Source organism: Neovison vison, chromosome 11 (genome assembly GCF_020171115.1).
Source record: "Neovison vison isolate M4711 chromosome 11, ASM_NN_V1, whole genome shotgun sequence".
NCBI classification, from domain to species: Eukaryota; Metazoa; Chordata; class Mammalia; order Carnivora; family Mustelidae; genus Neogale; species Neogale vison.
Window position 1 is genome coordinate 164780348 of NC_058101.1, and position 63975 is coordinate 164844322.

General features: G+C 51.2%; 3 protein-coding genes and 1 long non-coding RNA gene across 13 annotated transcripts; 1 reads left to right on the forward strand and 3 right to left on the reverse strand.

Annotated features, from left to right (window-relative positions):
- Positions 1 to 436: 436 nt before the first annotated feature.
- On the reverse strand, positions 437 to 22715 carry DMTN (dematin actin binding protein). Of its 9 annotated transcripts, none has more exons than XM_044225194.1 (16): positions 22588 to 22713; positions 10791 to 10996; positions 10438 to 10512; positions 9888 to 10043; positions 8923 to 8967; positions 8493 to 8592; positions 8056 to 8112; positions 7692 to 7844; positions 6902 to 7026; positions 6236 to 6341; positions 1764 to 1828; positions 1577 to 1625; positions 1387 to 1394; positions 1143 to 1208; positions 788 to 868; positions 437 to 666 (listed from the first exon to the last, which is right to left on the reverse strand). In XM_044225194.1, exons 2-16 carry the CDS (start codon positions 10806 to 10808, stop codon positions 553 to 555), a joined length of 1218 nt encoding a protein of 405 aa, XP_044081129.1. In that variant the 5' UTR covers positions 10809 to 10996; positions 22588 to 22713; the 3' UTR covers positions 437 to 552. The 9 variants fall into 9 exon arrangements, with proteins under 9 accessions (XP_044081129.1, XP_044081128.1, XP_044081130.1 ...); XM_044225193.1 differs by having other exon boundaries at positions 22451 to 22713; XM_044225195.1 differs by lacking the exon at positions 8923 to 8967 and having other exon boundaries at positions 22451 to 22715.
- Positions 22716 to 27050: 4335 nt separating this feature from the next.
- LOC122889793 lies at positions 27051 to 29205 on the forward strand. Its single transcript, XR_006380965.1, has 2 exons — positions 27051 to 27182; positions 28798 to 29205. It is a non-coding gene; the product is annotated as an uncharacterized LOC122889793 (long non-coding RNA).
- FGF17 (fibroblast growth factor 17) lies at positions 28024 to 32897 on the reverse strand. Of its 2 annotated transcripts, none has more exons than XM_044225204.1 (5): positions 32714 to 32897; positions 32467 to 32503; positions 29629 to 29773; positions 29315 to 29421; positions 28024 to 28380 (listed from the first exon to the last, which is right to left on the reverse strand). In XM_044225204.1, the coding sequence occupies exons 1-5, from the start codon at positions 32746 to 32748 to the stop codon at positions 28087 to 28089; spliced, it is 618 nt and encodes a 205-aa protein (XP_044081139.1). In that variant the 5' UTR covers positions 32749 to 32897; the 3' UTR covers positions 28024 to 28086. The 2 variants fall into 2 exon arrangements, with proteins under 2 accessions (XP_044081139.1, XP_044081138.1); XM_044225203.1 differs by having other exon boundaries at positions 29629 to 29806.
- A 5015-nt stretch (positions 32898 to 37912) lies between these two features.
- On the reverse strand, positions 37913 to 58683 carry NPM2 (nucleophosmin/nucleoplasmin 2). Its single transcript, XM_044268156.1, has 8 exons — positions 58626 to 58683; positions 58428 to 58513; positions 58129 to 58254; positions 40174 to 40294; positions 39250 to 39440; positions 39022 to 39056; positions 38198 to 38231; positions 37913 to 38116 (listed from the first exon to the last, which is right to left on the reverse strand). The coding sequence occupies exons 1-8, from the start codon at positions 58681 to 58683 to the stop codon at positions 38072 to 38074; spliced, it is 696 nt and encodes a 231-aa protein (XP_044124091.1). The 3' UTR covers positions 37913 to 38071.
- Between the last annotated feature and the right edge of the window lie 5292 nt (positions 58684 to 63975).

The window sequence follows — 63975 nt, forward strand, 5'->3', positions numbered from 1 at the left end:
AAGCCAGAGGCCCAGGTGCAGGGGAGGCTGTCCAAAGGGAGGTGAGGAGGCGTGCCTGGGTGCCCACGGAGTCCCACGGCTCTCCCTGCCTGCCCAGCTGCTTCTCACCATCACCCTCCTCCCAGCAGGCCCAAGGGTTCTACCCACCCACTGGTCAAGATGGCCAACACACCTGCCCACTAGGTGCTGCCTTCCCTTCTCCTTACTCTCTTGGGGGGGCTGTCCTGTGGAGGTGGGGTGGGAGAGGGTGCAAACATTATCTCTGTGTGTGCTGGGCTCCAGACGGGGTTTGCCCTGTGCCTCGAGGGCCAGGGGGGAGGGAAAGGGGCTCCTGGCTCCTTGTGAGGAAGCGAGTTCAAGTTCCACAACCCCGGCCCTGCAGAGGTCTTGGCTCCCCCTCAGCTGGGGGTGGAGCCAACCCTACCTCCGTCCCCCCCCCCCCCGCCCCCACAACCTGCTCCCGTAAGAGATGATGCCTTGGGGTCTAGCGGCCCCAGCTCCAGAGCCCCGAAGCAGCAGGGGAGAGCATCAGTCACGGAGTGGGAAGGGTGATCAAAAGAGAGAAGCCTTTTTCTTGAGTTCATTCCGCTTCCACAGGGCCAGCTTGCTAAACTCTTCAGGAGACATGGAGAATACCCTTGAGAAGTCCTCGGCTGACAGATGTCTCTGGAAAGGGGACACCCCGAGGCAGCTTAGGGACAGGGGCTCGGGGCAGGCGGGGCCAGGTGACTAAGGGAACACTCAGACAGAGAGGGCCCTGGGTCTCCCACCCATTTCCTCTGCATACCTCAAGCCTCATCCGGTCCACACCTGGAGGCAACTTGGTTCTCCCCTTATTGGTCACCACAAGCATTTCATAGGGATAGATCTGGGGGAGAGGGGAGGGGGCAGCCTTAGGCCCACAGAGCCTCCTGTCAGCGTAACCCCCCTCAATTCCCTGGGCCACCTATCAGCCTGTAAGGGCCACTGGGGCCCACGCCATTTTTGCCAACCATCTCCCCCAACTTCCCTGCTGCCCTCCCATCACTGACCCCTTAGTGCATTCGCTTCCCTGGCTTCTCCCCACCAGCTGGCTGGCCCGCCCCCACTGCAGATGGTTCTGTCCCCTGCCCACCACCCCTGGCTCTGCCCCTGCCCCTCACCTTCTGCTCCAGCACACAGGGCAGGGAGTTCCCCCGGTCCATCCTCCCCCTCTGGCCCTCTCCGTTCTGGGGAGACCAAAGCCGCAGTGAGCCAGAGTGGGGCAGGGAGACCTCCCCAGCCTTACCCGGGGGCTTCTCGTGTCTTTACCATGCAGCTCTGTGGCCCCGCACCTCCCCCCCAACACTCCCTTCACCCGTCTGTGGCTTCTGCTGCTCCGCGTGCTCCTCTCCAGAAGGAGCTCACCTGCAGGCCTGCAGGAGAGAAGAGTCACTGTCCAGAGGCAGCTCTGAGGTCAGCAGGCCTCCAAACCTGCCAGTGCCACCTCCCCAACCTCCAGCCACAGCCCTGCCCACATCACAGCCGCAGGCTGCCCTGGGGCCTGTTGGGGCCCCGTTCCCGGCTCGCCTGACATGGGGGGGTCCCTGCCTCTCACCTGGGCTTCCAGTCTCACTCCCAGAGGGGCTGAAGTCTGTGGACTGTAGCTAGAAAGGACATGAAGGGGTCAGAAGGAAGCTGGGGAACTCCGCACTGCCCCCCAGGATGCCCCAGCAGCTCAGTCCCTCTGAGGCACCCGAAGGCACACTTCCCTTGCAGTCTGTGGTCTTCCTCTGTGATCTTACCCGGCTCAGCGTGGTCCTGCCATAGGCGGGGAGAGAAGATGACTTCGATGTTCCTGCGTGCAAGGCTGGGAGAGAGCAAGAGAGCCTGTTCAGTGCCTTTGTTCTGACCATCATTCTTGAGAGGGCTGCCTCCCTGGCCTCCCCTGCCAGAAGCAAGGTGGTGAAGCATGGGCCTGGGGGGGCCCGGGGGGGCCCTGTTGGCTTCTGGCTAATGCCCATTACCTTCCACAAGTGCCCTGTGCTTGCGGCTCTGAACTGTCTCACTAAGTACACATCTGGGGACGCCTGAATGAATCTGTTGGTTGAGCATCTGACTTTGGCTCAGGTCATGATCCCAGGGTCCTGAGATTGAGACCTGCATAGGGCTTTCTGTTCCGCGGGGAATCTGCTTCTCCCTCTCCCTCTGTCCTCCCCCCTGCTTGTGCTCTCTCTCTAATAAATAAAATCTTTAAAAACGAATACACACACACATACACACACACACACACATCTGGGTGTAATGCCCGAGTGTTAGAATTGATAGGTCAATGATGGCCAGAGGATCACCATCCTAAAATGAAACTCAGGGCTGCAAAAATATATCTGAAATTTAGTCAAAATAATTAGAACCATTACAATCTTATCATTAGCAATACTAGTGGATCAAATTTCAGACGTTTGATACTACAATACAGAAATGATCACCCCCCCCCACCGCGCCCGCACCATAAGCTGCTAGACTGTACCAGCAGCTCCAGGGCACAGCTTCAACCCCACATCTGTGGGGTGCCTGATTGGCTCCGTCTGCACAGCACAGGACTCTTGATCTCAGGGCAGAGAGTTCAAACCCCATGGCAGGTGTAAAGCTGACTTAAATTTATATACGTAGACTTCCCATTTGCAAGACCAGATGTCACTTTCAACTCACACATTTCAATGGTAGCGCTTAGCTTTCTTGCACAGCAGACTGTAACTCAAGAAAACTGGTTTTTAGTTAATAGGTTTTCCTAAAAAAGAACTTTGTAACTAATATTCTTAGTTTGGCCAGATCTCAAGACTTTCATGTCCAAATGCTAGAAACCATTGGCATTCTATGGCAATCATTCTGAAAAAGGTTTTTAAGGTGTACTTAATTATTTAAGTAAGTAATTTCTATAGCCAATGAAAGGCTCGAACTCATGACCCCAAGATCACTAGTCACACACTCCTCCAACTAAGCCAGCCAGGCACCCCGACAAAAGTTTTTGTTTGAAGGTTTAGCCTTGATAGATTCAAAACTGTAAGAAATTGTCTTCTTAAAACATTCTTTTAAAAGCTGTTGTTTGGAAGTTTTGTGAGAACAAAATGTGTTTTGAGGAACTTGTTTTTCTTTTCTTAATACTTTTTTTTAATACTTTTTACTTTTGTACAGGAAATTATCTGTTTCTACAAAGATCAGTCATTATTGAAGTATTTCACTTTTTAAAAAAAGATTATTTATTTATTTGACAGAGAGAGAGATCACAAGTAGGCAGAGAGGCAGGCAGAGAGAGAGGGAAGCAGGCTCCCCGCTGAGCAGAGAGGCTGAGGCAGAACTCTATCCCAGAACCCTGAGGCCATGACCCTGAGCTGAAGGCAGATCTTAACCCACTGAGCCATCCAGGCGCCCCTGAAGTATTTCACTTTATAATAAAAGAGATTGTATTTATTAGAGAGAGAGATCGGGCTCTCTGCTCAGCAGGAAGCCTGCTTCCCTCTCTCTCTCTGCCTCTCTGTCTACTTGTGATCTCTGTCTGTCAAATAAACAAATAAAATCTTTAAAAAAAAAAAAAAAGAAAGAAAGAGAGAGAGCTTGCACAAGCAGGGGGAGGGGCAGAGAGAGAGAGAGGAAGTAGACTTCCCGCTGAGCGGAGAGCCTGAAGTGAATCTTGATCCCAGGATGCTGGGATCGTAACCTGAGTTGAAGGTAGATACTTAACGGTCTGAACCACCCAAGCACCCCAGCATTTCCCTTTCCTGAGAATAAGTAAACATTTACATTTCAAGTGACTGACAGAATTTCAACCTACAGAGCACGTAAGATTTTTACTTCAAATTACTTTTATTTATTTTCAAAGATTTTTTTTATTTATTTGACAGAGAGAGAGAGAGAGGGAACACAAGCAGGGGGAGTGGGAGAGGGAAAAGCAGGCTGCCCACTGAGCAGGGAGCCGGAAGCAGGGCTGGATCCCAGGATCATGATTTGAGCCGAAGGCAGAGGCTTAATGGCTGAGCCACACATGCCTCCTTCAAATTACTTTTAGAAAGCTTATTTATGTTTGAAAGTGACCATTTCAATGTTACTACGAAGTCAGAATGACATGCCTGTTCATAATTCTGAAATTGTTCAGGGCCCCTGAGGGGCTCAGTGTGTTAAGTGTCCGACATGATTTCTGCTCAGGTCATATCTGAGAGCCCTGAGATCGAGCCCCACGTTGGGCTCCGGGTTCAGTGCAGAGTCTACTTGGGATTTTCTCTCTCTCTGCCCCTCCCCCTGCTTACACACACATGCTCTATCTCTCTCTCTAATAAGTAAATTTAAAAATCTTAAGAAAACAGTCTGAAATTGTTTAGGTGGATTAGCTATGACCGTAACCTGAGCAATCACACGATCACCATCACATACAAGTTCAGGGATGCCAAAGATGATGAGGAAGTAGACCTTTGGCTCTTCCACTTTGTCAGGCCAAAACGGAAGTTGAAAGGCTAATTCTGACTGAATAGCAAAATCTGGTGGAACATGAAGATTGAATCCCACCTTCGGGGCATCTTGCCACCTGCCTCTTTCTTCACGCCTTCACTATTCTACATTCTCTAAGAAGGCCCTATTGTAACTCTTCCCACTCATACTGAAGCATCATCCTGGGGACTCAGTGTCCCTGTGGATGACCGTGCACATTTGGCCCTTATGGCTCCCTGAATCCCCCACCCCGGTGGCCTCCACCTGCACCCCCCATTGAGGGAGCCCCTTACATGGCCACCCGGGGGGTCTTGTCCACAACGCCAGCACCTTGACATCTGAAGCCCCGGAATCCCACTTTGCAGCCACTGCACCACACCCTTCCTTGTTTGCAACTTTCCCTTAGCCTCACTCCCAGCACATCCATTCATCAGGGTCGTGGGGACCTCCAGGGTCTTGATCTCTACCCATGTCCCGGAGTTTCGCTCCGTGGTCAGCAGGCCCCCGGCCCCTCCTCCCTCAGGGCCTGCCTCATGCAACCCTAACCCTGGATCAACCAGCTCCTCTGTCCCTGCAGGCCTCAGCACCCGCTCCTGGACCCAAGTCCCCAGCCCGAAGAGCAAGAGGCATTTCGAGGCCAGAAGATGGCCTCTCGCATCCTGAATCCTGCTTGGGGGCAGGTGGTGGGGTGAGCTCCAGGGCACAGCTTCAACATCCTCCCTTCCCTCTCTTCTCTGCACAATCCCATTTTCTCTCAAGGTCTTACACAAGCTGAAGACTCACCTCACCCTGCAAGCTTCGGCTCAGTTAAGAGCCGGCTCCCACCTACATGTGCTTCAAGCCCAGCATGTCCCAAACTGGTCCCTTCCTCCTTCCCCCAAGACCCACACTCCCTCATCACCTCAGTTCCAGGTTTGTCCCCACCCAGCACCCAAGCCAAGACCCCCCACTCGGCTCTCTCTCCACATCCAATCAGCCACTTAGTCTGGCTGACTCCATCTCCTGTATGTTTCTTAAGCCCACAGCCTTTCTCTGGGCCTCGGCATAGCTTTAGCCCTTACCCAGCCCCTTGGAAAATGTGGTAGAGTATCTCCGAAGATGGCCTGCCTGTTCTCTCCCAGCCTGTGTGCCTTGGAGCCACTGCCTTCATCAGGCAATGGAATGCCTCTCCCCTCGCCAGAGTGGAGGCTGCCCACTGAGCTGCTCTGACCAACAGGAGTGGAGCTTGGCTCCGAGGCTAGGCTTTCATAGGCCTCAGAGTTTCAGGTTGGGTTCTCACATCTCCCTCCCTCTGCTGCAGCCATGCGGCTCTGGGGAAGTTCGGGCTAGACTCCAGCGATGGAGGTATAGTACCCAAAGCCCAGGCTACCACGTCTCTGGCTGATCCGTCACCCCAAGGCACACTCTGCGTTCTGGAACTGCAGGCTCCTGCAGGCCTGTAAGCGGACCAGGACATTTCCTGTTCCTTGCCTCTGCTCCCACGCTGTCCTCAGTGTCTGAAGAGAATTTATCTTTTGACTCTTTATAATCCCATGTCCAGCATATGTTAGACACTCAATAAATGTTTTGTCAATGAAACAAAATTTGTTCATTCTGCTTTAGCTGATACTATCTTTTATCACCTAGTCTTATTCCACGACTGGTATCCTTGCCCTGAAGAGAGCGTGAGTGCCTTGACATGCCAGTGACAGAACCTTCTGTCTCCTGTACCCCCATATGATAGACGGACTCAGACCCTGTGGTTCTGGCCTCGAGGTCTGGCCATGTGATTTGGGGCCCCAGCTGTGGCACTCACAGGTATGAAAGGGTGTCCTGTCAGGCAGAGAGCGGGTTTTCCTCCGGATAGGCAAGGACTTTTCCATCTCTTCTTTCAAGATCATCTTTCCCAAGTTGGAAGTAACCTGGAGAAAGAGAGAGGAAGACTTCCGTACTCAGTTCTTACCTCCATCGGAGCCGGATACCTGCATTCCCAAGCCGCTGGTTTGTGCCCTGGAGCCTGTGGGGCCTGTCACTCTGGTCTGAAGCGCTGCCACACTGGGTCTGGCCACCCCCGAGAGCAAGGAGTCGGTGCTGCATCCAAGTGGCCTCTGCATCCCAGGTCACTCTCCCAGAGCACCAGCCCCAGCCACTCTTGTGGCCTTTCCATGACTCCCGAAACCTTCTCTTCTGCTGTTCTTGCTCCTCTTCCCACAAACTTAGCCTCCTGAAGCCTGGCACTGGGAGGGGGGCACCCTTTTCTTTCCCTTAACCCTAAGTTAACTAGTGTTCCCCCAAAGCAGCGTGAGGTCCTGGTGTCCCTTCAGCAGCAGCAATCCGATATCCGGGAAGAAGCGGAATTCCTCATTTTCCTACAAGGATTTTCTTCAGGTACAAAACCATTCAGAAGAGAACAGCTAGAGATCTGGGACTTTTGTCCCCAAGAAGATATGGGCAGGGTGGCTGGGGTGAAGCGAGATGCTACCTTACTGAGTTCCTCTCGCTGACGCTCCCTGAGAGCCTTCATCTCCTCCCCGGAGTCATCATCTTCCTCCTCTTCCTCTTCCTCTGCCCCCCTCCGAGATGCCTTCCGCTTCCTCCATTCTGTCTCTGGGGAACACGGGCACAAGCAGGCTCGTCAATCAGCCATTCACTCACCAAGCATTTATTAGGCGCTGGGCTGCCCCTTCAAGAGAATACTACAGACTACTTTGTAAAAAATAAAAGGAGGGGGCGCCTGGATGGCTCAGTCGGTTGGGCATCTGTCTTTGGCTAGGCTCATGATCTGGGGGTCCTAGGATCAAGCCACACATTGGGCTCCCTGCTCAGCGGGGAGCCTGCTTCTCCCTCTCCTCCCTGCTGTGCTCTCTCTCACTCTGTCTCTTTCCATAAAGCAATAAAAGCCTTAAAGAAAAATAAAAGTAATGTTCTCTAGCCTTCTGGTAAAGCTGAGTAGGCAACACATAGTCACATGACCTAATTCTTTCATTCCACTTTCTCTTTTCCAGAACAGAGCTCCAATCCTAGAGCCCGGGATGCAGACGTTTGGTCAATGTCTGCTGAGTGGTCCAGTAAGTGAATGGAAAGGGAGGGGAAGACCAACAAGCAGGACCATGTACACCAAGAGCTAGAGGAAGGCAGGGAATAGCGATGGGCCACGAGGGTCATGAAGGACAGAGGGTGGCAGTGGGGAGAAGGTGGGCTCGTGGAGCTTCAACGCAGACTATGAGGTGGTGTCCCGGGCCTCCCCTCCCCTCTCCAGCACGGTCTCCTACCCACGACCGCCAGCGACGGGGGGCATGGCCAATAGTCGGTTTCAATCTTGGCCGGCTGGTTGGGGTCGGGCGGCTGGGCTGCAGGGAACTTGGAGGACTCGATGATGAGGTCCTCAATGAGGTGCTTGCTCTGAGGGCTGCCTGCCGTGGACTCTGCGGATGGAGGCCAGGGTCAGTCCTCACCCCGAGTCAGGCCACTTCAGCCCACCCTAGCCCCCGACTCCTTCACCTGTCCCGGTCATACCGTGGCACCATGTGTGTGAAAACAGGGCACAACAAAAAGCACTGGGCAGAGGTTACGTGCTATTATGGATGGCTTTTCTCCCACGGCCTCCCAGTCCAGCTCAGGGAGGGGAGCCCTCACCTCTCTGCTTGTAGATGGGTGGCTTCTTGTAGATGTTGGAATCTGGGCGGGTGGTCTCTGTGGACAGGGAGCAAGAGCCGATGAGAAGGATATGCTGATGGTGGGCGAGACTGGCTCATTGAGGAAAAGGGCACAAATGGGATGGGAGAAGGCAAGGAAACTCAGGGGCTCCTGCCCAGAGCCAAGACAGAACCGGAGTTTCTGGAGCTGTCCCTCAAGGGGCTGTTTTCACACTTTTCTTGTTGGGTGGGAGCAAAGGCACAACAGGGCCCATCATTTTGGGGAGTTCTGCCTGTGGTCCTGGCAAGAGGGGGTCTGGCCAGTCTGGAGTGAGCCTATACCCCAGAAAGTGGGGGGACTGAGAATAAGAAGCTTGGGTGCCTGTAGGAAAAAGAGGTCCTTGGGGAAAGGTGCCCCACCCCACCATAAAAACCTACCCGGATGGTGGAAATGGGGTAGCGGAGTCCGGGGGGTCCCAGTGGTTCTTGGGGCTGAAGCCTGAGAGATGGTTCCAGGGGACCGGCTCTCCGCCCATACCTGCAGAGCAGAAGTGCGGTTGGCTGAAGCTCCCAGGTCCCCACCCTAACCCTCTCCAGCCCATGGAGACACTGCTTCACCTCACTCCACCATCTCTGTCCCCCCAACCCTAGCAGCCCACGAGCCCCCAACCCCAGGGCAGAGGAAGGGTGTCCAAGGACTCGACCTGCTGGTGGTGTCCGACCCAGGGAGAAAGGGCTAAATGAGGTCCTGGGTCAGACAGACAGATGGCCCCAGAGCTGGTCGGCGACAGGATGAGGTCATCCTTTGGGCCCTGCATATGTGTGGGGGTGGGGAGCTGGGCAAGTGTCAGGTGTGGGGCAGACTCACCTCTGGGGATGGTGGGGGGGATGTGGATTTGGGTGACAGTGAGCGCTGCGGATGGAGAGGAGGCTGGTCAGAGCCACAAGGGTAGGGGTAAATCCTCAGCCCTAGAACCCCGGAGGGACTGCCTCATACCCCACCCAACTCTGCACCCGTGTCTGGCAAATCTTGGAGCTGCATCTTCTCTCTCAGTCCTTGCCAGTTCCCAGCACGGGCCCTCCAGCCTTCTCCCTCTTAGTGCTCTCCTGGGCAGAGTCCTCTCTTTCTCTGCAGGCACAGAGAAGGCACGGATCTTGCGCAGTGTGCTTGTGGTCCACGGGCCAGCTGGAGGTGGCTCTGACCCCATACTCGGAGCCTAGCACTCAGGGTAAGGGCCAAGAACCTTGTGCATCCAGGATGGAGTCTGGGCTCCCTGCCAGGTGGTCAAGTCTCCCCCTCAAGCCTGCCTCTCGGCTCCCCTGCTCAGCGGTGCCACAACCCCTTTCTGGAATAGTTTCCAAAGCAGCTGCCGTGGGTTACCTCTGGCACTTCCATCCCTGGTGTGGAGGGTGGGCGGGGAAGTATCACCTCTATTTTACTGGAGGGGAAACTGAAACCACGCCTTCCCATCGTCACTCTGCTAGGACTTCCAGCTTCCCAGTAAAGGGTTCCAGGGGCTTCGGGCCAGTTTGGTCTTTCTGTGCACTCCCACGCTTCTCCTCCACGGCCCCTCACCCCCTGCTCTGTGAGGCTACCATTCAAACGTGGCCTCCCCTGTTCTCCACGTGGAGCTACCCCCCAGCCTCCAGCCGTCTCTGGCTCTCCACAGACACTGGGCAGATCATTGGTTGATTTCTGCCCACAGTTCCCTTTCTTGTTTTGGAGTCTGGCCGCCAGGAAAGGAAGCAGGAGAGGGATTCCGCCTCCTCCCCTGTGTAGCTGGGGGAGCCCTTGCCCCAAGTCCCGTCCAAGAGGAGCCTCCCAGCCCTCACCTCCCGGCTTCTGGGCAGCTCCACGTGCTCCAGGAGAGAATAGGTAAAGTGGGGCTCATAGATCATGAGGTCAGGCCGCTCGATGTCCAGGATGGCCTTGTCCTTGGGGATGGCAGCCAAGTCTTTGTAGCCCAGCACCTGATTGTCCATCTTGGCCTGAAGGGAAATGGCAGGAATGAAGCAGACGTGCTGAAAGCCTCACTAGCATTCTGACCTTACAAGCTAGACTTGCCATGTCTCAGGAAGAAAACGGGCAGCATTTGAGATACCAGCTCCTATTAGTTAATAATTCTATTGTTTGAATTTTTAAAGGTCTAGAGAGTCACCTTAAAAAATGATGGTCCTTCACCTAGCACTTTGGGTACAAGGAGGCAAGACCAGACCAGTAGAAGCCGGCTGTGGGGAACCTTCTCTGGATTTCTGGCTTCTCTCTGCCTACCAGTCCCGGCAGAACCGTCGTCTGGGAGGCTCTGGGTGAAGCGGCCCAGCACGTTCCCCACCCCACTCCCTCGTCCCTGCCTGAGGGTGCTGGTGGCCGAGAGATACTCACCACGATGCTGGAGGGAGAGCCAGGAACACTGGAGTCTCGGGAGGAGCTGACGCTCCCAGGGGAGGTCAGTGGTTGCTGGGGAGAGTGAAAGGCGGGCGGGTGGGAGTGAGCGTGCGTGCCAGGGCCGGAGCGGGCAGGGCTCTCCACCGGGCGGAGGTGGGGGGGAGGGGGCGGGGGCGGGTTTGGAGGCGGGGGAGGGCTTCCCTAGGTCTCTGGGGACGCAAGGTGCGGCGCCGCGGGCAGCCACCAGGTGGCACCGTCGACGCCCGACCTGCCCCTCCGCGGGGAAGCCGGCCCCCACCCGCTGCCCAAGCCGCCCACCGCCTGCGGCCGTGGGGGCGGCCCCCGCGCACCTTCTGCAGCCGTTCCATGCAGCAGGGAGCTGGCCGGTCGGGTCACTCGCAGAGCCCCGTGCGCGAGGGGAAACAACAGGGCGTCAGGCTCTGCCCGGCTCCTGGGCGCTGCGCGCTCCGGGCCACGAGAGCAGGGAGAGCGTTCCGCCGGGCTGTGGCGTCCTCATCCCTCAGCGACTCTCCAGGCGGCTGACCGAGCGCCGGGCCTGCGAGGGGAGGGAGAGTGTGCCTGTGAGCGCTGTGGCGCCCCGGACCTCTGGGAGCTCGGGAGAGCAGGGCGGAAGGGAGCTGGCGCCCTCCAGGATCGCGGCTTTCCATTCGCTCAGCCCCAGGAGGGCCAGCGCGTGTGGACAGCGAGGTGGGAAAGCGGAGGGGCTGCACTTGTTTTTGAGCCATTGTTCTCTTGGAAAGGAAATGACTGCAGGGGTCAGCCATTTCCGAGCAGCCTCCACATTCCTGCTTTGTCACACCTGCCGGGCCCTGCCCTGTCCTGGGGCCGCAGTCGGGTTTCAGGCCCAGTTTCTCACTCCCCTTGGCCTTTGCCAAGGCTTCTCCCTCTGGCTCTGGGCTGGCCCCCGGCCCTCTGCCCCACCCCCCAATCCATTGGCCAATGTGCTCTGCTCTGTCTCATAGCCCAGAGGGTTCTACTGAGCCTATGAGGTGGACAGACTATGAGGACTGGGGCTGCCCTCTGCACTGCTGCTTTAAGGCAAGGCAACACCCCTGCCTGCACTGCTCTCTCTTTCTCTCTCCTAGAGAGTTGGGTCTTGTCTGCTGCAGTAGATTATGAGTTCCCTGGAGCCACAGTCCATGTCTTGGTGTCTCCAGCCTTCATGGGCAATTCCTTTAGCAATCCTCCTTCCCCTCTCCCCCATGTTGATCCTGCAATAACCATTCAGTGAATGGCTGGCTGGGTTTCCAGCAATGGGGGTAGTGGGACTCTCTGTGACCCTGGGCAAGTTACTTATTCTCTCTGTGCCTCACACTTCTCATCTGTAAAATGGAAGTACTAGTATCTCTGTCCTGGGGCGACTCTGAGTATTAGTTAAGTTATAACAGGCAAAGTGCTTAAAACATTATCAAGTCTAGGGAGAGTATTAGCTATTATTATTTCTTTTTCTTCAAGGACTAATGAACTTTGATGTCTATTCCATAGCCAGTCTTTACCACAGTGGGTAATGGCCATTAGTGCTCCCAACCTTATCACCTGTTACTTTGTATCAGGCCATTCTTGGGCTCACCCTCTCTCCACCCCCAAAACCACCTGCAGGAGCAGCCCTCACTCCCACTTCCCTGCTTCTGCGCATGCTCTCCCACTACTCTCTGTCCGCCTCCTCATCTCCCGGATCCTGGATGCTCTTGCTCTGGGAGGCCTTCCCTGCTATGCTAGTCCTTCTCATAGCCCTTCACTGATATTCCAGTGCGACTGAAAAACAGACCAATATAACTTAGCCCTTCATTATATGTTGCCTAATGCAGGAACATATTTTTTCACTAACCAGAATGAGGGCTAACTTCTGGAGGGCAAAATAACAAAGCAATTGTCATACTGTTTAAAATGCTCATGCTAGGTACTTTGATAAGCACTTTTTTTTTTAAGATTTTATTTTTATTTTTTATTTTTTTTTAAAGATTTTATTTATTTATTTGACAGAGAGAGATTACAAGTAGGCAGAGAGGCAGGCAGAGAGAGAGAGAGGAGGAAGCAGGCTCCCTGCAGAGCAGAGAGCCCGATGCGGGACTCGATCCCAGGACCCTGAGATCATGACCTGAGCCGAAGGCAGCGGCTTAACCCACTGAGCCACCCAGGTGCCCAAGATTTTATTTTTAAATAATCTCTACACCCAACGTGGGGCTCAAACCTACAACCCCAAGATCAAGAGTCACATGCTCCACCAACTGAGCCAGCTGGGGGCCCTAATAAGCAGTTTAAAAGGATGATTCATCTCATCCCCTCCGATATCCCTACAATGCAGACCCATTTACAGATGAGAAAACTGAGGCTCAAAGAGGTTAAAAAGCTGTCCACAGTCATGGAGCTGAAAATGACTGTGTCTTCAGCACTGGCATGGTTCAAAGCGCCTAGCAAGTACTGTGTTGCTAGTACTGTGTCAGGTGCATTGTGGGGAATAGAAGAAAATCTGCCACATTTCTCAAGTTTTTTTTGGAATTCTAGAATCAAGTCTTCTCCAAGACAATTCCCTGGCTGTCAGCGTCACACTAACTATTTGGTGCCCATGGAAAGACTCCATTCCAGAGCTTTATCCTTCTCCGGCCTTCTTAGCTCTCCCTTTGTAATGCTTTTATAACTAGGTGTCTGAGGATCAGCATAAACACTAATATACATTCAAAGAGCTGTTAGCTCTCTTTCACTTCTCTCTGATCTTTACTATTTTTTTTTTTAAAGATTTTATTTTTTTGAGAGATAAAGAGAGAGAGAGAGAGACAGCGCCCACGCACACAAACTAGGGGAGCAGTAGCAGGAGAGGGAGAAGCAGACTCCCTGCTGAGCAGGGAGCCTGATGTGGGACTTGATCCCAGGACTGTGGAATCATGACCTGAGCTGAAGGCAGATGCTTAACCAGCTGAACCACCCAGATGCCCCTACTATTTTTTTTTTTTAAAGATTTTATTTGTTTGCCAGAAAGAGAGAGAGAGCGCACAAACGGGGAGTGGCAGGTAGAGGGAGAAGCAGGATTCCCCACTGAGCAAGGAGGCTGATATGGGACTTGATCCCAGGACACAGGGATCATGACCTGAGCCAAAAGCAGACACTTAAACGACTAAGTCACCTAGGCATCCTTGATCTTTACTGTGTTAATAGCCATTGTCAAACTAGCTATCTACATGGCTTAGCTTTACAGCCAAACACTCATTCATCCACGTGTTTATCCACCTATCCATCTCCATCCGTCCATCCATCCATTCACCCACTCACCTATCCATCCACCAGTCAACTAACCACCCACCCAGTCATATCTTGCTTTATCCATCCATTCACCAAATACTTCCTGAGCTCCTATTCTGTAATAACTGTAGGCAACGCTCTGTGATAAGTCTTACGGAGAAAAAAAAGATGAGGCAAGGGAGCCAAGCTGCCCCTGCAGAAATGAGGCATATATGTAGATAATTTCCATGCAAAGCAGAAAATTACATATGCCAGATAAGATAATAGAAGCAGCTGTGAGAGGTCGCAGGACAAGGGATCACTTCTGCTGGGGTGTCGAAAAGAGAAAATTAAAAAAATATATTCTTTACAGGAGGTATTTGAGGTATGCCTTGAACGCCCAGTTTGAGTTCATGCGAAAAACTAAAGACTGGACTCTTGAAAGAGAAGGCAGTATGAGCAAAAGTAGGAGCATGGGGCCGGGGGTGGGGGGCAGCACTGGGTCTGTCTAGGGAGCAGCAAATATGGCTGAACTGTAGAGCTCATGAGGTTGAAATCTGTGTGGAGCAAGAGGTTGGGGGTCAGATTATGGAGGCCTCTAACCCAGACCAGGGGATTTCAATTGCATTTTGTGGGCAACAGAAGCCATAGAATGCTTAGAAACTTCTTTCAAACAACTAAGTGATAGATCCAAGCAGTGCTTTGAGATGATGAATGTGGCTGGAAGAGAGAACTGGACAGGAAGGGGCAGCATGGACAGACCAGCCTGGAAGCTACGAGAATAGTTCTGGCAGGGACTTGTGAGGGCCCAGACCCTCGCGTGTGGCCCAAGATGGACTAGAGGCCAATGGGAGAGATCCTAGAGGCAGAATGTGCAAAACAGACTCCATCTGGAGAGCCCCCAGGACAGAGGTGGGTGGCTGGCTCAGAGACAGAAGAAGGGGAAGCAGTGAGCTCACTTGGTGCCCACTTGAGGTGGAGGTGGGCACCGCTGACGAGCAGGAGGATGCGGAGGCTGAGGGAGGAGCAGGCTGGAAAAAGAAATTTAGGAGCCATCTGACCAGAGGGGGTCTGAACATGAGGTCGCCAAGGGAAAGAAGTTCAAAACCAGCATCCTAGGAAACACCTAGGGGACTAGAAGAAAAATCATCACAGATGGCACAAAAGGGACCAGGAAAAGAAGATGGCTGCTTCCTGGGGGCAGGGAGTGTGTCTAGTGCCTCTGAGCACAGGGAGTTCGGACAGGTGAGAGCGAGGGTGGGAGGGAAGGGCTGAGGAAAAGCCATGAAGCCCAGTCTGTGGCCAGACAAGGAGAGACATGCTGGATGGAGTATGGCTCTCCATGTTGGTGGCCTCTGGGAGCATTTCCAGAGGAAAAGTGAGGCCTCCTTGCAGGGTGGGCCTGGCTAGGACACAGGGGAGGAGAGTGGGGCAGAAGGGCCTGAGGGGGTCGGAGAGTGGCTTCAGAGGAGGTCTGATTGGCTGAAGGTGTTTAAGGAAAGGGGAGACTGGAACTCACTTGCAGGCAGTGGGGAGGGAAGAGTGGAGAGGAAGAAGGGTCCCCTGGGGGAGGGATGCGGTCCTGGCCCAAGTGGAGGGCTGGCTTGGGAAGGGAAATTCGGCTTCCCTGGAAGGACAGAAGAGGGAAAGAAAAGGGAAACAACACAGGGCCGTGTAGCCTGGGCCAGGCTCTTATTTTCCCAGGAAAAGGGACAGGGAAGGCCATAGGCAGATCTCACAGGTCGGTGGGACGGCGGCTGCGGAGAGTAGATGAGGTTGGGTGGGAGTGAGGCTGAGCTACCAGGGAGAAGAGAGTTTTGGTGTGTTCTGGAGCCTCAGACTGAGCCTGGGGTGGCCGGGGCACCCTCCCCTTGAGGACCAGTCAGCGCGGGAGTGGGGGGCGTGGGGGGTGGGAGAGGGCAGGTGGGTACCATGGGAAGTGACTGTGCATCGGAGAGGAACCGCCCAGGGAAGGGCCCCTCTGAGCAAAGTCACAGGTGGAGCACAATCCCACCCTGAAGCCACACTCATAGGTGTGCAAACACTGCCTTCAGGCAGCGCTGCTCAGAAACAGATGCGGGTTTCGAAATAATGATGTCTCTGCTCTGGTCCCCCGACCCTATCCAAAGCAGTCTGCAAGCCGGTGCTTGTCCCCTGGGCTGGGTCTGCCCCCTGAACCTCAGGGTCTCCCTGACCCTGGGCCATACTTGAGTGTGTGAGGCTTGCCTTAAGAAGTGAAGTTCTTACTGATGAAATATTTGGGGTGGAGTGTCCTCTCTCTCTCTCAGGAGGGAGAGAGGGAGGAGAGTGAGAAGGAGGAAGGAAGGAGAGAGGGAGGGAAAGAGGGTTTTCTTGGCTTCTCTCAAATCCCATCTTGCAGGCAACTCCCTACACACACACACACACACACACACACACACACACACACTGCCCCCCCCTTCCCAAAGCTCCTTCCCTCTCAACACCCCCCTCCCTGTTCCCCAGTCCTGACCCTCTCTTTGTCACACACACACCCTGCCTGTGTCACACAGGCACAAGGCACAGCCCAGGTCCCAGCAGCCTCTGGTGGACAGAGACCAATAGGGCAGGCTGCAGCAGGAAGGGAGGACAGGGTGAAAGGAAAGGGAGAGAAAGGCAGTAGAGGTAGGCAAGCCCCTGTGGCGGAGAGGACCTGCTGGTGGCTCCCTCCCCTCACGGGCAGGGCTCCTCGCTGCTCCATCTCCACCCCGCACTCCCCCACCCTTCCCCCAGCAGCAGGCCTTATCAGAGCCACCAGCCCAGCCCCACCTCACACACACCCCCACCCCCACCTGGCATCTGCATGTCCAAGAGGACTAGAACCTCTGGGCTTCAGGCTGGGGGTGATAAGAGCCAAGCGCCCTGGCTCCCTGGTTGGGAAGAACCACCGCTGGGGGCCTCCTGTCCTAAGCCCACCGGGGCTCCCGCTGTGCCAGCCACTAGGTGGGGACGTTTAAGCATCCCCTCTACCCTTAGGGCAGGGCAGCGCCCTCCCCACTTAGAGCCCAGGAACCACAGCTGAGAGGAGGACTTGCCAACAGCCACTCAAAGAGAAGTCGGACTGGAATTCCAACCCAGGCCTGTGTCAGGTCAAAGCCAGTGGACACTTCTCGGTGCGTCCCTGGAGATCCCACTTCAGTCTGAACTTGGCCGACATGGTGGAGCCACCCAGATCCCTGCTCCCCAGCCTGGCCTGTGGACAAGGAGCCGAAAAGCTTTGTGCCCCCGGGCAGGGTCAGGCCAGGCTGGACATTGGCGGTGCAGACACTAAGGGAGTTACGAAATGAGGCAAATGAGCTGTCCAAGTGGGCTGAGGTCAGGGTGGGCAGGAACGTTGCCCCTCTCCCTTTTCTCTAGTTTCACTCACAGTGGGACCGCCTGCCTTGCCTCCTCCCTGGTCCTTCTCCACTTCTTCTTTCCCTTCCCCTTTTCTTCTCTTTCTTCATCTTTCCTCCCTCAGCTCTGTTTCCCTTTCACACTGTCCTGCTCCTGGCCCTACCCCCACAGTTACTGTGGCAACAGTTCAATGCCAGAAATAAAGGCAGGATCCAGCTAGGTCACCAGTTCCCAAAACAGCATCCCATCCCAGGGTGGAGCGGGGAAGGGCGGGCAGGGGCAGACCAGCAGCAGCCGGGGAGGCCTGAGGGTGTGTGTGCGTGTGCGTGTGCATGTGCGTGTGTGTAGGACACACTCATGCTTGCCCCTATAGGGTGTGGGAGAAAAGGGGAAGGCTCCTAGCTTTGGGCTGGGGTTCGTGGAGCACCCCTGAAGCCTAAGCCCTTTCTCCCCTTTTCTCCATCTCCCCATCCCCCTTTTTAAAGCCCTGCTCTGTCTGCTAGGACGAGGGTTGTGGCTCCTCTAATGGCAACACTACACAGCATCCTCTCACACTCTGATAGAGCCTCAGGAAGGGGCAGATGGCCCCTGAGTCTGGGTCCCTGTCCGAGAATCCCCTGCTCAAGGCCCTGTCTGGTCTTTGCTCCTGAGGGCAGCAGGCCTGGGCCCAGGCACCCTCTTGCATTCCCACCTCACAAATATGCATCTTGTCACCCAGTTTCTCCTAGATCTCTTTTGGGTTTCTGTAGCCTTTCTCTCTACCTTCCCTCTGAAGAGGCCTCTCTTTCCGAGCTCCCCCCAACCCCTCAGGCTCAAGTGGTCCTCAGCACATTTGTGCTCTGGCCTCTATTTATAGTCTTTCCGGCTGGTGGGTTGTGGTGTCCCTTGCAGAAGCTGGATAGAGAGGGAAGACACAAGAGTCTTGTGTCCCAAATTCAGCTTTCTGAACTCTGAGGGGATCCCTATTCTGGTACACACACACACACACGCACGCACGCACGCGCGCACGCACATGCACACACACCCACATGCACACACACACACACACACACACATGCACACACGTGAGCTCCAAAAGAGGAATCCCTACAGACCTGCACCCTGAGGTGAACAGCACGACTTAACTGTTCAGCATATGGAGAGGCCGGCAGCTTGGAGGCTCACACGTGGACACAGCACAGCACCCCCACACAGGAGCCCACGCTGACACACAGTTGCAGAACCCAGGCGCCCCGCTCGCAAGATCACGCCCCCACTCTGCCAGCAGGGCCCCCCTCCCCACTGTGACACACGGCGCCGCTGACACCCACTCACACCCATCCCCGGAGCCTCCCTGGCCCCCTGCCCACACCCACCCGTGTCACGTGTGGACACCCCCCTCCCTGAGCCAGGCACGTGTACCGGAACATACACAACAGCACCGCCCCCCCCATTTACCAAAGCCCAGCCACCTTCCTTCTCTTACACCTGTCCCTGCTCCCCTGACTCCCAGGCCCCAGCAACACTGTCCCCTGGGAGGGAAACACCTAGCAGCGCATCTGCCCAGCAAGGGGCACAGCCAGCAAGAGGGCGCCTCTGGGTCCTTTGGGGCCTGAGCATCTGCTGGGCCCCCAGCCCCTCCAGTCCCTCCAGCCCCTCCAGCACTCCTGCGGCAGGGGCCAGGAGCAAGCGGGTCAGCTTGCGGCCACGCCCTGCCACCCAACCTCAGTCTGCATTTCGCTCTCACCACAGCCTGGCCAGCCAAGAGCCAGAAAGGGGCTCCCCAGGTACCTCCCCACAGGGAGCCCACCCATCACCATCAGCATCCAGGTGTCTGTCTGTGTGTCTGGCTTGCCTCTCAAGATCTGTGGCTCACTGGGAGGGAGAATGCTCCCCCCCCCACACGCTCCCTGTTATTCAGCAAAGAAAGAACAGTGCCCCTGCTCACCCTTGTCCCCTCCATCCCATCACTTGGACTTCTGCACCACAGAGCTAGGTGAAGGGAGTACTGGGGTGACAGTACGGAACAGTCCCCTTCCTCAAATCAGGTTTGAGGAGCTCAGACCCAGCTAGTCCCAGGGGCTGGCCAGGCAGGACCGGTTCTCCCACTGAACAGGGGCCACGGCTGACCCCCCCTAAGGGATCCCTGCCACCACCCACAGTTCAAAGTACCCACAGAGGGGAAGGTAGGGATGGGAGACCTTGGCACCTACCTCTTCCCAGACAGTGTGGCCCAGACGCTCTGAGGCCCCAAGGTTGGCCTGGGCAGGCGCAGGCCCAGGTCTCAGGGCTGCCGCTTTTTCTCAAGAGCCAAGGTAATAGGCGTCTTTTCCAGGAACCCAGCCGTGCTTTCCCAGAGCACAAATAACAGGGAAAAAAGCCGGCTTGGGGTAGGTGGGTGGGTGGGTGGGTGGGGGGAGCTGGCACAGGAGGGGACCTACCCTCTGGGCCCCCACCCCCTCGTCCCCACCCAGCTTCTCCGGAGCTGGTGCTTGGAGCCTGCGTCTGGCGGGGCGGGCCGCTGGCTCCCCAGGCTGCACCCTCCCCACCTCCAGCTGATAGCAGGCGGCTGGAGGGTGTGTGCGTTTGTGTGTGTGTCTGTGTGTGTCTGCTCTTCCACCTCGCTCGCTGCAGCTCAGTCCATTTCGAACAAGAGAAGCATTAACCAGGCATCATGACGAAGCAGAATCGGAAGCGGGCGCGGCGAGCTGCTGGCCTTTTTCCCTTTCGTATAGCCCCAGCCCTGCAACACTCATGCACGCGCATGCACACACACACACAGCCCCTCCTCAGAAGCTGCCAGAGTTTGAGTTGGGGTAGGGGCCAAAGGAGGCTCTGCTGATAACCCAGGGGTGACACCTGGTTTCTCCCAGCACCTGTGTCTCCTCCTCAAAACCTAAAAGCGGCCACGGAGGATCTCTGGGGGCCCTGCCTCCCTGGGGTGCTGGAGGGCACAGATCCTCAGGGGCAGGGAGAGGGCAAAGATGCCTGAATCTTCATCCAAGGAAGGATTCTGGTGCCCCTTCTGGTGAGGCATGAGCGGGAGGATCTGAGAAACCCAGTCCTCAGCCTGGGAGATTGGGCTGGCCCTTCAGTCACCCGGAGCCCCTGGGAACTGTGAGAAGGACCCCATTTTTTGCCAGAGCAGCTGCATCCGGAGGGAATTTTCCTGCCAGGTAATGGCCCAGTCCCAGCACAGGACTACAGGATGTGCCTTCCCTGAGTGGGAAAACCTTCACCACTCCAGGACCGTGCCATTGGCCCTTTGCTTCTTCCTGGGCTCAGAGCAGAGCCTGGTTCATTTGTGATCCCTGGGGGCAGGGCAGGGAGCCCAGCTCGCTGACCCTGGCCATGGCCCCAGCCTCCTCTCCACTTCACAGCAGACTTGCCTACCTAGGCAGACCTTGCTGTTGCCCTGGTAACCGCTGCCCACAGCCGGTCAGCTGATGGTATGAGCTGTCCTTGGGGAAATGTAGAATCTGGGGAGGGGGCTCTGGGGTATTTGAATGGAAAATCACAGGGGAAGGGTTTTGAGGGGGACAGGTGAGAGTGTGCCCCAGACCTCTTTCTCAAAGAAAAGGGGACAGGAAGGGACAGGTAGGGACAGGAAGGGAAGGCTGTCTGGGGTCGGGGAAGACAAATGAATGCACACGGAAGGATGGGCTCCAGCGAGAAAGGAGAAATGAAGAAGGCAGGCAGCTGAATGGCTGAGGAAGGCTAGAAAGAATTCAAACTAAGCTGCTGGGGAGTGGCTGGGGAGAGGGCCCCGTAGGAAAGAACCAGAAAGCCTGGGAAGAAACATTTAATTAGGGGGAAAAAAGGTCAGGACCTGATGCGAGAGGGGGTGTACCTTTGATGTGGCAGGAGGGGCCAAGCCCTGGAGGAGGGGGAACCAGGCCTTTATGAGTAACCAGCCGGGTCTCAGCCAGCCTCTCCGCTTTCCTGCCTTCAAGCCCACCCTCACTGCCCCCGCCCCGCCCGGCCGGTTGTGCACAACCTCCTGCCACCCTTCCGGGAGACCAAGCACCAGGTGCTTTTCCACCACAGCCTGTTAGGACCCCTGATTTTTCCTGACCTGCTCCCACTCGCCCCCTAGCAGACCCCACCCCAGGAGATTTGTCTTCCGGCGCAAGGGTGGCCAGAGGTAGGGGTGGGATGAGCTATCCTGGGGAAGGACAGCTGTGGACAGGGGCCTGGAATGAGGTGTCTCATGAGGAATGGCTAGGAGTCGCTGGGCGGGGAGGAGGGGAACATTCTCTGTGAAAGAAGCACATCGGATAGAGTGGGGGAAGCCAGGGGAGAGGGCAGGGAGAGGGGGAGGGGAGGGCTCTCCGGTACCTTCAGGGGCCTGGGGCGTGGGGCAGGAGCACGGCAGCTTCCTCGGTGACATACACCTCCATCCCTCCGCGTATCTCCTCTCCGCCTCCCGTTGCTAAGACAACCTGCCGGCTCAGCCGCTCTCGGCAGCAGGGAGGGGGGAGGAGGAGGCTGTGGCTCCCACTGCCTCTTCGGTGATGGAGGGAGGCGGTCTGAGGGCTGCCTTGGGTGGGGGTGGGGGAGCTGCAGGGCTAGGGCTTCCACTGAGTCTCCCCTAACCCATTCCATGAGGCTCTGGGGTTGGCCCCTGAGGGCGGCCTTAGGACAGCCCTAATTCAGGGCCATATAGCAGGCCGGACTTGCGGACAGAGGCAGCCCTGAGTAGTGTCGCCCATTCCAGAAAGCTTGGTGTGCAGCTGGGGAAGAGCAATAGGAACAGGGAGGGATGACTTCTGTTGAAGGGTCAGAGGGTGGCTTCCAGCAGGAAGGCAAGGCCCTGATCATGGCTGGGGTGGACATGGGGCCGTGGGCCCAGAATTCTGCCCCCATCTGACCTCAGCTCTCCCTGAGCACCTCCTCCTAGCCCTGAACCCTCTCATTCCCCTTGACCAAGAGGAGAGTCTTCCAATCCTGCAAAGTCCATTCCCGCTGCCGCCCACTCGACAGGAATGCCCTTGCACAGGGTGGGAAAGCTACCTTGCGCAGGAAGTCTGCCTCCAGCCAGCCCTGGAACAAGGCGAGTGCGGAGTTAGGGCTCCCTCTGTCGGCCTGAGGTGTGCTGGCTGTCAAGGTCATTCCTTAACTGAGAGGGATCTTGGGGTGTGTGTGTGTGTGTGTGTGTGTGTCTGTGTGTCTGTGTGTGTGTGTGTGTGTGTGTGTCTGTGTGTGTGTGTGTCTGTGTGTGTGTGTGTGTGTGTGTGTGTGTGTGTGTGTCTCCACCCGCCCATGGGGAGGACACAGCCAGGACTGGAGACCCTCCTCTCACCCCCCATGCGCCCCCTCTACCCTCTACGTCCCCTCTGGTCTTGGCCGACAGTGAGACTTGCTCGGCCCACCAGTCCCTTCCTCCTGAGAAGGCCCCAGACTCCTCAGGGCAGGCGGACCACCCTGTCCAGTCGCTTACCTGCCTCCCCTTCAGGCTGGTATGAGAAGGGAGGCAAAATCTTTTCCCAGAAGCAGGCAACACTGGACACCAGTGCCTGTTGTTCAGGACTCAGGGTAGGCTTCCTGGGCACCGCTTGGTCATACCCAGCAGCATACCTTTAAGCTCAGGAGTGCCTGGAGGCCTTGAGGATGGCCCCTTGTGTCCCTCTCAAGCAGGCAGTCCCAGGGCCCAGACATCTAGTTCTTGCTTGGCTCCTTTCTGCAGAGAGAGCACTGGTGCCGGATGTCCTGACTGGACTCTGGCCCTGCCACCAGCCCCCTCCGCCAGGCCTGGCAATAGGCTTCCCTCCTCTCTCAGTCTCACTCCATTGCCCCTCGCCCCGCCCCATGCGCAAGCCTGCTAAGGCTGGGAGCACCAGACACTCTCCCCTATGCCTGGGCCATCTAAACATTAACTTCTGGGGAGGCTGACTAAGGGCACCTAGGCACCTAAGGAGAAGGGAAAGCTGACAAAGAACTGGGCCACAGGAATAAAAGGAAGGAGGAGGAACTAGCAGGGACCTTTTCTCAAGAGTTCAGAAGTCACGCTCCCCACCTCTGTATACTGGGCCATCTGCCTCAGGGACCCCAGGCCCTCAGTTCCCAGCATGCTGCCGCCAGACGCCAAACCAGTCTCCTCCCAAACCCCAACACCACGACTGCATGGTCACTCTCTTTCTCAAAGCCCACACTACCACAAAGCCTTCCACAATGTGACCCAATCTTTCCCTGCCACTCCTCCAGGCAAACTTACAATTCTAGCCAAACCCATGGACTGCTCACCTTCCCCTGAAGGCGCCTCACATCTTCCTGCCTCAAAGCCTTTTTCCTCATGCTGTTTTCCCTGTCAGTATCTTCCCTTGCCTGTCTTTTCTGCGGACTGGAATCCTGCTCATTCTTTTATTTTGTAAGAGGTGAGGGGAGGGGCAGAGGGAGAGAGAAAGAGAGGGAGACAGAAAGAATCTCAAGCAGACTCCCTACTGAGCTTGGAGCCTGATGTGGATCTCCAGACCCTGAGATCATGACTTGAGCCAAAATCAAGAGTCGGACACTTCCCCGATTGAGCCACCCAGGCGCCCCTGAAATCTTGCTCATCCCTAAAGATCATACAAACCCCAGCCCTGGCCCCATGCACTCTCCCGTTCCTGAACCCACCGTGCCTGGCTGGAAGTGGAGACCATCTCACTCAGGTGATCAAGAAAGGCAAGAATCTAGACGGCAACCCTCACTAGCTTTGACCACAGATGAGTTCATCTCTCTGAGTCTGCGCTGGCTCACACATGATATGGGAACAATGTCACCCCTTGAGGAAGGGGCTATATGGGGGAATGCCTCACATGCTGCCTGGAGCATCTCCGGAGTTCCGTGTGTATCAGTGTCCTTATTTCCAATAGCTCCTGTCTCCTTTTTCCCTCTTTTGGGATGTACCAAATGCCACTTTGCTATTTTTTTAGGTTTGAGAGAGAGATTTCCAGAAGTCCTTAAATTTCAAGTGTCTTGAGATCTTGACAGGGGATGAAACAATATCTTGTCCACCCTTTTTGTTTGCTGAAGGGCTAGTGCAGTGTTTGTACATTGTAGGGAGTAAATAAGTATTTGGATTAACTGCTTAGGACCTGTCCCCACCCAAGTCCCGCTAAGGATGGAGGGTGGAGGCAGGATTCTGGTTCTCCTTCTGCCTCCATCTCGAGGGACTGCAAGGTACTGGGCCAAGGGCTTCTTTCTCAATCTTCAGTTGGTTTATTAATTCCCTCGATAAATACTTGTTGTGTAACGCACAACCATTCCACAAGCAGGAATAAGGACAGTTCTGGACAAGCTGTGGTATGTGCCATAAGGCCAAGGCAAGTGGGCAGCCAGAGAGCCCCATGATACCACAGGCAACTGCTAGCCCAAGAGAGGAGGCAGGTGTACAGAGCACAACAGACAGCAGTGGTCTCGGCGTGCAAGCATTCTGGAGAAAGGCGTGCTGGACAGCAGGAACCTCACGTTCAAAGATGGGCACGGGGTACTGGCCGAACGGCAAGGGCTGATGTTTTGCCACAGCCTCTGGAGGGGACTCATAGGGACAGGGCTGAGTGGGGTTGTACAGGAGCTAAGGAGTCCACTGGGGATCGCATAATGTGGGCAGAGCTGCGGTTTAGGGTGACGGAGGGTGAGAGAAATGTGTGATGTCCTGGAGGGGGTGGGGGTGTCGGGAGGCAGAGACAGGACTAGGAAAGCTACTGTAGTAACTGAGACAGACCCTAGCGAGGTCTGGCAATGGTGCAGAGTTTCCGAGTGTGGGAGAGAAAGCAGTGGTGTGCAAGGGGATGATGGCTGACATGCTGCATTGCTAGGAGAGACTCAGCAGGAAGAACAAGGCGAGAAGAGAAAGGCAGAAATCTTAGGCAATGTTTCTGTGAAGTGGAGCCAGGGAAGTGAAGGGTCCCAGTGACAGAGAATGAAGAGGTAGGAAAGAACTTCAAAAAGGGACAGTCCTTCATGGGATCCAGGGCTGAGGCAGAGGACACCTAGGTCTGAGGCCGGGGAGCTCACTGGCCACTGAAGTATGAGGGATGGGGCTCAGTATAGTGACTTTAATATAAGCCAGCTTGCAGGGACTAGAAAATGAGTGTATTTCCCCCCCTGCCTCATCTGGCTGGTGGGAGGACAGGACAGAGGAGGGGAGATCTGTATGCTGGCTGTTCTTAGCTAGAGGTCTTGGTAATCCTGACCAGCACAGGATCTGAGGCACCTGCTGCAGCCTCCCTCTACTTGTTCACATCCTCCCAGAGATGGATGCACTCATCTTGCCCTAAGTCTTCCCCCACGGTGTCCACCCCCATTTGCACACTTGCTTAGAAACTTCTGGCACACAGAAGCAGCTGGGATTGCTGCAGGCAGCTATGGGGTGGTCCAAGGTCCTCAAGGAAGCCTTCTCCCTCCCCTACCCATGTTAAATCCCTCGAGACCCCATGATCCGAGATCCACTGCTTTGGCCTCTTTCTTTCAGCATCTTTGAAATCAGCCCCAGTTCGGGGGAATGAGCAGAACAGACTTCCCCAGAGTATGAAGAGGCCCTCTGGGTATGGAGCCTGGACTTGGCAGAGGCACGAAAAGGTGTGGTGAGAGGGTTCAGAGAGCCAAGCCTGAGACCCAAGGCCACCAGCAGGCATCAGACGTGCCAGGCTCGGGGCTCGGGGCTCAGGGTGGGGCGAGGCGAGTCACTCTGAGATGGCACAGGCCTCAGAGGCCGCCTTCTTCCCTCACCCTGCCCACTCTCAGTCCCTCCTCTCCAGGTTTCACCTCAGAAAGCAAGAAAGGAAACAGTGAGGGCTTTCTGGAGCCGGCCCCCAGAGGCCTGTCTGTGCTGGGGAGGTCAGAGAGAGGGAGGGAGGGGCAGGAGAAAGGCGGAGAAGAAAGCAGAGGCAAGACAAAGGGCTCCGGTCCACCTTTGAAGCTGTCTCTAACCCAGCCAGGGAGGGTGGGGTGGGTCTGAGAAGCTGGCTGGGGGGGAGGCAGTCTAGAGTTTTATAAAGAATGTCTTAAATTCCTGCGGAAATCAGCAGGATTGTAAGAGCCCCCCTCGCCAACACACCTCCTTCCCAGCCTCCTACCCCTGCCCCCCAAGTCCAGACCTCCACACCTGGGGGCCCCAACCCTTTGTCCTCAGGTAATTGCTGGGTGTTGCCCCTGTGTTTAAAATCCCATTGAATTCACCCGTTATCAGCTGTGGCTCCGGACCACCCTTTCTACCCCCCAACCCCCAGAAAACCACCCCCAACACATCTCCCGCAGTCTTCACCAGGATTAAGGCTCTTTGTGATGTGTGTGTGGGGGAGAGCAACCTGGTGCAAAGCACTTATGACAAGCTGGGGGAGAATGTCTGTCCCAGGGCCTGGGGGACCTCCCTCTTGGCGGCTGCCTTCAACCTGCTCAGAGCTGGGGGTGTCAGACCGCTCCAGTCCTCACCGAAGGAGAGGCGAGGGACCCGCAACCCCCACCGACTCCGACTGTTTCACCCACCTCCCATTTTGACCGAACCAGGCTCCTCCCCAACTTCCCGATCGGTCCTTATTTTTAGGCCATTCTTGGGAAAAGTCGGGGAGAAGGGAGGTCTATTCATCCTTTCCCCTCTCTCTCCACAACACTTCCCTCTAATAGCTTTCCAGAAAGAAGGGGAAACTGAGGCTGGGGTTCCGACGACAGAAGAGCGGGCTGGGGCGGGGAGCCTGCTAGCGAAGGGCTTTCCCCTCTACAAGATTAAAAGCGCAGAGGAAAGAGGCAGCCTTTATGGCCTCTTAGTTCCACTCCCCAAAAGCACACCTGGAGGCGTCTGGGAAAGCCCACCCGAGAAGCCGGGGCGGGGGAGGGGGCGCCGGGCCCCTAACCCGCCCGCCGCGGCCCCCCTCCCCACAGGGCCGCGCGGCCCAGCCCGCCGCCTCTAATTGCGACTTCCCCTCAGGTGTGGCCCCCGCCCCCGCCCCCCGCGGGGACCTGGGGAACAAGAGGACGCATTCTCGCCCTCACTCCCCCTTCCGCTCGGCCGAGCCCTCCTCCCCCATCCCCCGCCTCCCCTCCCCCCTCCTCACCGGAAAACAGCAATCCGGCTACCGGCGAGGAGGCTGCGGCGTCCTCCGGCCGCCCTGGCGGGCGCTCGGGCCTCTTGCCCCGGCCCCGGCCCGGGCGGCTCGCCCGCCGAAGGGCTTGGGTTTGCGTCGCCCCAACAGGTAGCACGGGACGCGCCGTGCCAGCCAGGAAACCGGAGCCCGCGCGGAGGGAGGGGCGCGCCCGTGGGTCCCGGGCCCTGGGCCCGCCCCGGGGCCGCCAGCCTCGCGCCGGGCGGAGGTGCGGGGCCTTCCCGGGGCCACCCACGCCCCGCTTCCCCTGCGGGCGGCGCTGCCCTTCGCGCCCCGCCCCTCCACCTGCCCCTCCACCTGCCGAGTCGCGCCCGGACCCGGGCCACCGGGCTGCGGCGCGGCTCGTCCGGGCTCTGGTCCGCGCCGCTCAGAGAGGCAAGGTTGTTACCCTCGCGATTTGGGACTTGGAGCCCTCCACCCCGCCTTCAGATAACCCGTTTGCAGGAAAATGGTTTTATTCTGGGACTCGAAATTGGGGATGGGGGTGCAGGCCTGGGTAGTGGAATGTGAAGAATGGCCATCTCTCTCTCTCTTTCCCCCCTTTTCTTTTTTCCTGAAACAAACACAAAAGTCCCTTCCTACAGTCTGGCCAGGAGGAATGTGGAGGCTGGGAGCAGACTGAGGGACTCCGCAGGCAGAGTTTAAAGAGAACCACCTCCGGACCGTGTCTGCAGGGCCTTGAATCTGCTGCCCTTTCCACCTGTTTTAGGGAGCCTGCGTCCGAGGGAACACTACAGTTCCTCGCCTGGGGGTCTGCCCCACCCCCACCCCCGGGGCCTATTTCAGTGCGGGGTCTGGGGCTGCTGCCCCGAGGCCCCAGCCCTGGTTTGTGGCAGTCCCGCCCCTTTCCGGCTCGAGGCTCTGACGCTGGTTGGTCTTCCCGGTCCTCCTTGGGGGCTCTGGTTCCCCTCCCTCCACCCCAGCCCAGTCTTGGGATTAGGAAGGGAAGGGGATGGGAAGGCTGGTGAGGGGCAGCTGCCCCCAGTGTCCCCGACTACGTCAGGGGCTGTGGCCTCCGAGTGCGCTTGGTCCGGCGCGTGGGGGCTGAGCCCACGAACTCGAACTGTTTCTGCCTCTCCGCGTGGTTGGGGAAGGGCAGCTGGCCCTGGTAGAGGCGCTTGATGAAGTGAGCCTCTCGTTGGTTCTGGCGGCTGCGAGAAGCTTGGCGGGGCCGACCCTGCCTCGTGAAGGCCATGAACCATCCCTCGTGCCGGGCATTCTGGAAGGCTGTGTAGTTGTTCTCCAGCACGATCTCCGTGAACACGCAGTCTTTGCTCTTGCCGCTGGGCTGCGGAGGGAGGGAGAGAGAGGAGGGGTGTTCGTCCACCCAACCTGTCTGGTTTGTCTGACGTTTGGACCAATTTTGTGGGACAAAGGAGGGAGCGGCAGGGGGCTGTGTGCCCAGGGGTTTCTGCCTGGGGAGGTGGGTGCCCTTGTTGGAGAGGTAAAAGTGGGAGAAGGGAACAAGGTTTGCTGGGAGTCAGATCTGAACTTAAATACAGGTTTGTCATTTGGAAGTTGTACGCCCTGAGCATGATGTTTAGCCAGTGGTATAGCATGGTAACTGTTGGGTGGAGGCCAAGGAGGCAACAGTCTGAGGAGAAGAATGGGCAACTGTCTACAGAATAAAGACTATATGTCAGGAGCCACACAGCCATCCATTTGACCCTATCCAAAACCTTGACACTATGCCCATTTTTTATAGATGAGAAGCCTGAGGCTTGACCGAAATCAGCAAATATTTGGTGAGAACAGCCAGAACCAGAAGCCAGGACTGACAAATGCTAAAGGAAACAGAATTCTCCCTACGCAACAGCGCTGGACCTGCCCGAGAACTCACACCAGCTGGTGCTTACACTAGTAGGCCCTTTGTGTGTCATCTGCCTGGAGGGATCCTGTGGACCCCGCTGACCTTGGGGGAGCTTGTGGCCATGTATGAATGCCCACTCTCAGCCCTGATCAAACTTGACCCTCAATATGGGGTCTGCAATCTCATGAAGGTGCTAAATCCTGACTCACTGATTGGATGTAGCCTGTAAATCAGAGCCCAAGACACTTAGGGATCAGTAAGTGTCTCATTTAAATGGAGAAACAAGAGTGGCTGAGTGTTGGAGTGTGAGTAGAAGTCATCTTGGCTTGAGCCCAGGGGAGGGGAGTGGGGTGCTGTGGGGCAGGCAGAAAGATTGATTCATTCCTCTCCTCGCCCTCCTTCCAGGTCTCACCTTCCCAATGAGCTTGCCCCTCTTGTTCATACAGATGTATTTCTCACTCTCAGCACCCTTGATGCGCACGCGGCTTCCAAATGTGTCCGTCTCCACTATGAGTTTGGCTGTGATGGGGGAGGGGGAGAAAGACCTCTGTCTGTGGGAGCTGTCAGCTCAGGGGTGTGGCAGGGGGCCCCCCAGCCAGCCTGACCTCCCAACTTTGGTTGTGGTGGGGGCACCGGGAGGCTCGTCCACTTCAGGGCCCTGCCTGGGCACAGGATCTGTTAGGCCGCCAGTGGTGTGAGAGGCCTCCAGTGAGGGCTGGGTCTCACCGAACTTGTTGCCATCCTCCGCGGTGGCAGAAATGCGACGCCCGGTGACCTGCACGTGCTTGCCACTGGTCCGGCTGTAGAGCTGGTACTCTCGGATCTGCCGCCGGCTCAGCTGGTCGGTCATGGCGCCCTGGTCCCTCACGTACTGGTTAAAATTAGGAGACGGGTGATTCTCCCCCTTTGCGGTTACCAAGGGAAAAATAGTGTCAATTTGCTTTGGGTGACACCACCGCTGGTCCATCCAGGGGAGAGGGGTGTGGAGGTGAGTGTGATGGGGCAGGCCACTGGTCCTAGGAAGCAGAGGTGTTGGGGAAAGGGACGTATGACCTTCCCAGGCCAGTGGGTGAGCCAGTCATGATCTCTTGGCTCTCCATCTGCCCAGGCTTGGGGGACACCTGTGATCTAGTGCAGACCTGGAATCGTGACTCTGGTTGCTAGAAGGAACCTTCAAAGTTATGGAACCCAAATTCAGCACTAACGGGATCCTGAGCTTCTGCATGTCTCCCCTGCCCCTCCTCCTGGGTGCTCAGGACCCTAGAGGAGCCCGTCCACCGTTCAGTGTTGTCCTTCTGGGGGTGAGGGACGTGGAGGCTGCAGCAGCAGGAGGAGCCAGCGGGCGTGGTCCAGGGGTGCTCCCGGGAGGTGCCAGGATGCCTGTGCCCCTACGTAACCAAGGCTGGTGGCCAGTAGGGGCGCTGTTGCTACCAGCTTCCGGGTTCCACCCAGGCGTGGTGCAAAGCCAGGATGAGCATCATCTCCAGGCCCAGTCTCTCCCTACCTATCTGCAACAGTGAGTGGGAGAAAACCACACCACTTCCCGCTCTCTCTCCAGTGAGGTGCAAACCAGATGCCATTTCTGAACTGCTGGTGACAACTTCAACCCTAGGCTCAAATGTTTCTCTTTCCACCCGATCCTGCTGGCCCCACTCTCCCTGGCCCAGGTCCCTAAGGCCACCTTTATACCAGGCCCAATCACAACCCTGAGACAGACCTGGACCCAGATCAGCATCTGTTGGAGGGCACCTCTGTTGCAGAGGGAGGAGCAGGAACAGGAAGGATCAGCTTTGAGGAAGGGGGTGGTGAGTGCTGTGGTGGCTCCAGGCTGACCCTGTAACCTGCTCAGGGTTAACCCTTCGTGTGTGTCACTGCTCATTTCCCACTGCAGCTCGGCCACTGGCCAGAAGTGCCGCCAGGACCCCCACCTATGAGAGCAAGGTCTGGAGACTCAGAGCAGTAAAGTGCGTCCTGCACCCCACCGTGGAAAAACCCGAGGCCAGCATTTGGGGTGGGGGCTAGCCTCCCTGCCAGGGGGTGGGGTCTAGCTGGCCTGGGACCCTCAGTGGGGTCCAGCCCGGCCCCAGCCCCCATCCTCCTGGCCCAGGTTCAGGCCCTCCGCCCCTCTTGGCGGGCAGCCTCCTTCTGGCTGTCTGTTCCAGGTCAGGAGCAGAGAGGGCCCCCCTGAAGCCCCCTCCTCTCCTTGTCCCCCTTCAGGCCCTGCACAAAAGCAGCCCCACGCCCCCCCCCCACAGCCCCACAGCCCACAAGTCGCTCTCCCCGCGGGACCTGGCCTGTCCCTTTCATGTTCCCGCTGCGGGGGGACCTCCCCTTCCACTGCTGCAGACAGCTGCTTGTCAGACAGCCCCTCAAGCATGGCTATGGTCCGGCCTGCCGGCCCCCCCTCCAGGGGGGGTGAGGGGGCACTTCAAGGGGGAAAGGACAGCTTTGCCACCTTCCCTGAGTCCTGAATGGGGCCTCAGCCAGGCCATAAACGCCCCGGCCAGCCTCACCATTGTGCTAATTCCCGTTCCAGAACAGGTTGGGCCCACCCCCAGCCCCCTCCCAGCCAGGCTGGGGGCTTTCTTCTTGCTCTCCCTGGATGTGTGAAGCAAAAGGCCTGGAACGGGGGCTAGAGCAAAAGGGGGAAGGAAAAGAGGGGGGGAGTTGTCTCTCTCTCTCTCCCACCCCCCCACTGCTTCAAAGGCAGCCCCTTTCCCTCTCCCAGAGAAAAGGCATTTACCTTCAAAAAAAGTCCCCACTGGATATGAAGAGAAGCGGGCCTCTGGCCTGGGAAAGCCAAGCGATCTCTCCCCAGAGCGGTTCTGGACCAGTGCATTTTAATAGCTGCACTTTTATGGAGGATCACAAAAAGGGACCGAGCCTCGCACAGGGGGCTGAGGCTTGGGGTAGGGGGTGTGCATCGGGGCGCTGGCATGGGGTGGGGGGAGTGTGGAGATGCAAACCCTGAATCTTGTCCCAAACAAACCTCTTTGGGCCTGACCTCGTTGCACTGTAGGTGAGGAGTCACCCCGCCCTGGCTGGGCATTGGGACTGCCCACACTAGTTCCCCAGGGCAGCACACCCCTGGGACATCTGTGATGGGGGGAGTGGGGTAGGAAGTGGAATGCACAAGTGGTTTTTCGTGGAAACCTGTGTTTTCAGGTAGCTCCCAGTACAAGCCTCACCTGAGCCAGCACCTCTGCCCTCTACCCATCTCTCCAGAGTCCATCCCTCAAGCCTGAGCTGCCGCATGTGGTTAGCCTTGGGGGAGGGGGGCAGAACCCGTGTGGCAGTAAGGAGGGAGAAACAGAGACTCCAGGACAAGTAGGGATAGGGAGGGTCATGGAGGGAGGACAGATAAAGACCTCAGTGCATCCCCAAATGTGCCTTAGCCCCTTCTACCCGCCTCCAAAGACTGACACCAACCACCCCACCACCTCAGAAACCATCTGGATCCAGGGAGAGGCCCGAACCTGCCTCTGTCCACCAAGAGATTACCCCCCGCCAAGCTGGGTGGGGTGGGGGAGACAGGGAACAGCTAGTGGGGGGGCACCCGCCTACCTGAGTTTGACAGCACAGAATCAGTAGCTGGAGGCACCTGTGTGGGAAGACAAGGCAGACCCTGGTGTGGGTGCCAGCAGTCAACCCAGGGCGAGCACCCAGGCACCCTACACACACACACACACACACACACACACACACACACACACACACACCCGCCCCTCTGGGTGGGAGTCCCGATAAGACGAGGTCTGCCCCAGGCTGGAAAGGGCAACGAAACTTCCATCCAGAGAGGCAGCACACTTACAGAGTGACGTGGGGCAGCAGGCGGGTGGCTCCCATCTCCGGAGAGAGTCCTTGGGGTGGTGGCCCCCCTGCCCCCAAACTCAGGAGCAAATATGGGCAGTTCCCAGGGGTAGAGAGGGGTAAAGTCCCAGAGAAGCCAAGGTCTCTTCAAGCCACAGGTTTTCAGGGGGGAGAGGAGGAGAGAGAGGGGAGGAGGGAGAGAGAGAGGGAGGGGAGGAGGAGTGGGGGAGGAGGGCGTAATTGGGAGACTGAGGTGTGAGGTGTCCACCTTCCTGGCCAGTGAGCGGGCAAAGCAGCTGCTGGCGGGGGCTGCCAGCCTCTTGCGGGGCTGCCTGCGCACAGAGGATGGAGCTGCTGGCTAAGGAGGCTGGACCCCGTGGTCTCCCACGTTTTCCCTGACCCTCAGACCTGGATGGGAGGGCCCCGCCTCCCCGTTCCCCAGGGGCCAGCTTCTCCTGCCCTCAGGTCTGGCGCCCCACCTCCCCAAGGGTGAGCGCAGGTATCATTCCCGGGCCAGGGGTTGCTGAGTCTGGCTCTGGGGGTGGAAATTCCCAGAAGCAGCCTTAAAAGGAGGAGCCTCCCTCCAGGGGGCAGGCGGTGGGCTTGGCTAGGAGCGCTGGCTTCCACTGCCTCTGTCACCCCTGGCTCCCCCTCTCTGCGGTCTGGCCACCCGGTTAGAGGTGTCAAGGCCGCCCCGACTGGCAGCAAATAGCGGTGCAACAGGTTGGGGACCAGGGATGGGGGAGAAGGTGCAGCTGGGGCTGTGGGAGGACCCAGTGTGGGCTTGAGAGCTGGCCTGCTGACTCAGGACAGACAGGCTCCGAGAGGGGCTGGTGCATTGGCACAAGCTCCTTTTCTTTGGGCCCCGGGCACTTTTCTAGAAGTGGGAACAGTAATGTCAGAGGGCCAAATGAGATAACTGCACTGAGCAGATGTCAAAAATCATAACATGTTCTTGGGCCTCACCCACCATCCTCTCTGGGGCAGTGGCTGTCCCTAGGGCCTCCTCCCTGCGCCCACCAGCCTCTGCCTGGGATGAAGAGCCCACCAGCCTCTTCACCTGACCTCTGGTCCCACTCTGCTGTGTGGTGGGACCAGTACTACCCCATTCTACAGGCAGGGAAACTGAGATGCACTGGTAGGTAGTTAGCTCAGAATAACCCAGCCAGTGAATGGCGGGACTGGGCTCCTGAAGTCCATGCTCTTTCTGTTCCACAGGGGTCTCGTCTGGAGCCTTTCTGCTGTGTCCACGCCCTCTGGGCCAAGATATCCAAGGCCCCAGAGGCTGGTGATGGGGACTGTAATTGTCCCTTTTCTTCAGAAGGTGGGTGATGGTGACTGTGGAAGCAGGCTTGTACTTGGGGGGGAATCTCTGAGGGAAGCCCCCATGTAGGGAAGCAGAGCTCACATCTCAGCTCTGGGCTCCGAGGTCTAAGCGCCCCCAGGATGGAAAGAGAAGGGGAAATGCTATGTGGATGTATTTACCTAAAGAGATGAGCAGGAGAGCTAAACTCTCACCTCCAAGCCTCCTTCTCACCTTCCTGAGCTAGATCAATCCACAAAGTTGTCTGCCACCCCTCCCCCACCCCCAGACAAGCCCAAAGGCCACCTCCTGGCCACCTCCAACTGTCCAGCTCCAGCACCTGGCTCCCAGCTCTGCCCCGGCACCCCGCAGCGGGGCTCAGGGCCCTGTTCAGCCTGAACTGCCCTGGGGAGTGCGGGGTGGGGGGAGCCTTGTAACTGGGGGAGTGTGGGGTTGGTTCCATACTTGAATCATACTGTCCAAACTGGAAGGGTTCTTCGAGATTCTTCATCTGGTCCAGGCTCCTCACTCACTGATGAGGCCCAGGGAGGGTCTCACAGCTAATTAGTGAGGGGCACGTGACTCGGACAAGGTACCAGGTACCCAGACTCCCGGTCCAGTGCTCAGCATTTTCCATGCATTCCCCACCCTGTCCCTCTCCTCTGCCTTCATCCAGGCTAGTGCCCCTGATGATTTCCATTTTCTATATTTGTTCACTTTCAGCCCGATTTAAACTCTGTCCCTTCGAGGAAATGCCTGAGTCCACCTGTCCGCTGTGGCTGGTGCCAGCTCTGGCTTTCTTCTCTGGGCAGCCTGGGACCTCACCCACATATCTGCCTGCTCCTAGCTCCTGGTAGGGTGCTCAGAGCTATCTCCTCCCGCCCTCACTCCTGGGGTGACAAGTGGGAATGGACCCATGGAGGATGTAGTTCAGACTTGGGGTGGACCCAATGAATTAAGGAGTCAGGTGTGGGAAGTGCCACCTAGCGCTGTCTGGGCCCCAGTTTTCTGAGCCCAAGTGCCTGGTTCTTATCAGTGGGGGAGGGGCTTGTTGTCACCTGCTAGCCCCCCAGCCAGGCCTGGGTCTCCATGGTAACAGATGCCAGCAGTCAAGCTTGGCCTGGGGCTCAGCCAGGGGCTTGGGCCAGGGGACTCTAGGGCATGGGTGAGTAGCCTATCTTATGGTGTGATACCTGCTCCTTGTCCCTTCCCATTGTGCACCTACAGGCCCGGCCTCCTGACTCAGCTTGCTCCTTTACCCCTAGGAGGCCAGTGAAGACCAGTGCTGGCTTCCAAGAGGGGAGGCAGCATGGAGAGTGTCCCATGGATTTTATCCCCATCCCCATCCCCTGTCCTCTATGGGCTGTGTGACCTATGGTAATCCCTTCATTTCTCTGGTCCCACTTCCTAATTTGTAAAAAGGAAATGGCCATTACCGATGTTGTCAAAACTGCCACCGTGAGCATCAACCGAGGTGGGCACTCCCTGAAAATTATCAAGGACCAAAAGAATGGGAGCAAAAGGCCTAGATCCTCTTATGTGGCTCAGACTCAGTTTACCTCCATTTTGACCCAGTCTCTCCCTTGACTAGAGGGAGCTGGGAGGCAGAAGGTAGGGTTCATTAACATTTATGGGGGGAGGTGGCAGGAGGTGATAAGGGAAGTGAGAAGTAGCCCTGGCTGCATTGGTTAATCCCCACCCCCTAGTGCCAAGTTCAACACCCCCCAACTGAGGCGTCTCACGCCTGCTCCTTCTAACAGCCCAGCTGGTGCAGACACAGAGCCCGCAGAGCCCACCTGCAGACCTGCCACTTGTCACCACCTGCTTCGACCCCAGCTCACCCTTTTCCTGTTGAAAAACAGAAGGGCTGGAGCTGGAGCCAGGCAAAAGGCAAATGGACCCTTCCAAGACGGGGAGCCCTCCATCTTTGCCGCTCCATCCCTACTGCCGGTCAGCACCGGGAGATCCAATCGGCTGGAGTAGCTGTCCGTGTAGCTGTTGCCTGCCCTTCTGTACAGACTCAGGGTGGAGCCAGGCTGCTGGGGCGTTTGCCAGGGGCGAGGTGGAGGGAAGAAGTACCTGTGCGAACCCCCGCTGGGCTAGAAGTGGCTGGGGCTGCCCATCCCAACTACCAGACTTCATTCCAACAACTGCTTTCAGTTCAGGAGACTTCCTAGCACTCGGGCTGCTGTGCGCTCTCTCCCTCTCTGCCAGAGTGGTTAGAGAGCTCTGGGGCCAGACGACCTGGTGGGAACCCTGGCCCCTCCTCTAGCTCTGGGGCCTTGGGGGCCAGTTGTTTCACCTCTCTGGGCCTCATCTTCCAGGTCTGAGAAACAGGGCTTAACAGCGCCCAGCACCTTCTTCCTGCAATCACGGCAGCCTTCTCTTTGTTCAGACCTCCAAGCTTGCTCTGCTGAAGGCCCTTTGCATTCTTGGCCCCTGCTTCTGGGAGTGTCCTTCTGCCAGCGACTCCTGGCACCTGTCAACCCCTTCTTGTCACTCTTCTCCTTTGAGGGACTTCCTCTCATCTCCTAATAGTACTTCTCCAGCCCGGAAATTGGCCTGTTTCACTTTCTCCAAAGCACTGGACAGTAACTGACATTTTGTCATCGACTTGTTTCCACGAGACTGGAGGGGACTTAAAGGTGAAGAATTTGTCTCCTCTGTCCTGTGTCACTGTGGCATGAAGCCATGGAAAATGCCTGCAGCCCACCATCCTGGGGCCAGATGTGAACTGATGTCCCTTAGCACTGTCCAGGTAACCCGAGGTCAGTGGCTCATTCTCATTTGTTAAAGGGTGGGGTGATGCCCACATCTTTCCCAGGGGATGTAGACAGCAAAAAGCAAGAAGGCTAGCCCTACCCTTCTCCATCTCTTCTGGCTTTGAGAGAAACTGAGGCTGAACATGGACACGCAAGCCTGATTGCTGACCTTCCCGTGCCAGCCTCTCACCTTCCGGGGCCCTGCCTCAGGATCCTAGAGAGAGGCAGGACCATCTCCCCATTGGCCCACTTTAGGTTTGGTTGGTAGGAGTGTAGGGGAGGGCCAGGGAGAAGTCAGAGGGCCTGAGAGCATTAAGCCCAACTAGGGGGCCATCTGTGTGTCACGATGGGTGACCCAGGCTTCGGGTCATTCACCCCCTTGCTATTCCAAACACTTTGGGGAGCCCTGTTCCGTGGTTCCAGGAGCTGTCCTGGGGGAAGCCTCCTCACACGGGGGTTAAGAGTGTTCACCCATCCACCCCCTGTGAGAGACCCTCTACAGCCTGCCTTACTCACGTGCCCAGCCTGGAAGGGTCTCCTTGGAGCTACAGGCCTCTGGGCTCTCGCCTGACACAGAGCTTCACACAAATCACACAAATGAGCAGGAGCCCACCCTGAGCAGGAGGCAAGCCTGGGAGTGCACGGCTAGCATCCCCCCTCCTGGGTTCCACCAGATGTCCTGTGTATTTGACAACCGACAGACGCGATCAGGGCCAGGAGAAATCCTCAGGCTAGTCTGACGGGGGACAAGGCCCTTCCTGGCAGGGTGGGCAGCTCTCGCCCTTTGGTTTGGTACCTGGAAGACTGGCCAGCCACAAGGGAGTGTGGACACAGGAAGACCCACACCAGCTGGAGCTCCCTCAGGCCGGAGGCAGAGAGCTGAAGCAGGGTAAGGGGTTGAGACACTTGGTTCCCCCCACAACAAAACTGGGGGGAGGTGGGAGTTAGAGGACAAGCGCAGTACCCAGCTGGCACATGGCCGCCCTCTGCCGGGCACACAGGCTCACTGCAGCAAGAAGGCAGGCCTCTGCGAACAGATGGCAGAAACAAGGTCCTGGCAAAGCAAACTTTATTGTGGCCCTGAGGCTGGAGTTTCCCTCCAGGTCCTGCTGAAAATTGCGTTGGGCTGAGGGTCTCTTGTGTCGCCCCTAATAGCTCCATCCCATTCAGACTCAGATGGAGAGAGGCTGGTGGTGGGGGGAACCTGCAGAACGTGCCGAGGAAGGAAGGCCAGCCTGCATGGTGCTCTAGCTGGCTCTCCCTCGGTCACTGCAGCCAGGACCCTCCTGGCCCCTCATTTCTTGGATCCGGGCTTTTTAGGTTTGAATGTGGGTTTGGCCTACAGAGAGAAGGGAGGGTGCCCGTGTCCCACTCCCTCCATCTGCCCGTCTCGCCCCCCACCCCTTCTTCTGATACTCACCTTTTTCACAGGACTCTTGTCTTTAAGACTGGATCTGGAATTGGGTGGGGGTGGAGCAGGGAGGGGGGAGTGGGTGGGAAGGAGAGAGTGTTCAGCCTGACACCAGTAGCACAGACCCTCTTCGTGCCCACTGGGGGAGTTGGGGGCTGCAGAATTCACCTCTCCACCTGTCACCTGCCGGGGACCACTCTGACTCGCTCTTATTCTAAATAACATGTCTTGTTCTTCTCAGGCGTCCATCTGCTTTCTTTTTTCAATCACAAATAGGTCTTTTTCATCATAAAAGTAATGTTTAACTAAGTGCCACAAAATATAGCAAATAGAGATTAAGTTACTTATTTTATTTCCCTACCAGTATTAACATTTTGGTGTGTTTCCTTTTGGGCTTTTTGCTTTGTTTTCTTCTAAAAACATGTGAAATAACATGAAAGTGGCTTACTATCCTATCTTTTTTAATTCTATAAACACTTCCCAGTATGCTATATTCTTCATAGACATTAGGTCACATTCCATTGGGAAAATGTGACATAGCTTAATTAGCTAGTACATTGGTTGACATTTAGAATGCTTCCATTTTTACTACTACTTAAATAATGCCTATCTTGGTGCCTATCATTTTACAAAATCCCATATTTTGGATGGGATCCTTGGGAGGAATCGCCATAGTGGAATTTGGTCCGAAGGTAAGAATACTTTCATGCTTTTCCAGGAGGTGTGGCAGCCGGCAGGGGACTCGTACCCGTGTGCACACAGGCCAGGCCCTTTCTGGCCCCATGCACCCCTGCTACAAGATTGTGGCCAAGTTAATAGATGGAAAGAGTTACCTCACTGCCTCCTCTTCTTTTTCCACCTTTTTTTTCTGGGAACCAAACAGTGGTGTTGGGCCAGTTAGGGTGGGGCCCAGGGTCAGAGCGGATGCCCGCGGGGCACCTGGGCGGAGCACCCAGGCTGAGCAACTGGCGGTCCTGCCCAGGCTTCGGCACAATCAGGCACACTCCGTGCAAAAGACCTGGCTGGGTTTCTGAGGAGCCTCTGGGGGTCCCTTCCCTCACCTTGGCAACGCTTGTCTGCTTCTGGGACGCTGGCCTCTTGACTTGTTTAACAGGGGTGTTCTCCTCTAGGGACACATCTACATCATCATCGTCGTCGTCGTCGTCGTCGTCGTCGTCATCAACTTCCTCGCTGTCACCTTCCTCTTCCTCCTCCTCCTCCTCCTCCTCCTCCTCTTCTTCCCAGGGTAGGTCTGCATGGAAAGGGGGCAGGGCCTCGGAGCTCGGGGTCTCCACCTAGCTCCCATTCCGTGCCATGGGTCTTGTTCTCAGAGCTACCCTGGGGAAGCCAGCACCTGCTGCCTCCTCAAGACCCTTTCTGGCCTGACAAAGTAGAGGGTTGGGTGGGGTGAGGGGTCCAGAAGCCCAGAGGGCTGGGGTGGCAGGGGAAGCGGCCAGCTGTGGCTCTGGCTGGGAAGGAGCCAGAGGAGGGCAAGGGTGGGCAGAGGGAGCAGCTCAGGAATGCAGACCTCATCCTGAAGGAAGCAGAGGCTGCCAGGGGCTTGGGGTAGGACAGTGCCCCGAGGGAGGAGGGACAACTGGACAAAGGAGGCTATGAAGGGAGTCAGCAGCTGCCTTCATAGGGAGTTAGGCTGGCTGGGGCCCATATTACTCTCCCAGCTCCATGCTTCATGGCAGCTAACCTTCCAAGTGCGGGTCGTACTTGGCATCATGCAAACTTGTTCCTGAATATCCCGTGTATCCCTCCCAACTGCTCTTTGAAGATGTGACCAAGTACACCCCACCCTCATGCTATAGGCAAGGGGACTGTGGCCCAGAGGCGCCGGCGGGTAAAGGAGGACTTCCAGTCCAGACGACTGGCGATCATGCTGCCTTTGGGGATTTTTGCCAGTAATTCCAGAATCCCCCGAGCGCTGGAGTGCCTTTTCCCTCCTTGGCCCTGTGCGAGGCATAGCACTCTGAGACTTCCCCTGGGTCCAGGATCTGACTTACTGTAACATTCCTGGCCACTGAGGAACACAGGCCCAGAGCCAGCCCGCAGCTGGAAAGTGACTGGAGGAGAAAGCTCCAGTCCCATGAAGACGACCTGCAGGGGGAGGGATACGAGGGCAGGAGCAGAGAAGATGGGCTGGCTCAGCTCTGGCAGCTGCCTGCTGGCTGGTCTCTGACAGAAACACTCGGAACGGATCCCCCAGACACCAACTAGACGCACTGGGCCTCACTGTGTCATCAGCCCCTTCCTGTTGAGGTAGGTTCTGTCGGAGGAGAATGGGAATCTGATAAACCCGTTCTTGTTAAAGATCCCAGACAGGCTTCCAAACTGAGGGGCCACTGTTCCATAGAGAATCCTGACTGCTACTGAGTATCCCCCAAATTCTTAGGTGAAGCCCTAACCTCCAGTGTGAGGGTATCTGCAGGTGGGGCCTTCGAGAGGTAATTAGGATTAAATGAGGTCATGAGAGCTGAGCCCTCAGGATGGGATGAGTGTCCTTGTAAAGGAGACCAGAGCGTTCCCTCTGTCGCTGTCTCTGTGCTATGGGAGTTCAGAAAGCAGGCAGCCACCGGCAAGCCAGGAACAGGGTCCTTCCCCAAATCTGACCATGCTGGCACCCTGGTCTCAGACTTCAGCCTCCAGAAACTGGGACAAAATAAATGTCTGTTGTTTAAGCCCCTCACTCTGTGATATTTTGTTAGGGCAGCTCACCCAAATAAGACACTGACCAAATGGGAAAAGCAGACACTAGGTGGTATGTATAGTACCAGCAGTGTGGATGTATGTGCGAATAAGTTAGACTTCTCTTAAGTGTAAACCACAATTTTCAGTGCACAGTACAATATTTTTTTCCCTTACACTTCTGCAAACTTATCAAATTTTCTGGAGTATTGATGATGATACTCCTATTTACTGATTGCCTACTATGTGCCATGCCCTAGGCCAAGCATTTTATGGGCTTTATCCATTGAGCCCCTCCTGACAGTCCCACAATGGAGATGTCCTGACTTCACAGAGGAGGGAACGAAGGAGGCTTTGGGAGAGGAATTTAGAATTCTGAACTCAGACGGGAAGGAGATAAGTGAAAACTGAAACTCTGCAACCAGCAACACCTTTAAATGTTGGATAAAATGTGCTCCAATGTTTTCATTGCATGGCTGCATAGTAAGACAGAAGGAAGGGGTCCCGTGCACCAGAAATGAAGGGGCAGCGTGTGCAGGGGCCGAGCGCAGCTGAGGGGGGATGGGCCTGAAAACAGCTCTGGCCTGGAGTTTGTTTGCCTAAAAATTACTTACTTATTTGCTAGAGAGAGAGGTAGGCAGAGGGAGAAGCAGGCTCCCCACTAAGCAGAGAGCCTGATGTGGGGCTCCATCCTAGGATCCTGGGATCATGACCTGAACCGAAGGCAGACGCCTATCCCACTGAGCCACGCAGGTGCCCAATGACCTTGGGTTTTAACACAAACTCATGGATAGGAGACAGGGCCTGGGCTCAAGAAAGGAGTGCTGTCACGGAGCCTGCTGAATGGAGGCCAGGACCCTCCAAGGGTTGTACCTCAATAAAAAGCTCCAGGGTCAGGGTGAGGTGAGGAGACTCCAGAATTCCAAACCCACCTACCAGGAACTCCTCCTCCCCCTACCACTGATGGAAGGAAATGCAAAAGGGATAAAAGAAGTCTCCTATGAGAACCCAAAAACCCCAAGGCTCTACCTCTCACTCACACAGAGTTTGAATTCACTTGGTGAGTACTGCCTAGTCAAGAAACTTGTCTAAAATCCCAGGCTGGTGACAGTCCTGGGCAAATGGCAAACACAAATGCAAAACTATTCCCTTGGGACACTGTCAATTTTCTTCACATGGAATCCTTTCAGAAAAAAAAAAAAGACCCTGAAGACATCTCCCCATCTAAAATTACAAAACATTCTTCCTCTCCCTCTGCCATTCCCTCTGGTTGTACTCTCTGGCTCTCTATCTCTCTCTCAACTAAATATAATATTTTTAAAAAAAATTATTTATTTGTCAGAGAGAGGGACAGAAAAAGCACAAGGAGGCAGAGAGAAGCAGGCTCCCTGCTGAGCAAGAAGCCTGATGTGGGACTCCATCCAGGACCCTGGGATCATGACCTGAGCTGATGGCAGATGCTTAACCAACTGAGCCACCCAGGCAACCCAATAAATAACATCTTGAAAATGACAAAACAGACAAGACACAATCCCATTAGAGTGAGCAGAAGGAAATAAAATGACGACAGACCAGCACAGGCAAGAACCTGTATCAAAAGAATAACAATCTAAACAATTGTGAAATCAGATCGATAAAAGTCAAATAAACAAAAATAGGAATCAGAACCATGAGAAGAGGTATTAGGAGAAATAGAAAGAACCAAATGCCCCTTCTAGACTGAACAAAGGGTTAAAAAGCAGAATAAACCAGCTGAAATAAGGATCAGTAAACTGGAATTATGCTGTGAAGAAACTGCCCAGTACCCAGCAGAGAGAGACAAACAAAATATGAAAGAGAACCTGAGAGGTATGGGGGATACAACGAGCAGATCCAACACGCGTCTATTCACAGTAAATGACTAGAAGCAATGGAGTCAATACACAGAGCAATAACCAAGAGCTTCTAGAAACCATCAAGGACATAGATCCTCACATCCAGGAAACCTACATCCTGAACAGATAAATAAAAACAAATGTACACCTGAACATGCCATAGTGAAATGGTGGAAGCAAAAACAAAGAGTTTATCTTAAAATAAACCAGAGAGGAAACACAGATTTCCAAAAAAGGAACAATAACCAGACTGAAGGTTTTGACAGCAACGTCAAAAAAGAGAAGAGAATGTCAATCCTCAAAGTTTTGAGGGAAACTACCTCTCTATGTAGAATTATACACAGCTAAACTATGATGAAGGGATGAGTAAAATAAGAGATATTTCCAGGCAAAGCCCAAGTAAGTTCACTACTCTCAGACCTACTCAATGAGGTCTCAAAAAAGATGATGCAGCCATCTGAAAAACAGTATGGAGTTTCCTCCTGTTCCTTAAAAACAATATGAAGGTACCCTACGACCCAGCAACTGCACTACTAGGTATTTATCCAAAGGATGCAAACTTAGGGATCCAAGGGGCACGTGCACCCCAATGTTTATAGCAACCATGCCCACAATTGCCAAACTATGGAAGAAGTCCAGATGTCCATTGGCAGGTGAATGGATAAAGAAGAGGTGGTACAGAAAGGAGACAAACCATAAGAGACTTTTAATCTTAGGAAACAAACTGAGGGTTGCTGGAGCGGGGAGGGGTTGGGGAATGGGGTAACTGGGTGATAGACATGGGGGAGGGTATGTGTTGTAATGAGTGCTGGGTGTTGTGTAAGACTGATGAATCACAGACCTGTACCCCTGAAACAAATAACACATTCTATGTTAATCAACTGAAATTAAAAAAAAAAAAAGAAGAGGTGGTACACACACACACACACACACACACACACACAGAGGAATATTACTTGGTCATCAAAAAGAATGAAATCTTGCCATTTGCAATGACATGGATGGAGCTAGAGGGTATCATGCTAAATGAAATAAATGAGTCAGAGAAAGACAAATATATGATTTCATTCATATGTGGAACTTGAGAAACAAAACAGATGAACATAGGGGAAGGCAAGGAAAAATAAGATAAAAACAGGAAGGGTGGCAAACCTAAGAGACCCTTAATTCTAGGAAACTGAGGGTTGCTGGAGAGGACGTGGGTGGGGGTATGTGGTAAGTGGGTGATGCGCCTTAAGGAGGGCATGTGATGTGATGAGCACAGGGTATTATATGCAATTGGCGAATCACTCCATTCTAACCCTGCAACTAATAATACACGATATGTTAACTAAATCAAATTTAAAGATTTTTTTTTTTTAAGAGGGCAATTACATGGAGAAGGAAGAAGTGGATACGAGCAGCAGTGGTGAGCAAGCAAGTTGGTCAACAAAGAAAAATCCAAGTAAGCATCACTGTAAAACAAATCACACTAGTATTGACTAGTATCAAGTGGGTTTAAAACAAGCTGCAACTAAGACACTGCATAGTAACAGGTAAGTTAAGAAGAGGGTAATCAGAAAATTTCCCTGGACTGTTTTAGGGAAGGGGGAGAATAAAATATTAATTTTAGACTAATCATGCATGATTGTTAAAAAATTAAGAATCAATACAAGTTAGAATGAGATTCAACAGCTTCCAAACCAATAGAAATGGGGAAAAGAAACCTTAACCTCATAAAAGACAGGAAAAAGAGAAAAAAGAAAAACAAAACATGAAAAAGTAAGGAATACAGAATCACAAAGTACATGTTACAAATAAACCCAAGTATATCAGCACCACAGTAAACATAAACAGACTATATTGGCCAGACAGATTAACATAAAACATAGTTACTTACTGCATATAAGATACATGCCTAAAACATAAGCACATAGAAAGACTGAAGAAAAGATATGGAAGCATACACAGCAGGTGTGGCAGAGGCTTCTCATGCCTCATGCAATATACATTCTTCCTTTTTTCCAAATAGTATCAGTGGCCTGATACTATTCAAATACTGTACCTACCAAAGACCGTATTCCCCAGTTTCCTGTGTAGTTGGCTGGGATCATGTCACTAATTTCTGGACAAGCAGAATTTGGTGGATGGCGCTTGTGTGAAGACTCCTTAAGAGGCAGACAGAGAACTGAGAAAAGCCCCTTTGGTCTCCTCCTGTTTCTTCTCACCTCTTACCCTAAACGCAGAAGTGAGAGCTGGAGCTGCAGCAGCCTTTTTGCAGTCAAATGCTCTACCCCTGAGCTATACCCCCTGCAGCAGCCTTTTTGGACTGTAAGATGATCCTGAGGAAGGAAGTTTTGAACCAAGGTGAGGAGAAAGAGAAGAGAGTCTTTGGTGAACATGGAACCATCTTACCAGCCTGGTACTGCCTATCTCTGGATGTCTTCTATCCAAGACAGAAATTAATCTGGAGTGTGTTTGAGTCCCTGTACTTGGGTATCTGTTATTGCAAGCACACCTATTAAAACAAAAATGAAGCGAGATGTACCACTTAGGGAGGGATGCTGGCAATGGCGGAGGCTGTGTATGTGTGGGGGTATGAAGTATATTCCTTTCGATTTTATTGTATACCTAAAACTGCTAAAAAAAATAATAAAATCCTTATAAAAATGAAGCTAGTTGTATTTGTTAGGACTAGGTTTGATAACAAATAGCAGAAAACTCAATGCCACTGGCTTACATAAGATAGAAGCTTGTTTCTTTGTCACACGAACTAAACCTGGATATAAGTGGTCAGCTGCGGGTATACTGGACTTCAATCACCAGGGATTTAGGCTCTTCCTATTGTGTTACTCCACCATTTTTAGTACATGGCTTCTACCTTCTGGCCCAGGATGGCTGCTCATTCTAGCCATCACATCCATATTCCAGCCAGCAGGAAGGAGGAAGGGATAAAAACAGTCATGTGATCTCTCTCTAAGGACACTTTACCACTTCTGCTTACATTCCATTGGCCAGAACTTCATGGCCATGCCTTATTCGCAGTAGCTGGTGGCCAGCTAAAAGTCATGAATTCCATTGCTACAGAATAAAGGAAAATGGATATTAAGAGAAAATTGGAAAACAAATAAATAGCAGATGATGTAAGCTTGAATTCAATAAGCATTTTTAGGGATAAAGAACTAATATTAGTTTATCAGGAAGATAATTCTGTTTATCATACGCACCAACAACACAGTCTAAACATACATAAGACTACAGCTACAGTATCAAGACAGTGTGGTATTGGAAGGAGAGATACAATGATCAATGAAACAGAAGACCTAGAAATAGACCCACATGCAACTGATCATTGATAGAGGCGTGCAACTGGTTAAAGGGAGAGAGGAGAGTTTGTTCCATCAATGGTGCTGGAGCAAGCAGACACCCATAGGTAAAGAGATGAAGCTTGACCTAAACCCCACAACTTCTACCATAATTACTTCTAAACAGATCATGGGCTTAAGTATAAAACAGGAAACTATAAGACTTTTGGACAACAACCATAGAAAGTCTGTGATATTGGAGCAGACTAAGAGTTTTCAGACTTTCTAATAGCAAAAGTCATACAAGGAAAACTGGTAAGATAGGCCTCATCAAAATTAATTTTGTTCCATAAAAGTTCATTGGAAGGGATAAAAAGACAAGTCACAGATTGGGGAGAAAATATTTGCAAACCACAGACTTGACAAAGGACTAGTGTCTAGAATCTATAAAGAACTAGCAGAACCCAACAGTAACAAAACAATCCAAGTAAAAAATGGGCAAAAGACATGAAAAGACATTTTACTGAATACAGAGATGGCAAATAACAAATAAATTCGACAAGGTGTTTGGCCTCATTAGCCATTAGGGAAATGCAACTCAAAAGCACCGTGAGATACCAAGACACACATTTTAGAATGGCTAAAGACAGAAACAGTGACAACATTAAATGTTGGTGTTGATGCAGAAAATGGCAATCACTCATGTAAATGGTACAGCCACTTTAGAAAACAGTTTGGCAATATAGTCAAGTAAGCAAGAAACCACCATATGACCCAGAAGTTGTACTCCTGGGAATTTATCCCAGAGAAAGGAAAAGTTACACTTACATAAAATTTTTTACACAAATGTTCATAGCAGCTTTATTCATAACTGCCCCAACGTGGAATCAGCTCAGTTTTTCCACGGATGAATGGTTGAGCTGTGGCACAGTGAGACCACGGAATACTACTCACCAATAAAAAGAATACACAAAACAATTTGGATGAAACTCCAGGAGATTATGCTGAGAAAAAAAAAAAAACACAAAAAAAAGCCTGTTCCAAAAAAGTTACATGTGTATGATACCATTTCTAGAACAAAAACTGTAGAAATGGAGACTAGGTTGGTGGTTGCCAGAGGATAGGGATAGAACAGGAGGCAAAGGGAGGTGGGTGTGGTTATAAAAGGTTAATATGAGGGATCCCTGTTGTCTCCCCCGTCCCACATTGGTGCTAAATATATGAACTTTGGTGATGAAATTGTACTGAACAAGATGGCTTGATTGTATCAATGCCTATATCCTCATTTCAATGTTAGATTACCGTTTTGCAAAATGTTACTTGGGGAAAACTGGGCAAATATATAGGGATATCTCTATTATTTCTTACAGTTATATGTAAATCTACAATTATAAAAAAAAACCTTTCAACTGAAAAATAAACATATATAAAGTAAATAATAAAATTATAAGAGGAACCCACTGGAAATCCATAATCATAAGAGGGAGTTTTAAACACAAATTATTTTGGTAATTGATAGATTGGGGAGACAAAATAGGTAGGTTTGAACACAATTAATAGACTTGTAATTGGACTCCCCAAGAGAGAAGTGAGGAGCAGAAAAAAGTATTTGCATAATAATGGCCAAAAATTTTCAAAACTTGATGAAAACAACGAACCTACAGATTTAAGAAGTTCAAAGAACCTCAAGGCATTTTATAAATTGTTCCAAACCTGTGATGAGGATAAAATCTTAATGCAGCCAGAGGTTAAAAAAAAAAAAAAAAAAGACACTGCATAAAGAGGAATTTCTGAAGATAAGGATGCTAGATTTCTCCAAATTATGCAAGCTAGAAGGCCAATGGAGCCATGTTATTAAGTGTTGAAGGCAAAAGTATCAACCTAGAACTCTACACAAAGTTTACCAGAAATGGTAAACATAACAATGTTTTATTCTAATTTCTAATCTCTTTAAAATACAGACTGTCTAGGGGTGTCTGGCTGGTTCAGTCGAAGAGTGTACGACCCTTGATCTTGGGGTTGTGAGTTCAAGCCCCATGTTGGATGGAGAGGTCACTAAAATAATAAACACTTAAGGGATGCCTGGGTGGCTCAGTTGGTTAAGCCTCTGACTGTTGATCTCAGCTCAGGTCTTGATCTCAGGGTCGTAGGTAAAGTATTAACAATGTAGTGTGGGATTTAGAGCATATGTGGAAACCAAAGTTATTACAATAATAGCACAAAGGATGGGAAATGAGAAATGAAGTGTACTGAAGCAAGATTTTCATATCATTCATGAAGTGGCATAATTCTATTTGAATATAGACTATTGTAATTTAAAGATGCATCTATAAATTCTAGAGCAACCACAAAAAAGATAATAAAGAGAGGAGATATATCTTTTTTTTTTTTAAAGATTTTATTTATTTATTTGACAGAGAGAAATCACAAGTAGATGGAGAGGCAGGCAGAGAGAGAGAGGGGAAGCAGGCTCCCTGCTGAGCAGAGAGCCCGATGTGGGACTCGATCCCAGGACCCTGAGATCATGACCTGCGCCGAAGGCAGCAGCTTAACCCACTGAGCCACCCAGGCGCCCAGAGAGGAGATATATCTAAGAAACCAATAGTGGAGATGAAAATGTAATCATAAGGGACGCCTGGGTGGCGCAGTTGGTTGGACGACTGCCTTCGACTCAGGGCGTGATCCTGGAGTCCCAGGATCGAGTCCCACATCAGGCTCCCAGCTCCATGGGGAGTCTGCTTCACTCTCTGACCTTCTCCTCGCTCATGCTCTTTCTCACTGTCTCTCTCTCAAATAAAAAAAAAAAAAAAAAAAAAAAAAAAAAAAAAAAAAAAGAAAATGTAATCATAAAACCCACTTAGCTAACCCAAAACAAGGCCAGGAAAAAAAGAAGAAAGGAACACAGACAGGACAAATAGGAAAGCCCGTATCAAGACAATAGGTAAAATCCAGCCTTGTTGATAATTATTTTAAATATTAACAATCCAAATACTCTAATTAAAAGGCAGGGATGACTAGATTGGCTAAATAAGAAAGATTCAATTATATGGTAACTAAAGGGAACCTACTTTATAGAGAGATATGGAAGTTAAAAGTAATATGAGAAAATTAAAAAATAGGAAAAATTTAACACAAACAGTAATCAAAAGGGCGCTAGAGGCTCTAATCAGACCAGGTAGACTTCAGAGTATTTACCCCAGATAAAGAGTGGCATTTCATTTTAAAGGGATCAACTAATCAAGAAGCTATAGCAATCCTAGTATATGTGCCTAATAAAATAACTTAAAAATACATGAAGTAAAAACTGATAATTGATAGGAGAAATGACAAAAGCACAGACAGTCCTTTCTTAGTAGCAGATCAAGTAGACAGAAGATGAGTAAGGATACAGAAGACTCCAACAAAATTACCCACCAGCTTGCTATAACTGGCAGTAATAAAACAATACATACAACCACAGAACACACATTCTTTGAGAATTAAGGAACTATTCACCAAACTAGACCATGTTATAGGTCATAAAAGTTAGAACACAGGACAGAAATTATATATAGAGAGATTTCCTCAGACCACAGTGAGATAGAACTAGAAATCAATGAGAGAATCTAAAGAAGAAAACTATAAAATAATTTAAATGGAATGAAGATGAAGACTGTACTTATCAACATTTGTGGGATGAAGTCAGAAAGGTGCTTAGAAGGATATCAAAGCATGAAATGGTTGTATCAGAAAAAGACCAAATGTCTAAAAAAAAAAGTCAATAATATAAAATACTGCTTTAAAAAACTAGAAGAAGAGCAAATTAAAATCCAAATAGACAGAAGAAAGGAAATAAAGAACAGAGTTTAATAAAATTCAAAAGTGGGTAAACAACAGAGAAAAGTTGAGACCAAAAGCGGGTTCCTGAAAAGATGGATAAAAATATTAAACCTGTAACCAGACTGTACAAGGAAAATGGAAAGAAGACACAAATTGCCATTATCAGGAACAAAAGAATAGAGTTTACTACAGATTTTCCAGAAAAGGAAGGGAACATTATGGACAACTCGATGCCAATGAATTTGACAACTTGATCAAAATGGAAAAATTCTTTGAAAGACATAAAGCTCTCTTAAGAAAAAACAACCCACTATGTCCTACATCTATTAAAGAAATTTAAGTTGTAGTTAACCAGATTGCTTCACACATGAGTTCTACCAAAATATTTAAGGAAAAAAAAATTTCTATGAACTATTTCAGAGAACAGGAGAGTATCTTCCTTCTCATTTTATGAGGTCAGCATTACCCTAATGCTAAAACCAGACAGAAACAAGAAATGACAAGAAAACCGCAGTTCAATGTTGCTCATAAATATAGAACAAATACCTTTTTTTAAAAAGATTTTAAACAATCTCTATACTCAACAGTATACTCAACTTAGCCTTAAACTCACAATCCCGAGATCAAGTGTGGCATACTCTACTGACTGAGTCAACCAGGTGCCCCAATGCGAATATCCTTAATAAGATATTAGCAGATGGAATTCAGCAATATATAAAACTGTACATTCTTGGGATAAGTCCCAATAAATATAATGATATATTTATCGTCCTTTTATGTATTGCTGGCTCAGTCGGTAGAGCATTTCACTTTTGATCTCTGGGTTGTGAGTTTGAGCCCCATGTTAGGCATGGAGCATACCTAAAATTTAAAAAAATTGTGAGAAATAAAATTTGGGGGATGCCTGGGTGGCTCAGTGGGTTAATCCTCTGCTTCAGCTCAGGTCATGGTCTCAGGGTCCTGGGATCGAGTCCCACACCGGGCTCTCTGCTCAGCTCTCTGCTCTGCTCCCTCCTCTCTCTGCCTTCCTCTCTGCCTACTTGTGATCTGTCAAATAAATAAATAAAAATCTTAAAAAAATTAAATTTCAGGGTGCCTGGGTGGCTCAGTCAGTTGGGCGTTTGCCTTTAGCTTGGGCCACCCAGGCACCCCTAAAATATTTTTTTAAAGATTTTATTTATTTGAGAGAGAGCATGAGAGCGCACACAGGAGCGAGCATGAGCAGGGAGGGGCAGAGGGAGAGGATCTGGGAATATGAACCAGACTCCACATGGAGCCTGGAGCCAGATGCAGGCTTGAAGCTATGAATGTGAGATCTTGACCTGAGCCGAGACCAGGAGTGGGCACTTAACTGTGCCCCACCATTTGCATACTTTATACTGCACACAAAAAAAGGGGCACCTGGGGCTCAGTGGGTTAAGCCTCTGCCTTCAGCTCAGGTTGTGATCCCAGGGTCCTGGGATCAAGCCCCGCATCAGGCTCTCTGCTCAGCAGGGAGCCTGCTTCCCCACCCCCTGCCTGCTTCTCTGCCTACTTGTGATCCCTGTCAAATAAATAAATAAAATCTTAAAAAAAAAAAAAAGAACTCAAAATGGGTCAGAGACTTAACTCTAAGAGCTAAAGCTATAAAACTCCTAGAAGAAAACATAGAAGCAAATTTTCATGACCTTGGATTAGGTGACAGTTTCTTAGATTCAAAGCCAGAAGCACAAACAACAAGATAAAACATATAAATTGGACTACACCAAAATTAAAAACTTTTGTGCTGCAAATGATGTCATTGAGAAAGAAGACAACTCAGAAAATGGGAGAAAAATATTTGCAAATCATCTGATAAGGGGCTTATATGCAGAGTATATAAAAACCTCATGTGATTTAAAGAAGACTAATATTAAATACCAAATTCAAATGCAATTTTAAAAAATGAATAAACACCTGAGTAGACAATGCTCCAAAAAAGATACAGAAATGACCAATAAAAACATGAAGAGAGCTTCAATGTCATTAGTCATTAGGTAAAGAAAATCAGAACCGCACTGGGGGCACCAGAGTGGCTCAGTCGGTTAAGTGTCCCATAACTCTTAATTTCAGCTCAGGTTATGATTTTGGGGTCCTAGGACTAAGCCCCATGTCGGTCTCCATGCTCAGTGTGGAGTTTGCTTGGTCCTCTCCCTCTGCTCCTTCCCCTGTGCTCTCTCTCAAATAAGCATATAAATAAACTCTTAAAAAAAAAAAAACATGTTGAACTGCCGGTCCATACCCGATAAAACGAGTAATCAAAATGACAGACAATAAGGAGCATTGAAAGGATGTGGGAAAATCGGAATCCTCCCACCTGTGAAATGGTGCAACTACTTTGGAAAAGACTCTGGCAGTTCCTCAAAAAGTTCTATACATCAAGCCGCCATGTGACCTGGCATTTGCGCCCACAGGTATATCCTTGAGAGAAATGAAAACATAGGTTCATCCAAAAATTTGTACATGAATGTTCACAATAGCATTCATAGGAGGTAGAAATAAAACAAATTCCATAAACTGCTGAGTGGATGACTGAGATATGGGATGATCCAAACAGGGGATATCATTTGGCAATTAAAATAAGGACTGTTACATGCTATCACGCAGATGAACCTTAAAAACATTGTGTTCTGTGAAAGAAGAAGCAGTCACAAAAGACCACACGCTTTATGATTCGTATGAACTGCCCAGAACAGGCCAATCTAGAGGGACAGAAAATAGATTAACAGTTGCCTAGTGCTGCAGGGGTAGGGGATGGGGAGTGACTGCTGGTAGGTATGGAGTTACTTTTTGGGGTGATGAGAATGTTCTAAACTAAGACTGTGATGGTCACACCACCCTTAGTTTACTAAAAACCGGGCACCTGGGTGGCTCAGTGGATTAAGCCGCTGCCTTCGGCTCAGGTCATGATCTCAGGGTCCTGGGATCGAGTTCCGCATCAGGCTCTCTGCTCAGCAGGGAGCCTGCTTCTCTCTCTCTCTCTCTGCCTCTCTGTCTACTGTGATCTCTCTTTGTCAGTAAATAAATAAAATCTTTAAAAAAAAATTTACTGAAAACCATCTGATTGTACCTTAATAGGTGAAGCTTATGGTACACGAATTATCTCTCAATAAATACATTAATGCAATTTTTGGCAGCACCCAAAATCATGCAGTATGTTGGGGTAGATTTTACAAAGTGTGTACATGACCAGTTCCTTGAACACTCCAAAATATTAGTAGCAAAAGTTAAAGTTACATTAACGACATACGCTAGGCTGAAAAATGAAAGACTTAGAGAAGCATATGTTCAATTATTAATGACTCAAAATTGTTATGATGCCAATTCCCTTCAAAAAAGTCTATATACTCAATACAACCTCCATCAAAATCCCAACAGATGATTTTTAAAGAAAGCCTATGGCATCTGGGTGGCTCAGTTGGTTAAGCCACTGCCTTCAGCTCAGGTCATGATCCCATGACCTGGGATGGAGCCCCATATAGGGCTTCCCCTGCTCTGCAGGGAGCCTGTTTCTGTTTCTCCCTCTCCCTCTGCCTGCCACTCCCCCTGCTTGTGCGCTCTGTCAAACAAATAAATAAAATCTTAAAAAAATATTAGGAAAGAAAGCCTGTTTTGAAATCTCCATGGAAATGCTCAGGACCTAGAATTGCCAACACAATTTAGGAAAGGAACAACAAAGTTGGAAGACTCATACTAATTTTAAGACTCCCTATAATTCTATGATAACCAAATCACTGTTAGGAGAGAAAAGGTAAAAAAATAAATCAACAAAATAATATAGAAATATACACATACATATATGGTCAATTGATTTACGGCAAAATGCCAATACAATTGTACAGTGAAAGGATAGTCTTTTTAAAAAATGTGGTACTAGAGCACTGGACAGACACTTGGAAAAAAAAGTCTCATTATCCTTACTTTATACCATGTAAAAAAATTTCTTGAAATGGATCATTGACTTAAATATAAGAGCTAAAACAATAGCACTTCTAGAAGAAAATTTAGAAGAAAACATTTGTGACCTTAGTTTTGGTAATGATTTCTCAGGACACCAAAAAAATGAACCATAAGAAAAAAAAATGTCAGGGGCACCTGGATGGCTCAGTCAGTTAAGCATCTTCCTTTGGCTTGGGTGATGATCTCAGGGTCCTGGGATCGAGTCCCTCATCAGGTTCCCTCCTCAGTGATCCTGCTTCTCCCTCTTCCCTTGCCCTTCCCCTTGCTCATGCACTCTCTCTAATAAATGAAACCTTTTTTTTAAAAAAGGAGAAAAAAATGTCAAATTGGACTTTATAAAATTAAAAACTTGTGCTCTTTGAAAAAACTATTATGAAAAGGCAAGCCATGTACTAAGAGAAAATATTTGAAAAATAAATATATGTATGTATTTTTAAAGATTTTATTTATTATTTGACAGAGAGATAGCAAGAGAGGAAACACAAGCAGGGGGAGTGGGAGAAGGAGCAGCAGGCTTTCCGCTGAGCAGGGAGCCCAATGCAGTGCTCTATCCCAGGACCCCAGGATCATGACCTGAGCTGAAATCAGATGCTTAACCAACTGAACAACCCAGGTACCCTGAAATAAATATTTTTGATAAAAGGCTTGTATCCAAAATATATAAAGAACTACAACTCAATAAGAATAATTCAACCTAAAAATGGGCAAAACATCTCAACAGGCATTTTGCAAAAGAAGATACATAAATGGCCAAAAACCAATTAGATGGTCAATATCATTAGTTATCAAAGAAATAGAAATAAGAACCACAGTGAGATGCCACTACATACATACTAGAATGGCTAACATTAAGACTGACAATGCAACGTGTTGGTGAGGATGTGAAACACGGGCATTCTCATCCACTGCTGGTAGGGATGCAAAATGGTATAGTAATTTGGAAAAACAGTTTGGCAGTTTTGTATAAAGTTGAACATAGACAAGAGGATGGGAGGGGAGAATAAAATTTAATATAGGTTTATCCGGTAGTTCTACTCCTTGGTATTCACTAGGAATGAGAACATATGTGCATACAAATACGCTCAAATGTTCATAGCAGCTTTAGTCATGGTAGTATAAAACTAGAAACTACCCAAATATCCATTAACAAGTGAGTGAATAGACCTTAACAGATATATCCCTTTGTAGAATAGAATATTACTCTGATATAAAAAAGGAGCACCTACTCTTTTACAAACCAACAACATGGATAAAGTTCAGAACTGTTACACTAAGCGAGAAGAGCCAGGTACAAGAGAATATGCGTTGCCTGATTCCATGGAGATGAAATTCTAGAAGAGGCAGAACTATAGTGACAGAAAGTCATAGATCAAAGGATGCCAGAGGCAGTGGTAGGTGGAAAGAGCTGACTCCAGAGAGGCATGAGGGAATTTTGGGGGGTGATGGAAATTTTCTCTACCTCAACAGCAGTGGTGGCTCCACTTGTCAAAGGCATTGAGCCCATTGGTGACTCTTACTGAGTGTAAATTATATCTCAGTAAAGCAGATTTGAAAACCAACTCGGGGGTGCCTGGGTGGCTCCGTGGGTCAAAGCCTCTGCCTTGGGCTCAGGTCATGATCTCAGGGTGCTGGGATCTGAGCCCCGCCTCAGACTCTCTGCTCAGCGGGGAGCCTGCTTCCATTCCTCTCTCTCTGCCTACTCCTGATCTCTCTATCTGTCAAATAAATAAATAAAAATCTCTAAAACAAAACAAAACAAAACAAAAACAAAAAAAAACAACAAAAAAACCAACTCAAAGAAATGGAAACATTGAGACAAACGGGTCCCACACTGTTCACTTCCTTACTCACTCAATCATTCTACACTGAGTTTCCATAGTATAGAAGGCACTGTTTTATAGGCACTGTGGTGAAGGCAGTAAATGAAACAGGCAGTCCTTGCTCTCTTGGAGCTTAGATCCTGGCTGGGGAGAAAGATATGGCACAAATGAAGACTGAGCCAGTGACAGGTCCCATGGGGGAATCAAATGATTATGGGAGGGTAGGAAGAGGGGGTGCTGTTTGTGGTCAGGGAAGACTTCTTCAGTGAGAGGACATATGAGCAAAGGTTCAATTGAAGTGGGGGGTATGTGTGTCCTCACGGGATCAGTAAACGCAAGACTCCTAGGAAGGGGTATGTTTGGAATTTTCAAGGTACAGTCAAGAAAGTCAGTGTGGTTTGAGCAGCGTTAAGTTGGGGAGAGTAGCAAAGGTTGAGATTAAGAGAGGTTTCAGCAGGCCAGAACGTAAAGGATCTTGGATTTCATTTGAAGTGAAAAGGGAAGCCATGTGGTCTGATTTGTGTTTAAATGGATCCTTCTTAAAGCCCCTGGCTGGCTCAGTTAGAAGAGCCTGCAACTCTTGATCTCAGGGATGTTAGTCCAAGCCCCACACTGGGTGGAGAGATTACTTAAATATTTAAAAAAATTAAAAGCATCCTTTTGGCAGCTGTGCATAGAATAGATCAGGAGTTGGAGAACTTTTTTCTGTAGTTATTCGGTAAATACTTTAGGCTTGTGAACCATATGGTTTCTGCGAGACTACTCAGTTCTGCTGTTACTGAGTGAAAACTGGTATGAATAATACATACATAGAGGTGTGTGGCTGTGTTTCAATAATACTTTATTTACAAAAACAGGCACTGGGCTGGGTTTAATTCTGTAACCCAGAATGTCAGACTGGATGGTAGATGTCTGAAGGTAGAGCCAACAGGATTTGCTGGTGATATGCAGTGTTTAAAAAGGAAGTTTTTGTCCTGATTAACTGGAAGAGCATTTTTATTCTGGGAGAGGATCAGGTTTGGGGGTAGGGGAAAAGATTATTGATAAAAATCAAGAGTTTGGGTTTGTTAAGTATGGGTTATCTCTTAGGTATCAGATACATGGAGCTAGCCAGGGGACCTGGAGCATGAAGGAAAGAGAGTGGGCTTACAGAAATAAGTATCAGAGTCTCCATTTGTATCATGGTTTTGAAACCCCTGGCAATGAATGAGATTTAGGGGGATCTCAGAGATAAAGGGAAAAAAGTTAGAGGGCAGTTTTACAGATAGGCCTTCCGGATGTTCAGGGAGAGAGGATATTGGTCTTACCTTCACTGTTCTACCACATAGAAGGAGAGAACACTCCATCCCCCTGTTCAGGAGGCTAGTATGCCTTGATACCCAACTAAGATAAGGAGTTTATGGATTAATCTCACTTATGAGTGTGTAAGTTTTTAAAAAAGTTTTAATATATTAGCAAAGCAAATCTAGAAGTTTATAGTATGATCAAGTAGTATTTATCTTAGGAATGAAAAGTTGGCAGAATAGTATTCTATTAATATAACTTACCATGTTAACAGGTTAAATAAAGAACCTATGATTACCTGAGTAAAAAAGCATTTGCTAACCATTTATGATGAAAATGAAGAAATCTCAGAGTGCCTGGGTGGCTCAGTTCTTAAGCATCTGCCTTGGGCTCAGGTCATGATCCCAGAGTCCTGGGATGGAGCCCCACACTGGGCCACCTGCTCAGCAGGAAACCTGATTCTCCCTCTCCCACTCTCCCTGCTTGTGTTCCCTTTCTCGCTGCTGAGTTTCTCTCTGTCAAATAAATAAAGCCACTGGGCAGCTCAGTTGGTTAAGCGGCCCACTCTTGGTTTCAGCTCAGGTTATTATATCAGGGTCAGGAGATCCAGCTCTGGGCTCATCATGGAGTCTGCTTAAGATTCTTCCCACTCCACGCTCACACACACCTGCTCTCTCTCTCAAATAAATAAATCTCTAAATATATATCTATATGAACAAGGACATATACCGTTATAATCTTACCCAATATTATACTGGAGGCCCTAGACGGTGTAGTTGGATTTAAAAAAGATAAAAAACTGCTATTAACGATGATTTGCATAGAGAGCTCAAGATAACTTATTAGAAGTAAGAGAATTTCTGGATACACAGTCAGTATGGAAGTCATCAACAGTGTCCTGTCACCAGCATTAAAAGATTTAAAAATGTGATTTTGAAGAGGGGTTAAACTGGCCCAAGGTGACGCAGCTAGGAAAGGGTGCGCTGGGTCGGACATGGGGCTCTCTGCCTCCTACGGGCCCGGGCTTTTGGTCAGGGCTACACGGTCTCTGAGGAAGGGCTAACCTGCTGCGGAACGACTGTATCCCCCCTTTGTGTCTGTCCATCCCTACCCAGGAGTTGAGGCCTGAGCAGGCCCTCCTAGCGCCGGGGCAGGCAGTCTCCCTAGGTCTGCGGGGAAAGGCTCACCATGGGTAGCACGGAGGCCTGAAGCGAGGCAATGGTGATGGGCTTGGTCTTCTTGTCTTCCTGGCAGGCTGGCGGCAGGATTTCCACGAGGTTCATCTCTTCTTTGGCTTTCTCCCCCAAGCATATCTGAGAGCGGTTGAAGATAAGATAGGCCACCTCAACACCTGAGGGCAGCGGAGGGAAACCCTGGTTCCACCTTCTGAGACCAGAGTGTCCCCCCTGCTCCTCTGCAGCTGTCCAGGTTCCTCCCGGCTGCATCCAACCACCCCTTCTGGTGGTGGTGGTGGTGGGGCACCCACCGTACTGAGCAGCAGCTTACAGTCCTGCTTCCCCTCCTTCTGGGCTTTGACCGTGCAAGTCCGCTTCTCCTGGTTTAGCTCACAGCCTGCGAAGGGAGGGGAGCGAGGGGGCCGGGCCGGCTCGGGGAGGGGCTCCCCGTTTCTATCACAACCTCCCACCCCCCGGGTTCGGGAGCCGCCACGCCCTCACTCACTCACCCCAGAGCATGGCCCTGGGCACTCTCTCGGCCGCGCTGCTCGTGCTGCTGAGGTTCATGCCGCCGGTGGCGGGAGCCGGGGTCCCCGCGGCTGTGCGGAACCGGCGCCCGCGGTGAGACAAGGCCCGGCCCGCATCCCGCACCCGCATCCCGCCCCGAGCCCCCCGCGGGCACAGCGGCGCAGCCCCGGGGCAAGCGGGTCGGGTCGGGTCGGGGCCCAGTCGCCCGGGCCGGGAAGGTAAATGGGGTTACCCGGGGGCCCCCTCGGTGCCGTCGTGGTCCCAGTGGCCCTTCCCCAGGGAAGGCGGCTAGCCAGGCGCCTCGCCAGCCCCGCGCGCTGGGCGCCCCGGGCTCCCGCCCTCTAGGCTCCTCCCAGCCCCACCTGAGCGCGGTCGCCCACTGCGGGCTGTTGGGAGGCTCGCGCAGGGCCAGCAGGGTGCCGTCTACTCGGTCTTAAAGGAGAGGCCCTCCTTTCCGCGTTGCGCTCGGCCATCCCTTCCTCCTCCACCTGCCGCGGCGCACCTGGACGGCTTGTTAAAGCACAGGGCCAGGTCCCGTCTCCGCTGATTCCCACGGTGGAGGGCTGGGTGGAGCCAAGGCGATTTGCATTACGAACAGGTCCCCAGGTGAAGTTGCTTGCTGTGGGCCCAGGACCACGCCGGGCCCCACCTTCATGACCTCTGGGGACTCACTAAGGCCTGCCGGGTGAGACCGCCCAGCTTAGACTTGCTTATCCACCCGGGTGGGAAGCAGCATTAAGGCTTCTTTACTACTCGTCGCCTTCCTTCCTGCCCTTTCTCTGCCCCCTAGATGTGGGCCTTTTCCAAGGCCAGGAGGGCGGGTCCCCCACGGTTAAGGTTCCCAGAGAAGCGTCCTGTTTCCAAAAGGATGATTTCTCGCATGGTCAGGAAGGGGTGGGGATGAGTTTGGTTACCGTAGAGGCTGCTGTGGCTCACTGCTGTGAGGAATACACCGTGAGACACACTTTACGAGGACCAGTCATTTAACAAACAGCAGTTCACGGGGCGCATTGCAGCACTGAAATGTTTGCTTGGGCCGGGTGGGGGTAGCGAAGAGAGGCGGCTTTTCAGCTGACCACATCCCCCTCTGTCTTGCTCATGTGACATCTCTGGGAGCCAGAAATAACCAGGGATCTGATTAAATTTTTATTTCCCTCTCTTTTCCTCCCCCTCCCTTCCCTTCCTTTCCCTTATCCCCTTTCTTCCTCTTTTATCTCCTCTCTCCTCCCCTCTTCTCTCCATCCCTCCTCAAAGTATAGTTGCTCTGATTGTATTTTTATCCTTCACTCCCATCCAGGGAACTTCTCACCTACACTTACGTTCAATGCTTTTCTTTTCTTTCTTTCTTTCTTTTTTTTTTTTTTGAAGGATTTTATTTGACAGAGAAAGAGTGATCACAAGTAGGCAGAGAGGCAGACAGAGAGAGAGGACAAGCAGGCTCCCTGCTGAGCAGAGAGCCCGATGTGGGGCTTGATCGCAGGACCCTGAGATCATGACCTGAGCCGAAGGCAGAGGCTTAACCCACTGAGCCACTCCAGGCCCCCTGGTTCAATGCTTTTCAACAAAAGTGCCAAGGTAATTCAATAGGGATAGTCTTTTCCAAAAATGGTGCTATAGGAACTGGATAGATCTCTCTGGAACCTTGACTGGAGCTTCTGCTGTGCAGGAATCAGCTCCCAACACTTTTAACACATCAACTTTATTGAGAAATAATTTATGTACGTGAATGCACTCGTTTAAAGTGTATAATTTGGAGTGCCTGGCTGGCTCAGTCAGTGGAGAAAGTGATTCTTGATCTCGGGGTTGTCGTTTCAAGTCCCACATTGGGTGTAGAGATTACTTATATTTATATAATAGAGATTACTTATATTTATAAAAATAAAATCTTTAAAAAGTGCATAATTAAAATTTGGCAAATGTATATAGCTGGGTAGCAACCAGTACAGTCCAGTTATAATTTCCATCACTCTCCCAAATTTTCTTGTTTCTCTTTGCAGCCAATATCCTCACCCTAACGTCTAACTGGCATTAGGCAAACACCTATTCTGACACTATGGATCAATACTGACTGTTCTAGAATGTCAGGTAAGTAGAATCCTACAGGGTCTTTTTTTTTTTTTTTTTTTTTAGATTTTATTTATTTATTTGACAGAGAGAGATCACAAGTAGGCAGAGAGGCAGGCAGAGAGAGAGGAGGAAGCAGGTTCCCCGCTGAACAGAGAGCCCGATGCGGGGCTCGATCCCAGATCATGACCTGAGCTGAAGGCAGAGGCTTTAACCCACTGAGCCACCCAGGCACCCCCTACAGGGTCTTTTTGTCTGCCCTTTTTTGTTGAACAAAATGTGTCTGAGACTCATTTATCCATACCATTACTTCTATCATTAGTTTGTTTCTGTTTATTGTTGAATAGTATTCCATAATTTGAGAAACAGACTTTTTTTAAAAAAGGTTTTATTCATTTATATGAGAGAGAGAGAGAGAGCACGCGCACTGTCAGAGGGAGAAGCAGACTCCCTGTGGAGCTGGGAGCCCGATGCGGGACTCGATCCTGAGACTCTGGGATCATGACCTGAGCCCAAGGCAGTTGCCTAACCAACTGAGCCACCCAGGCGCCCGTATACCCCCAATTTATATACCCAGTCACCTGCTGGTCAGTTTTATGCATCAACTTGACTAAACTATCATACCCACTTATTCAAACACTAATGAAGATGTGGCTGTGAAGGCATCTTGTAGAGTGATTAACACCAATAATCAGTTGCCTTTATATAAAGATTACTCTCAGTTATGTGGGTGGGCTTGATCCCATCACTTGAAAGGCCTTAGGAGCAGAACCAAGGTTTCCCTGAAAACGTTCTGCCTGTGGACTGCAGCTTCAGCTCCTGCCAGAGACCTTCCTATTTGCTTTTCTTGATGATCTGCTCTGTGGGTTTCAGACTTGTGGCTAGCCCCCATTACTGCATGAGCCAATTCCTTGTGATATGTCCCAGATACACCCTTTGATGGATATTTGGGTAGTTTTCAGTTTTACATGTATGTTATGAATAAAAATGTCATGAACATTAGAGAGGAAGTCTTTGCATGGACATATATCTTAGTTTTCCTTTTCCTTTAAAAAAAATTATTTATTTACCTGACAGAGTCACAGCGAAACAGGGAACACAAGCCTGGGGAATGCGAGAGGGAGAAGCAGACTTTGCGCTTAGTGGGGAACCCAATGTGGGGCTTGATCTCAGGAACCCAAGATCATAATCTGAACTGAAGTCTGATGCTTAATGACTGAGCCACCGAGGCATCCCTGTTTGTTTTTCTTTGACAAATAGTCAAAGAAATTGACTATTTTGTAATTGTAATTCTACAAGTAGTAGAATTGCTGGATCATTTTGTAAGACTATATTAAACTTTATGTGAAACTGTAAAATTATTTTCCAAATTCCTGTGCCATTTTGCATTTCTACCAACAATGTATGAAAATTCCAATTGCCATATATCTTCATCAGCACTTGGCATTATAAGTCTTCTTAATTTTGGCCATGCTGTGGATATGTGTGTGTGTGTGTTTACACACACATATATATACATATATATATGTATATATATGGTGTGACATCCCTTGTGTTTATTTTTATTTAACAACAAGTGATGTTCAGCATCTTTTGAAGTTTACTGGTCATTTGTGTATCCTCTTTTGCAAAATACCTTTTTAAATACTTGGTCCATTTTAAAATTGGGCTATTTCGATTATTCTTTCTGAATTGTAGGGATTCTTTATACACTTTGTGTACCTATGTTGTGTTATGTATATGCATTACAGATCTTTTAATCCTGCCCATGGCTTATCTTTTCATTTTTTAAAATGGCATCTTTTGAAGAGCATTTTAAAATTTGATGCAGTCCAATAAACTTTTTTCCTTTCATGGTGCATGGGTTTGGTATTTGAAGAAATCCTTGTTTAACCCAAGGCCGTGAAAGTTTTCTCCCAAGTTGTCTTCTAGAAGTCTTATAGTTTGAACTTTTACATCTGTGATCCACTTGAAGTTTAGGTAAGTGTTGAGGTTCATTTCTTTTTTCTCTCAGGTGGATCCTCAGTTCTCCAACGCCATTTTTGGAAAAGACTACCCTTTCTCTATTGAAATGCCTTGGCATGCTTGTTGAGAATCAGTTAAGCATGTACATGTTGGTCTATTTCTGGACTTTTTTTCTGTCCCATAGACCTGTCTGACCTAGTGCCAACACTACAGTACGGATTCCTGTAGCATTATGGTATATCTTGAAATCAGATAGGTGAGCTCTCCAACTCTGCTCTTCTATTTCAAAAACGCTATCCTGGACTTTTTACATTTTCAAATAAATTTTAGAACCCGCTTGCCAGTTTTTTTAAAAAAAACTTTCTGGGATTTTTACTGGGATTTTGTTGAATGCATCGTTCAATTTAGGGAGAAATGACATCACAAGTTTGAGTCCTCTAAACCATGAACATGTTATGATCTTTGTTTAAAGATTGTGCTCTGCAATGTTTATAGATTTTAGTGTGCACATTTGACACATATCATGTTAAATTTATTCCTACGTATTTCATGTTTTTTGGCTGCTAGAACAAGTATTATATATTTTGAAATTTCATCTTCTAATAGCTCATTTTTAGCATATAGAAATAGGTGGTTTTTTTATACTGACCTTGTATTTTGTGATTTGGTAAATTCAACTTATTAGTTCTAGTAGCTTTCTGAGCCCGAAACTGTGACATCTTTGAACAGTTTCACTTCTTTCTTTTTGATGGGTGCACCATTAATTAATTGCCTATGTGCTCTGATTAGGACCTCAAGTATAATGTTAAATTGAGGAGGTAAAGGAGGTACCCTTTCTTAGTTCTTGACTTTAGGGGTAATATTCAGTCTTTACCATTAAATTCTGTTGGTGGCAGGCTTTTCGTAGATGCCTTTTAATAGGTAAAGAATGTTTCCTTCTATTCCTAATTTGCTGAGAATTTTCATGTGTATTGAATCTTTTTTTTTTTTAAAGATTTTATTTATTTATTTGACAGAGAGAAATCACAAGTAGATGGAGAGGCAGGCAGAGAGAGAGAGGGAAGCAGGCTCCCTGCTGAGCAGAGAGCCCGATGCGGGACTCCATCCCAGGATCCTGAGATCATGACCTGAGCCAAAGGCAGCGGCTTAACCCACTGAGCCACCCAGGCGCCCCGTGTATTGAATCTTGTCATGTGCTTTTTCTTTATCCCAGATGATCAGCATTTTCTCTTTGATTTTATTCTGCTAATTACATTTATTCCTTGCATTCCTTGATCATGATGTATTATCCTTTTCATATAT

Excerpts from the sequence above, each read along its gene's own strand:
- FGF17 (XM_044225203.1), bottom strand. The coding sequence starts at position 32,748 with ATGGGAGCCACCCGCCTGCTGCCCCACGTCACTCT. Across the intron at positions 32,504-32,713 it reads CTGCTGCCCCACGTCACTCT|GTGCCTCCAGCTACTGATTC; the intron begins GTAAGTGTGCTG and ends CTTCCCACACAG. Across the intron at positions 28,381-29,314 it reads GGGGCAAGCTCATTGGGAAG|CCCAGCGGCAAGAGCAAAGA; the intron begins GTGAGACCTGGA and ends CTCCCTCCGCAG.
- NPM2 (XM_044268156.1), bottom strand. The coding sequence starts at position 58,683 with ATGAACCTCAGCAGCACGAGCAGCGCGGCCGAGAGAGTGCCCAGGGCC. Across the intron at positions 58,255-58,427 it reads GTAAGCTGCTGCTCAGTACG|ATATGCTTGGGGGAGAAAGC; the intron begins GTGGGTGCCCCA and ends AACCGCTCTCAG. Across the intron at positions 39,057-39,249 it reads AGCAGACAAGCGTTGCCAAG|AAAAAAAAGGTGGAAAAAGA; the intron begins GTGAGGGAAGGG and ends TTTGGTTCCCAG.
- DMTN (XM_044225194.1), bottom strand. Across the intron at positions 7,845-8,055 it reads ACCCATCTACAAGCAGAGAG|AGTCCACGGCAGGCAGCCCT; the intron begins GTGAGGGCTCCC and ends CTCCATCCGCAG. Across the intron at positions 6,342-6,901 it reads AGCGAGAGGAACTCAGTAAG|GTTACTTCCAACTTGGGAAA; the intron begins GTAGCATCTCGC and ends CTCTTTCTCCAG.